The sequence below is a fragment of the Triticum urartu genome, chromosome 5A (assembly GCF_056163025.1).
Source record: "Triticum urartu cultivar PI428250 chromosome 5A, HENAU_Tu73, whole genome shotgun sequence".
Lineage (NCBI taxonomy): Eukaryota > Viridiplantae > Streptophyta > Magnoliopsida > Poales > Poaceae > Triticum > Triticum urartu.
The window spans coordinates 576,797,520-576,869,608 of NC_141877.1; the positions used below are offsets into that span (position 1 = coordinate 576,797,520).

The 72,089-nt window shown below is 44.5% G+C and overlaps 3 protein-coding genes and 2 pseudogenes across 4 annotated transcripts; 2 read left to right on the forward strand and 3 right to left on the reverse strand.

Annotated features, from left to right (window-relative positions):
- The first annotated feature begins 16,503 nt into the window (after positions 1-16,503).
- On the forward strand, positions 16,504-17,094 carry LOC147973007 (uncharacterized). The gene has a single exon (XM_087524532.1). The coding sequence runs from the start codon at positions 16,504-16,506 to the stop codon at positions 17,092-17,094; it is 591 nt and encodes a 196-aa protein (XP_087380658.1).
- Positions 17,095-21,811: 4,717 nt separating this feature from the next.
- AOS (allene oxide synthase) lies at positions 21,812-23,606 on the reverse strand. The gene has a single exon (XM_087521812.1). The coding sequence runs from the start codon at positions 23,486-23,488 to the stop codon at positions 21,962-21,964; it is 1,527 nt and encodes a 508-aa protein (XP_087377938.1). The 5' UTR covers positions 23,489-23,606; the 3' UTR covers positions 21,812-21,961.
- A 3,645-nt stretch (positions 23,607-27,251) lies between these two features.
- Positions 27,252-27,824, forward strand: LOC147973009 (uncharacterized; annotated as a pseudogene).
- Positions 27,825-32,443: 4,619 nt separating this feature from the next.
- HCF164 (Thioredoxin superfamily protein) lies at positions 32,444-35,550 on the reverse strand. Of its 2 annotated transcripts, none has more exons than XM_048695194.2 (5): positions 35,302-35,550; positions 34,908-35,144; positions 34,009-34,112; positions 33,136-33,471; positions 32,444-32,723 (listed from the first exon to the last, which is right to left on the reverse strand). In XM_048695194.2, exons 1-4 carry the CDS (start codon positions 35,479-35,481, stop codon positions 33,189-33,191), a joined length of 804 nt encoding a protein of 267 aa, XP_048551151.2. In that variant the 5' UTR covers positions 35,482-35,550; the 3' UTR covers positions 32,444-32,723; positions 33,136-33,188. The 2 variants fall into 2 exon arrangements, with proteins under 2 accessions (XP_048551151.2, XP_048551152.2); XM_048695195.2 differs by having other exon boundaries at positions 34,908-35,135; positions 35,302-35,549.
- A 7,747-nt stretch (positions 35,551-43,297) lies between these two features.
- On the reverse strand, positions 43,298-45,223 carry LOC147973010 (uncharacterized; annotated as a pseudogene).
- Positions 45,224-72,089: the final 26,866 nt, after the last annotated feature.

The window sequence follows — 72,089 nt, forward strand, 5'->3', positions numbered from 1 at the left end:
TCCTAGTAGCTTTAATCACCAACACTACAGATAAGGCTTATGAAAATGTAACTAGAACCAAAAAACTGCATTGGCAATTAGGCGTCGCCATGTAAGGAGTGTATATCTGCATCTATATTTATATCTATACCATTATATAGTGTATGAATAAATTTGAATATTGTCCATTGGATAAAGTTAAAACGATGGTGCCGATGTGGCAAATCCGACCACTATTGACCGTTGGATATCATCTTTACTCCAATGGATTTTGCCACATGTACTGTTCAGAATATTCCATGGTTGAGCTAATCACAGTGCAAACCTCAAAACACAACACTTCTCCTTTCTTAGAATCTGTCATGCTTTGAGTATCCAAATTGAATGAATTGACATTCTTTTTTACTTTATGATTTACAATGCACATACCTCAAAACACAAATATTTCTCCTTTGTTCTAGAATCTTTCTTGCTTAAATTATCTAAAAAAGTATTCTAAATGAATATTATTCAATTTTACTTTATTTATATTACAATGCACAATATGCACTATCATGGTATAAACTCTAACAATATGTATAGGTGTGTATATGTAGGAGCGTCGAGACTACAAAAATGCAGAAGGGTGTACACACAATGGCTTATATAGGTTCTGGCCCTATATGGTGGAGGTAAATACCCTAATTACTAATGATGTTATTCTCTCTTGTGTGTAAGGATGAATACAAATGATGTCAACCCTCAACCTGATGCCCCTCCGTGGCTTATATAGAGTGTGCTATGATATTAGTGCTACATGTAATGGCTCATTGATGACCGGTTGTTTCCAGTTGTGGTTATTACATAGGGTAATAGTTATAGTTAATGTGAAGTGAAGCTCGTGGGTAGCGCCCCTCTTAATTGCATGTATGTTGACCTGTTGTTGAACCCGACTGATGGGTTGATTCCGACTGGAGGATCACATCCGACTGGATCATGACCCCTTACCGATGCTATTTTTTGGACCATAACATCTTTGGTCGGCCTTTTGTTGGATTCCCTCATCGGTAGCCCCCAAGTTTGTCAGGGTGTTGCTATGGGATATGCCCTTAATGGAAGGAGATTCCAATTGACAGTCAAACTCGAGGTGTCGTTAAACTGGTCTTGAAGAGACCTGGGTGGACTCGAAAGAGCAAACTTGATTGAAAGGGTCAGTTTTAAAGAGTCATGGAAAAGCTTAGTGATACTCGATCGTCTCTCAGAAGAGGTTGAGTACTGACTTGATTGAGGGCATATCATAAAATGTGAGTGATGAAAAGATGATGCCTAGGATAATTACCCCCGAGGAACATCATTTAATTATCAGAATTAGATCTAAGCCCATGAACTTCGGCCTTCAGATCTCTATTAGTACCCAACTTGCGCCATGGATGATGCTAAATCCGTCCCTTATTAAGGGTGTCACTGAGTAATCTGGCAACCTCTGCAAACCCACCATTACACTGATAGTAATAACCCTTTGTCCACAAAGGAAACTGTTGAGTGGTCGACTTCACCCAACATCGATAAGATTTTTAATGTAAACATACAAAGAGGATACAACATCCTATTGGCGTTCAATACCTAAACATACTAGGGTTACTCCATATCCCTGAGAACTAGGGGGTCTACTCAGACATGGGAACGATCAGCATTGAATGGTAAAGCATGATGAACATAGATGAATGATCAGAACAATACAAGAATGAATCCACTAGGGTTTTATATTGAAAAGTGATGAAAACGGATGATGATGATGATGGAGATGGTTGATGTCGTAGTCCTCTTGATCGAGACTATGATGTCACGGTCCCTTCTAATGATTCCCTCTCCGGATCCCTTCCGGAGGCTAGGGTTCCTGACTCTGGTGGATTTCAGATCTCTTTGTGGCTTCTTCTCCCGATCCGAAGTCAGGGGGTTAAAATAGTTGACCGGGCAGTGGCGGAGGCAGCTGGTACGAGCGTGTGTGCTCGTACTAGACGCCATATTCTCCCATGGAGTCCCTGTTGCATATGGTTCTTGCCCCTCTTACCTTTTACTTTCTATGGCATGTTATTATCATGTGAATCAACATGATTTTCACACCATATTCTCAGGATTTCTTTCCTTTGCCTCAAGAACTCCTACATGTTAAGGATCCTAGTACAACCAATAAAAATGTGCGTGAACATGGTAAAATAACAACAAATCCTACAACTATGGCACATCACTAAAATTAAAACATGATGCATTTTTGGACTCATCAAGTACTCGCATAGAGGATGTTTATTACGTTGCTTTCATCCATAAAAATATTTGCAGTCGATAGCCATTGACAACTGGATACACAATCAAGCATGCCTGCCTTGGAGTGGCACATGAACGGGTGATCAGATCGATCAAAATAGGTCATCGTTTTTGACCAGTTCAAATACTTCGGAGATGTCGAAGCAACCATTGACTTCTTGACCGCGAATATTCCTTATGTGCTTTGATTCTGGCCCTGCGAATATGAGGAGTGTTGGTGCAATGTATTCCCTCCTTGGATTTTGGACATTGTTGTCAAAAACAGTAAGATACTATTAAGAGGTGTGGTCAAGAAGTTTGAAAGCAAAACAAAGATGTAGTATTTGTTTCGTTGTTCTTCTTTCTCTTATTTGAGTCATAGGACTACCATACTACTAAGAGGGATATATGTATTCGAGACTTAAGTTTTTTCTGATGCTTAGCCGAATCCTACGAGAGACTGAGAGAAATTTCTTTGTGCACCGAAACTTTACTTGCCAACCAGAGACGTTCTTCTGGGCTTCGGAAGATATGTTTCAGACTGAGGAGTCCGCTTTACTTGTTCCTCAAGTAAAGTTGCGATGTGCTTGAAATCCAACCATTGAAAAACGTGTCTGTTGGCTATTGGCCGACCGTGTGTCCTAAATGGTTATTTCCAACAGGGAAGGTTGCGGCTATAAATAACCACCCTGCTCCAACGTTTTTCGTTGGCTGCTCCGCTTGAGATTCTAAGAAGATTGTTCAAGCACCCCTCTCAAGAGATTTTTTACTAAGGGGTATTATTTCAATGTTCTTTTACTAGGATTTTTTTATAATTTTTCAATTTTATTATATTTTTAACTCTAAATTGTTTTAACAATTGTTTTTTTTTGGCATAACTATTGTGCCTAACATGCACATTTTTCAAGAAGCATGTAATTCCTTTGAACAAAAAATTGAAAGAAATATTTTCACAAGTCAAATATCCCAAACCAATTTGTTTTGGAAAATACACTTTACGGAAACAAGATATTGTTCCATAATATATATGCCGTAATCTTTTTGGCAAAACCAAATAACTTTAGCATGAATATATGTCGTTAGCACATTGTTCGGATTTTTGTGCAGTACTTACGTATATTGGTACTCCCTCCGTTCCAAATTACCCGTCGCAAAAATAGATGTATCTAGAACTAAAATATATCTAGATACATTCATACCCACGACAAGTAATTCGGAACGGAGGGAGTAATATTGTTTGTCGACGTGGTCACCAAACTGTTTTTGCGTGACAGAGCGCTTAAAAGAAATGTGTGCACGTGAAAAATCCCTCGCAAAATAAAATAAAATATATGCCAGAGGATAGAGTGAGTGTGGGGCTGAACGTTTGCGTGGTTCTTGTTGACCAGTGAAGCACGTTCGGAGCTTACGAGACCACGCTCCACGTTGTTGGGAGTTGGTACGTACTATCTTCGTTTGGATTTATCAGTCCCTTGCATTTTGGATTAAGAAATAAGTCATATGTCATAAAAATAGTGATATTGGAAACCTCTTTTGAATATGAATTCAATAATACAAGTTTTTTAACATATAATTTGTATTTTGTTAGCTAAATGTATGATTAAAATTTAACACAAAATATAAAGAGGACCAATAAATCCAGACAGAGGTAGTAGCTAGTAGTTGAGCGCCAACCGTAATCTATATCTATACTACTTAAAAAGAACATAAGGTTTCCATTTCACCTTTCTTTCCATCACCCCTTCGTCCAACCTTTCGTGTATATGATAATCAATCACCTTAATTTATTTACCTTTCACTTCTATTTTAATTTACTTACCAAACTTTATATATACTACTTAAAAAGAACATAAGGTTCCCATTTCACATTTCTTTCCATCACCCCTTCGTCCAACCTTCCATGTATATGATAATCAATCACCTTAATTTACCTACCTTCCACTTCTATTTTAATTTACTTACCAAACTTCTAATAAAAAATATAAGGTAATTCACGATCACAATTTGATGAACATTTATTTACACAATTGCATTATTATTGACAGGTAAATCACAAACTAACATACTAGAATATTTATATCCCGTTGCAACACACGGACAATGTTCTAGTAACGTTAAAAGTAAAGCATCTGGACCAGGGATGGACAAGGACTGGGGGAATGCGCTTGGGGTATTATGGAAGAAGGAAACATACGCTGGCAAAAACTTTTCATACTTGGCAAAGTATACTAAAGAAAAAAAACCTCATATACTGTACTTGGCAAAGTATTATGAAAGGTGTGGAGACTCTGAAATTGGGATATATTTGGAGAATAGGTGATGGACACAAAGTAAAGATTTTGTCAGATGCATGAATACCACAATCCAATAATAGAAAGCCGATTATACCTCGGGGAGGGAACTTGTTATCCACGGTGTCTGATGCAATAGACCTGATAACAGGATAATGGGATGCGCAATTGATCGAGCAAATGTTCTGGCCTATTGATGTACCACGAATCCCGTCGATACCTCTACCTGCTTTCGAGGTGGAAGACTTCATCTCATGGCATCTGACAAAAACAGGGACATTCTCGGTGAAATCAGCCTATCACGTCACTTGGAGAGTTAAGTACGAGGCGAGAGGAACCACACATGGGCCTAGCTCCACATATGGACCTCAGGTGAGCTGGCCGGCATGCCGGCCTTGATCCGCCTGGCATGGCGGCTCTGGTAGGCGGCCGCAAGGGCGGTAACCTCATGCTTCTGCCCATCGGCAAAGTCTCCCACAAAGCTCTCCTGCGCGCGGTCCGGACATATTCAGACGGTTTGCGGGTCCGCATGGGAGGACTATTTACCATGATGGTTAGGGCATCTCCAAAGCGGACCCTCAAGCCGTCTGCATACGTCCGGACCGCGCGGTTCAGATGTGTTGTGCCATCCATACTACTTAAAAAGAACATAAGGTTCCCATTTCACATTTCTTTCCATCACCCCTTCGTCCAACCTTCCATGTATATGATAATCAATCACCTTAATTTACCTACCTTCCACTTCTATTTTAATTTACTTACCAAACTTCTATTAAAAGATATAAGGTAATTCACGATCACAATTTGATGAACATTTATTTACACAATTGCATTATTATTGACAGGTAAATCACAAACTAACATACTAGAATATTTATATCCCGTTGCAACACACGGACAATGTTCTAGTAACGTTAAAAGTAAAGCATCTGGACCAGGGATGGACAAGGACTGGGGGAATGCGCTTGGGGTATTATGGAAGAAAGAAACATACGCTGGCAAAAACTTTTCATCGCCGGCACCACCGTGGTGAGCCTCTTGTTCTTATCTTCTTTCTGAAAGGAAAAATATTCTTACTTGTATGTTTACATAGATACTTGTATTATTTTCTTATTTTTATTATTGCATCTTATATAGTGCGATGGTTTTGGTATCCGCCCCCGTCGGCCCTCGTCCTGTCTATGATTCGGATGTGGTATATATATTATCTTTATAACTATTGGTTCATTTATTGTTTATGAAAATTATGCCGACCAACGTGACATAGATTTTATTTATGTAGGATATATGTGAATCGGAAATGCCAACCGACCCTATTGTCGAGAGGTTAAATTTAGTTGAAGAAGAAAACAATTTGTTGAAGGAAAAAATAAAAAAAATTGAGGAGGGGAAGATGATATTGGAGTTGCATGTTGCGGATGTCGTCGATGATCACAAGATCAAGATGCATGGAATGCGCTTGAAGATTAGAAAGATTAGAAAATATGCCATTCATACCGAGGCTTGGTATCACTATGCCGTTGGATCAATTGTTACTTGGTTGCGATTATGATCGCATTTGTTTTCGCATTGAAATGTTTTACATAGTTTCAATGCATGGTTTAATTAATTAGATGCTCTGGAGAGCTATATGTTGTTAGATGAGAACTATGTATGCACTTTGGTTTTAATGTGATGATGAACTTCTATTAATTTGGACACTTAATTATATATAATGCACACAGATGAACCGGCAATGGATGTACGGTGACAGACACACCTCCGAGTACATTAAGGGCGTGCATGAGTTTCTCGATGCGGCCGAGGCAAACAAGCAGAATGGTTTTATGTGTTGTCCATGCACTGAATGTGGGAATACGAGGTCTTACTCTAACCGGAAAATCCTTCACTCCCACCTGCTTTACAAGGGTTTCATGCCACACTATAATGTTTGGACGAGGCACGGAGAAATAGGGGTTATGATGGAAGACGGCGAAGAAGAAGAGTACGATGACAACTATGTGCCCCCTGAATACGGTGATGCTGCAACGGGGGGAGCTGGTGAAGATCAAGAGGAACCAGACGATGTGCCCAATGATGCTGCAACGGGTGAAGCTGCTGAAGATCAAGAGGAACCAGACGATGTGCCTGATGATGATGATCTCCGCCGGGGCATTGTCGATGCAAGGACGCAATGCGAAAGTCAAAAGGAGAAGATGAAGTTCGATCGCATGTTAGAGGATCACAAAAAAGGGTTGTACCCCAATTGCGAAGATGGCAACACAAAGCTCGATACCGTATTGGAATTGCTGTAGTGGAAGGCAGAGAATGTTGTGGCTGACAAAGGATTTGAGAAGCTACTGAAAATATTAAAGAAGAAGCTTCCAAAGGATAACGAATTGCCCGACAGTACATACGCAGCAAAGAAGGTCGTATGCCCTCTAGGATTGGAGGTGGAGAAGATACATGCATGCCCTAATGACTGCATCCTCTACCGCGGTGCATACAAGGATCTGAACGCATGCCCGGTATGCGGTGCATTGCGGTATAAGATCAGACAAGATGACCCTGGTGATGTTGACGGCGAGCCCCCCAGGAAGAGGGTTCCTGCGAAGGTGATGTGGTATGCTCCTATAATACCACGGTTGAAACGTCTGTTCAGAAACGAAGAGCATGCCAAGTTGATGTGATGGCACAGTGAAAACCGGAAGAAAGATGGGAAGTTGAGAGCACCCGCTGACGGGTCACAGTGGAGAAAAATCGAGAGAAAGTACTAGGATGAGTTTGCAAAGGACCCAAGGAATGTATGGTTTGCTTTAAGTGTGGATGGCATTAATCCTTTCGGGGAGCAGAGCAGCAATCACAGCACCTGGCCCGTGACTCTATGTATGTATAACCTTCCTCCTTGGATGTGCATGAAGCGGAAGTTCATTATGATGCCAGTTCTCATCCAAGGCCCTAAGCAACCCGACAACGACATTGATGTGTACCTAAGGCCATTAGTTGAAGAACTTTTACAGCTGTGGAATGGAAACGGTGTACGTATGTGGGATGAGCACAGACAGGAGGAATTTAACCTAAAGGCGTTGCTGTTCGTGACCATCAACGATTGGCCCGCTCTCAGTATACCACGCATGCACACACTGTTTAGATGACACTGAAAGTATATACCTAGACAAATGCAGGAAGAATGTGTACCTGGGCCATCGTCGATTTCTTCCGACCAACCATCAATGTCGAAAGAAAGGCAAGCATTTCAAAGGCGAGGCAGATCACCGAAAGAAGCCCGCCATGCGTACCGGTGATCACGTACTTGCTATGGTCAATGATTTACACGTAATCTTTGGAAAGGGTCCCGGCGGCTAGCTGTTCCGAATGACGCTGAGGGACACGCACCCATGTGGAAGAAGAAATCTATATTTTGGGACCTACCCTACTGGAAAGACCTAGAGGTCCGCTCTTCAATCGACGTGATGCACGTGACGAAGAACCTTTGCGTGAACCTGCTAGGCTTCTTGGGCGTGTATGGGAAGAAAAAGATACACCTGAGGCACGGGAGGATCTGCAACGTTTGCACGAAAAAGACAGCATGCCTCCGAAGCAGTATAAAGGTCCTGCCAGCTACGCTCTTACGAAAGAAGAGAAAGAAATCTTCTTTGAATGCCTGCTCAGTATGAAGGTCACGATTGGCTTCTCGTCGAATATAAAGGGAATAATAAATATGCCAGAGAAAAAGTTTCGGAACCTAAAGTCTCATGACTGCCACGTGATTATGACGCAATTGCTTCCGGTTGCATTGAGGGGGCTTCTACCGGAAAACGTCCGATTAGCCATTGTGAAGCTATGTGCATTCCTCAATGCAATCTCTCAGAAGGTGATCGATCCAGAAATCGTACCAAGGCTAAGGAGTGATGTGGCGCAATGTCTTGTCAGTTTCGAGCTGGTGTTCCCACCATCCTTGTTCAATATCATGACGCACGTCCTAGTTCATCTAGTCGACGAGATTGTCATCCCGGGGCTCGTATTTCTACACAATATGTTCCCCTTTGAGAGGTTCATGGGAGTCCTAAAGAAATATGTCCGTAAACGCGCTAGGCCAGAAGGAAGCATCTCCATGGGCCATCAAACAGAGGATGTTATCGGGTTTTGTGTTGACTTCATTCCTGGCCTTAAGAAGATAGGTCTCCCTAAATCGCGGTATGAGGGGAGACTGACTGAAAAAGGCACTCTTGGAAGTGACTCAATAATATGCAGGGATGGATATTCTTGGTCTCAAGCACACTACACAGTTCTATAGAACTCTACCTTGGTGACCCCGTATGTCGATGAACACAAGAACAGTCTGCGCTCCAAACACCCGGAGCAGTGCGACGACTGGATTACATGTGAACACATCAGGACTTTCAGCAGTTGGTTGGAAACACGTCTCAGAGGTGACAACACTGTTTGTGATGAGTTGTACTTGTTGTCCAGGGGACCATCTTTGACTGTATTGACTTACAAAGGATACGAGATAAATGGGAATACATTTTACACGATCGCCCAAGATCAAAAGAGCACCAACCAAAACAGCGGTGTCCGCTTTGATGCAGCAACCGAGAGCGGAAAGGACACATATTATGGTTACATAGTGGACATATGGGAACTTGGCTACGGACATGATTTTAAGGTCCCTTTGTTTAAGTGCAAATGGGTCAATCTGTCAGGCGGCGGGGTACAGGTAGACCCACAGTACGGAATGACAACAGTGGATCTGAAAAATCTTGGGTACACTAACGAACCGTTCGTCCTAGCCAATGATGTGGCACAGGTTATCTATGTGAAGGACATGTCTACCAAACCGAGAAAAAGAAAAGATAAGAAAGAGAATACATCATAAGATGAGCCAAAGCACCACATAGTTCTTTCAGGAAAAAGGCAACAAAGAAAATAAAATAATCCAGAAAAGAAAACAAAAAAAACTGGAAAAAATAGCAACAATAAGTATTTTGTTGTAAGTAGAAACAAAATAAAATAAATAAAGCAACAAAGAAAAAAAGTGCCACCTACTGGGCCCCCATGGCCTGAATACGACTAGAAACCCTACCATGGGCCAGGATTCAGGCCCGCAGGAGGCCCATTAGGCCCACAGGCACACAGCGCAGGGTTTGGCCCGAAAGCCTGCATTTGATAGGAGCTCGAGAGGGAAGGCGCAGTAGCGCTTATAAACCACTCTCGAGCTCTCTCAGCTAGCGAGGCGGGACTGAAGTTTTGGCGCGGGGCAGCACAAGGCCTTTGGTCCCGGTTGGTGCCAGCAACCGGGACTAAAGGGGCCTTTGGTCCCGGTTGGTGGCACCAACCGGGACTAAAGGGGGGCATTGGTCACGGTTTGTGCCACGAACCGTGATCAATGCCTTTCGTATATAACCAGGACTTGTGAAATTTTTAGATTTCCCTCGCCAATTGCCCCCGACGACGCCGACCACTCGACGCCGCCAGGCTGCCCCGACGCCGCACGCCGCCCCTGCCCTCGCCGTCGCCCGCGCCCGTCGTCGCCGTCGCCCGCACCCTCGCCGGCCGTCGCCCGCGCCCGTCATCGCCGTCGCCCACGCCTGTCGTCGCCGTCGCCCGCGCCCTCGCCGGCCGCCCCCTGCCCCGACGCGTCGCCGCCTCTGTGAGCACCGCGCGTCTGCCGCCCCCGCCGCCGCCGTGCATTTTTTTAATTATACATGTTTTTTACATGTTTTTAGATTTTCATATATATATGTATGTATGTATCTTTTAGATATATGTTTTTGTATGTATGTTCATATATGTTTTTTATGTATGTTCATATAGGTATATATGTATGTATTTTTTCAATTGTAATGATGTTTTAAAAACACATATATGCAAAAGTTAGATTTTTTTTTATTAGAAAAGTTTTATCTATATATGTTCTCTGATTTAGTACATTTTAGGTTAGTTTCATTTTAAAAAAAGTTTTATATATTTAGGAAGAAGGAATAGAAGGAAGAAAATATTTTATATATGAGGGTCGAGAGGGGGTCGACGGTCGAGAGGGGGTCGAGAGGGGGTCGTCGAACATGATAGGAAGAAAAGAATAAAAAAAGAAGAGGAAGAAGAAAAAAAAGAGGAGAAGAAAGAATAGAGGAGATCTTCTCCTCTATTCTTTCTTCTCCTCTTTTTTTCTTCTTCTTCCTCTTTTTTTTTCAGGAACGAGGGTCGTCGAGGGTCGCTGAACATGAGAGGAAGAAGAGGATAAAGAAAGAAGAGGAAAAAGAAAAAAAAAGAGGAGAAGAAAGAATAGAGGAGTTCTTCTCCTCTATTCTTTCTTCTCCTCTTTTTTTCTTCTTCTTCCTCTTTTTTTTATCGGGAACGAGGGTCGTCGAGGGTCGCCGATGGGTCGAGGGTCGAGAGGGGGTCGACGGTCGCCGAGGGGTCGAGGGTCGAGAGGGGGTCTAGGGTCGCCGAGGGGTCGAGGGTCGTCGAACATGAGAGGAAGAAGAGGATAAAAAAGAAGAGGAAGAAGAAAAAAAAAGAGGAGAAGAAAGAATAGCTCTATTCTTTCTTCTCCTCTTTTTTTTCTTCTTCTTCCTCTCTTTTTTTATCGGGAATGAGGGTCGTCGAGGGTCGCCGAGCGGTAGAGGAAACCCTAAATAGCAAGTATCGTCGGTGTGAGATACATGTGGCCGTCGGTGTCGGACACTACATCCACGTCTCACAAGTGACGTGGGCGTCGACGCCCACGTCACTTGTGGGACGTGGATGTAGTGTTCGACACCGACGGCCACATGTATCTCACACCCACGATACTTGCTATTTAGGGTTTCCTCTACCGTTCGGCGACCCTCGACAACCCTCGTTTTCGATAAAAAAAGAGGAACAAGAAGAAAAAAAAGAGGAGAAGAAAGATTTCTTCTTCTCTCTTTTTTTCTTCTTCTTCCTCTTTATTTTATCAGGAACGAGGGTCGTCGAGGGTCAGGATCGCCGAGCGATAGAGGAAACCCTAAATAGCAAGTATCGTCAATGTGAGATACATGTGGCCGTCGGTGTCGGACACTACATCCACGTCCCACAAGTGACGCGGGCTTCGACGCCCACGTCACTTGTGGGACGTGGATGTAGTGTCCGACACCGACGGCCACATGTATCTCACACCCACGATACTTGCTATTTAGGGTTTCCTCTACCGCTCGGTGACCCTCGACGACCCTTGTTCCCGATAAAAAAAGAGGAAGAAGAAGAAAAAAAGAGGAGAAGAATCCTCTATTCTTTCTTCTCCTCTTTTTTTCTTCTTCCTCTTCTTTTTTTATCCTTGAAGCGTTGTCGAGGCCACCCCAAACCCTAGAGAAGCAGCGTCGAGGCCACCCCAAACCCTAGAGAAGCAGCGTCGAGGCCACTAATTAATATTAGTTCTACGTTTGCCACTAATATATCCATCTGTCATGTTTGAATAATAATTGCCATGTTGTAAATATTTGTAGAAACTATGGACACCGCCCGAGACAAAGTACAAGAAGAGTTGTTGGGGGACATAATCGCACGAGGAAGTGATGTCGTCTGCTCGTTGTTTCTCAACGACACCGATGGTCTGGAAGCAGCTGGCTATGATTATGATGGCTCCGGTGACCTAATGCCGGTGCAAGAAGGAGACCGTGAGGACGGCTCCGGTGACCCAATGCCGGTGCAAGAAGGAGACCGTGATGACATCTCCGGTGACCGAACCGAGTCCGGCCAGGTATATATATTAGTTAAGCTTCTGCTGACTAGCTAATTGATGCATTCATTGTTTTGGTATGTACACATATTAATTAAGTCTTTGTTCTTTTTTCTAGCCCTCCGGATCGAGCACAACTTCGGTAAAGAGACGAGGCCCGAAGAAAAAGTTGAGCTCGGATGAAAAGTTTGAGATCATAGCAATCGCGCCCGACGGCCAACCGATTGAACCCCTCCGGACAAAGAGCGCATTTGTTGCTCAGTGCGGGGTTTTGGTTAGGGACAAGATCCCGATCAGCATCCAGCAATGGTTAAAGCCGGCTAAAGAAGACCCTGAGGTGTCTTATGTCAATGATATGCAGAAAAATGATCTTTGGACTGAGCTGAAGTCAAATTTCACCCTACCGCAAGAGGATGATCCGGAGAAGCCAGTTAAAGAGCAATTAATCAAGTCTTTTGCTCTTAAGAGGATGGCAGAACTATTCAGGAGGTGGAAGAAAGAGCTGAATAAGTTTGTCAAAAATAAAGAGACACCAGAATTCAAGGGCGGATATGAGAAGATCAGAGATCACTGGCCCGCATTTGTGGCCCACAAGACATCGGAAAAGAGTAAGAAGATGTCGGCGACAAACAAGCAAAATGATGCGAAGAAGAAGCATCACCATCGCACGGGGCAGGTGGCTACCTCGTATCCCAGCCTAAGTGGGCCAAGACTGAGAATGATCTGGCTGATAAAGGGATCGAACCAGAGACAATTAACTGGCCAGACCGTTGCCGGACTTGGTTCTTTGGGGCTGGCGGAACCTTGGACCCTGTATCAGGGAAGTGCATTTGGACGAATGATCAAATGGACATACCAGTCAAGAAGCTTCAGCAGTATATCGAAGTAGTGCAGCAAGGGACATTCGTTCCAGACAGAGAGAACGACGAGCTCATAATGGCCCTCGGGAATCCTGAGCACCCTGGACGGACACGAGGCATGCCAGGCTCCATTCCATGGAAGGTTGGGTTTCCAGACGCAGGCGGTTACAAATGCCAGGAGAGGAGGAAAAAAGTGCAGCAGACCTAAATGCAGGTGCTGCAAGCAAGGGTACAAGCGATAGAGGAACGAGAAGCAAATCGCAGAAAACGAACTGCCGAAGCTTCCCCCGAAGCTACCCCGCCATCTCAGGGGAGAAGCAACGTGGCTTCCACCGAGCTGCTTCAGTCGGAGCATGTCTTGACGGTTCCTGCCAGCTATCCCGTGGATGCTATCACGGAGTCTCAGAATTGCCACCTTATGACGCAATGGATTAATATGAAGGTCAAGGCAGCTGTTGGCTCTGTTTTTCCTACTGAACCCAGCGCAACTTTTCACTGCTGGCCGATTCCAGAAGGATATGCTAGGGTGATGGTGGATGAAATAACAGAGGGATTTGAGGACCTCCAGCTTGACCACCCTACCGGTGAAGGGGAGACTCGGCTGGGTTCTGCTCTGAAGACTCCATGCCTATGGCGGAAGCAGCTCATCAACCTTCCGAACTGGACGCCTCCGCCTCCTCCTCCTCCTCCGGCGAGTCAGGGCACTCCGCCTCCTCCACCGCCTCCTCCTCCGGCGAGTGACGATCAGGGCACTCGGCCGGCTCCTTCTCTGGCACGTGCCAACACTCCGACTCCTTCTCCGCCTCGTCAGCAAGGGCGGAAGAGACCTGCCGCCACTCCGGCTGTTCCGGCGCGTCGTAGTCCTTCTCCTCTGCCTCATAAGCAAGTAAAGAAGACAACCGCTCCATCTGCTCTGCCGGCGTCTAGCAGTACAGCCAGAGGCGGGAGGACATACAGATTCTGTCCTTCTCTGAAGACTCCAGAGAAGTTACCATACGAGAGGACCCCGGAGGAGAACGCCGAGATCGCACGAGAAGAAGTGAGGAACTTCTTTGAAGGGGTGAAAGCAAATAAACATCCACCTCCGGAGGAGAAGGTGGATCAGGTGAAAGCGAAGCGCACTCTGGCTGCCCTGACAAAACCACCCAAGTCTCCGCCGAAAGGAAACTATGAGCGCATTATTGGAAAGGAATTTGTCGAAGCGGAGCGGTCAGGAAGTACTGTCAGTGATCAAAGGCTGAAAGAACGACAAGCTGGGAAACAAATTGCACAGCTCAGCGAACAAGTGAAGCAATCGTGCCCCCCCGCTCAAGGTGCCTAGCGACATCGTCGCTAATGATCCGAGGATGGTGCCCGGTTATAGCAATCTTGGAGATTACCTGCCCGACGATGTACATTATGATTTCATGGAGGCGTAGATACAAAGATACGAGTACGGGAAGCCTCTCGTCAAAGATGAAAGATCTCTATCAACGATGATGCGAAGATTGCATAATTGGTACTTGAAAATCTGCAGAGAGTCTGGGGGGAGGAGTACTTTGTATGTGAGAGTTAAAGAGGAGCATGACCTCGTTGGAATTGATCTGTTGCCTATTCCATTTGAGGAGTTCTTTCAGTTTTTCAATCAATTGGCCCTCGATAAAGCAACGGTCACCTGCTACTGTCTGTAAGTAGTACTACTTCTGTCATTAAGTCTCTCTATATAGCTCAGCTCTTTCATTGCATGTATTTATAATTATCCTCACTATATTATGCAGATTGAAGATCGTCGAATTGAAGAAACGACAAATCGGTGATATTGGGTTCATTAACACAAATATCATAGATGCAACTCAGGTTAAATTTCATGCTGCAGATACCGAGGCCAACTTGACACGATCGTTGGTAATAAATGAAAACAAAGATATAATACTCTTTCCTTACAACTTCAAGTGAGTGTTACTGTCTTGTGCGTATTCGGTTTCCCTTATATATTAGTCAAGGTTATAGTAATGTAATTGATGAGTTATGCATGCGTGTGCAGTTTCCACTATATTCTCCTAGAGATTAAGCTTGATCAGGGACTAGTAACCATCTTAGACTCAAGACGAAAAGATCCCCAGGACTATGCGTACATGACTCAAATGCTTGAGAAGTAAGTTAAATCGATCATTATCCACCATATCAGCAACTTTGTTCATTTCCTGATATATCAAGTAATTGTTTTCTTTGTCTGGCAGGGTTAGGAAAAAATTCACCAAAAAAGCTCCGGGACTCCCGAAGAAGCTGCAATTTAGACACCCGAAAGTAAGTACTATAGTAGCATGTTCCGCGCATCTCCTATTGATTCAAGCGCTAGTTTCATCAATACCATTTGGCATTCTTGCTTATATATATATATATATATATATGTATTGACCCCCTTCTTCAAATTAGATGTTTCGGAAGCGGGATGAACTCCTAGCACCAGCTCGCATGCGAGCAATTCAAGAGGAATTGGCGGCATTCTTTCTTGACCACGTGATCGCTGAAGACGGAGAATACTATATGGATCATGAGTCCGTATGTTAGGAGATTATATTTGTAAGAGATAATTATTGTATATATGTAGCCGGTAGTGTCGGATAGATATACGAGAACTTGTTGTTCGACCAATCTCTCGGAGAAGGAGAGGTGGTCGATATCACTTCTCTCTGTATGCATATATGTTCATGACGATCTTCTGTTTCCTTCGTTTGCTTACTAGCTAGCTAGCGTGTCTAGTCCTCTCTATACGCATGTATAGTACGTAGCGTCGACCAAGCACGACCATAAGAGAGGACACTTCTCTTTATTAATTATAGCTAGCTAACACAATATATGAAACACCTAAATTAACCCCCCAAAACCCCCAACCCCCCCTCTACAAAAAAACAAAAACCCCAGCCACAGAAATGCTGACGCGTGGATGCCTATTGGTCCCGGTTGGTGCCACCAACCGGGACCAAAGGCCCTCCTACCTGGGCTCCGCGCACAAGCCACGTGGAGGCCCATCTGTCCCAGTTCTGGATTGAACCGGGACTAAAGGGACAGGGCATTAGTACCGACCCTTTAGTCCCGGTTTAGGAACCGGGACAAAAGGACCTTACGAACCGGGACAACAGACCCTTTTTCTACTAGTGGGTACTCACCATGCCCAGCAACTTCGGTGAAATGCTCATTTTTGGCCCTTCTTCTTTGAAGCAATGGATTCAGATATGGAGTACATATACGAGCACTATGTTGAGTGGTCAGACGGCTCGTCCAACAAGGAGGACTACACGGGTGAGACGGTGATGATGCAGGCAGTCCTTGTAGATGCGGAGCGTGCGGAAGAGCATGTTAGCAATTTCAAGGGATTGACAAGGGTCATCGAGTGCTCAATCGCAATAGGGCGCGCGACCATTTGACGCTGATGACCGGCTATTTTTCCCATGATTCCCTCTTCGATGATAATTTTCATCGGCGGTTCCGGATGCGCAAAAATGTCTTCAATCGTCTCTACCATGAGGTCTGGTCCTTTGATGACTACTTCATCTTGAAGAAGGACACCGTGGGAAGGATTGGATTCTCTGGTTACCGAAAGTGCATGGTCGCACTGCGGATGCTTGCATATGGCACGACCGTTGATTTGTGGTACGAGTACCTATGGATGTCTAAGAGCACATACGAAGATGCCATGGTCAGGTTTGCAACTGCCGTGGTCTCGATGTTTGGATATCAATACCTGAGAGAACCAAATGTCGCAGACACTGAGAAGCTCTTGGCCATCTCAGAAGCAAGAGGGTGGCCAGATTTGCTCGGATCTCTTGCTGCATGCATTGAAAATGGAAGAACTACCCAAAAGCTCTACAAGGGAAATATCAGGGCCATGTTAAGAAGCCTACCATTATTCTTGAAGCTGTTGCATCACATGATCTTTGGATTTCGCATGCTTTTTTGGGCATGCCCGGGTCTCAAGATGGCATCAGTGTGCTGCAGCGATCACCATTGTTTGCTATGCTGACTGAAGAAAAAGCTCCTCCTTTCCACTATACTGTCAACGGGCATGAGTACAACATGAGTTACTATTTGGTTGATGGTATGTATCCTCCGTGCGCTATCTTTGTCAACACCATCTCCAACCCAGCTGGCCAGAAAAAGGCTCACTTTGCCCAGAGACAAGAAGCAGCTAGAAAGGATGTCGAGAGAGCATTTGGAGTTCTACATGCATGTTTTGCAGTTGTTCGTGGACCAGCTAAACAATGGGGTGCAGAGACCTTGTGGGAGGTGATGACATGTTGTGTGATCATGCACAACATGATCGTGGAGGATTAGGATGATGCTGCCGCAAGTCTTGAATTCGAGAATATGGGTGATCCTATCCAACTTCCTGATCAGAATCCTGCCATATTTGATTGGTTTGTTCAAATGCATCGAGAAATTCGGCATCAAGCAACTCACAAGAAACCGAAGAAGATCTGATTGAGCATCTGTGGGCAGTTAAAGGGACAACAATATTTAAGTGTAATATTTGAACTAATTAAATTAGATCTACCGCTGCATTTGAACATTTGAACTATTGTAGACTATATATATGAGGCTATTTGAGTGTGTGAGCTAAAAAAAATTGGGGCGAGATGTATGCTAGCAAAGTTGGATGGCCGGCTCTCGCATTAGTGTCCATGGACAGGGGACTAGTGTCTGCGGATAGGTCTACTGTCTGCAGACAAATGTTGGAGCATATTTGCGGGTCAACCTTGGAGATGACCTTGGTATACTTATCATTGTAGTGATGATGAACTTGTGAGACCATTTCGTGCACCACAAAGGGTGTGTAATTTTTGGACTGTCTATTAAAAATTACCACCATGGTGGTAAAGCTCTATGGTAACTATTGCAAATGGCAACCATCATCATGTAATGAAATAGTTTGAAGAACGTTTGTCGAAATATATTCAACAAATGAACACTAAATGTGTTTATTTCACCACTTTTGTCCCTTCCATGTGGGAGGTTAGCAATTCTACATGGTGGTTCTTCTCCCTCTCCTTCTCCAGTTGACAGACTATGAGAGAGGTCGGCCCTGTGTCGTGGATTCCAGCCCCTCTTCTTCTCTCCTTCGCCGGCGTTGCCAACTGGAGTGGGAGAGGATGGGGGCGTGTCTGTGCGTAGCTATTGGTTTGCTTTTTTCTTTTCTCCTCCTTGGCCAATAAATCTGATCTGGATCCAGATCCACCCCTTTCTTTGATCCATTTCTTCTCCCTCGAGTCCCTATTGAGGGCAGCGAGGTTGAAGATTCATTCATGGATGGCGGTGGCTTCTATGCCGAGGCTTCGCCAGATCCACGGTGATGGACTGCTTCAGCAGCTGGTGCTCCCTTCCCCAACCTCCTTTTTCTTTCTTGTAGGCGGTGCTTCTTCCTGGTGCTTGCAAGCGGCGCTGGGAGAGGTCCGGGTCCATTCGTCGGTGACTCCTCGTGGTGGAGAGGAATGTCGGGAGGTGGATCTGGAGGCCCCACCTTGAAAAAAGCCTGTTGGATCCCCAAATCTGGCGCCTGGTTGGTCTCCTTCTTGTTTCTGGTTCTGCTGCCATGGAGGTATGAGGAAAGGGATGAGAGGGGTAAGATCAGGTGGCAGACGAACTATCTTTGTTAATCCTTGGAGCAAACCGATTGCAGCTATGCTTCCTCTACATGATGATAAGTTGCAGTATCTTATGGTCGAATGGCGACCAATCGGAGTTCTGGTGATGGCTGGCTCCTTTCTTTCCTCCCGGCTGTTGTGCCAAAAGGGAGGCAGTTATATTGCTTCAACCTGGCGATTCAAGACTCTACCTCCAGCGGCTCGTCGGTGGTGCTCTAGCCATCCCTCTGCCCTGGTTTCGTCCCCGGCGGCAGCGGGATTGGGCTAGAGCTGAAGCTTGCGACGAGGACTCGATTGCATTTTAGTTTCGTCTTTTGGGATCATGTTTGCAAAGTGTGTGGACCGGGTTATAACTTTTATTTTTTTAATGGGTCCATCTGTAAAATGTACTTGGTTGTCTGTCTAATATAAGTCTAGGTTCTTCGGGACCCTACCTCTGTTAAAAAAAAAGGTGTCTTGCCGTGTGCACCTAACACCTGTTTTTTTTTGCGAATTAACACGCGTTATTTTTGCACACATGCATGGGTAAAATTGTGGTAGATGAAAGCAAACTCTTAGCCGATGACAGTCTTTGCATCCCATGCGTTGGAGAGCAAGCGAGGTTTTTATTTTTCTTAAAAGAAGTCCAAGAGAGCGAGCTAGCTTTTTTCTTTAAGAAAAACGAAACTTTATTCAGTAGAAATAACCAGTACATTATTTGTGAGGATCATTGCAATTTCAGAGGTTCCTCAAACCACTTAGAGGTTAAAAAAATTTAGCTAATCTAGCGAGGTCATGAATTACTTTATTTGTTTCTCTATTATAATGTTCGATTTTAGTAATAATAAAATCACAGACATAATGAAAACAATCATCAAAGATTGCCGCTGTCGCATCCGCCGACCGTCCTGCATGATCTTAATCACCTTTAGATTATCCGAGTTAATAATAAAGTGATTAAAGCAACTGCAATGAGGCGATCCATTTCGTCCGCCACCGTCCGTTTGGGTCAGCGCGGACAGAAAAGGCGACCCAATGCGCCAACCCAAACGGACACGTGTCCGCTTGGCGTCCGCATGGTGATCCATTCCCCGCCCAATTTTGAGCCGGATTTGCGTCGGTGCGGACACGAGACGGACGCGCGCGCGTCTACTCCTCTCCCGGGCCCGCTGGTCGATGGCAGCCACCATCATTTCCCCTCATTTTCCCCAAAAACACTCCCGCCCGCGCGCGCTCCCGCCCCACACCCCGCCATGGAGGACGCCATCGACCTCGATGCCACCGCCGGCGGCCTCGCCTCCCTCGCCTTGTCCTGCGTCGCTGCCCCCTCCGGGAAAGGCAAGCCTCGTGCCCTGCGCAAGACCGCCGCCGCGACCAAGCCAAAGAAGGCGCTGACGCCCGAACAGCGGGTAAGGGAGTCGGCCAAGAGGAAGGGCCGGAGGCACGCCACGGACGCGAGGAATAAGGCCGCCGTCGTCGCGGCCGCGCAGCAGGAGGTCACCAACGCCCGCGTCGCGATGGCAACGAGGGAGGCGCTCTACATGCTAGGATTAAACCCTAGCCAGCACGACCTCGTCCAAGCCGACGTCGCCGCGGCCAGCACCGGCTCGCCGTTGTTTTCTCGGATGGTGCTACCCGACTCCCCCCGGGCGTCGGCTTGCAACCCGATCCCCGGATTCCACGTCTACCCGCAGGCCTCCCGCCTCTCCGAGGAGTGCTCACGCGATGTGAGCGTGGTCGCGCCTTCCACGCCCGCGCCTGTGCCCATCGACCTCAACGCCACCCGGCCGGTGGCTCGTCATCCGGCGGTGCGAGGAAACGCGCGTGGCAGACGCCGACCAGCGTGCTCCCGGACGCCCGCAACATGTTCGAGAAAATGTCGTTCGTCGACGAGGACTACATTCAGAACCTTATCTTTGAGGGCGGTGCGCCGGCCGCTGGCTACGATCCCGACGAGACACAAAGCCAGGACGGCCGCGGGGCGTTCACGCCGGCCGCTGGCTATGATCCCGATCAGGCGGCCTTCATGCGTGATCAGGTCGGCATCGACCTGGACGGCTTTCCCCTCGGCCACGAGTTTCCGGACGACTACGAGCTAGAGGAAGAGGACGAGTGCGACATCGAAGTGGAGCCTTTGTTCGAGGACGAGCTCGCCAACCAAGCCGCCGGTCCTAAGCCGAAGCGCAAGAGCAAGCACACGAAGGCGTACACAGCGGCCGAGGACAAGCTTCTTTGCGAGTGTTGGCGAGACATTGGACAAGACCCCAAGACGGGCACCGAGCAAAAGCATTCAACCTTTTAGATTCGTGTGCTGGCATGTGTGCCAGCCGGCTGGCGAATGCGCCAGCATGAACTGTGGTGATATTTTCTGAAGTCGGCATTGTATGCCGGCGTTGGCATGGTGCCAGCATGAGACATGGCCATTGGCATGATCGGCCGCGGACTTTTTTTATTTAAAAATTAAATGCGGACATGAAATGGGTCGACGCGTTGGGCACACTGCCGACTCAAATGCAAAACTGAGCGGACGCCGGGCGGGCGGCCGACTCAAACAAACAAAAAACAGACAAATACGTCATCCGTTTGGGTCGATCCGTTGGAGTTGCTCTTGCATCCCGTCCTTTGCGCGAGAAGGTGCGAGTTGATGTTCGGTTGTTACCAAGTCCAATTTAACTAAGCAATAGGACCACCAGGCTTAAAAAATGCTAGTCCATAGCATGGACCCGAGAGTAAACCTGATCATGGACAGCTTGACCCGAACCCTTCTCGGGAAACCGGGCTGGGTTTCCTTGGGCTTCATTTTGCAACATAAAAGAGTATTTGAAGATCAGACTATTGCAAGCCCGGTCCAAAAACCTGGCCGGCCCGGCCCGATGTAAGATCATAGAGAGAATGGAATGGAGCCGAGGAGGTAGGTTGCTGTTAAATTAGTACCAATAATTGCACCCCCATCCATCTAATTTAATAATAGCACATGACATGGTACTCCCACTTTGCCATCCCCATCCATCTACTTTAGAATCTTGATCGGTCCTTTGTGGAAAGAGCCACCAACCAACCAGCTCCCCTTCATCTCACTGATGACTAATTGGCAAAAACATCTCAACACACCGAGGTCCCTGGGAAAAACCGGTCTCGTCTTTACTAGGAAAAGAAAATCTTGGTACACAAATCCTCATCTCTCCATGCAAGTGTAGTATCACATGCATAGTGCAGTAGCGGCATCGATCGAGAAAAGCAGAGGAGAAATGAAGTACACGTGGCGACGCCTCAGAAGGTGGCCTTCTTGAGCGAGGTGATGGTGACCGACGACCCCAGCGGCGAGGACCCGACCTGGACGTCCAAGGAGTCGTACCGGAGGAAGAGCTCGGCGACGAGCAGGCGCGCGATGAGAACCACGAAGTCCTTGCCGGCGCACTGCTTGTCCTGCAGCGTGGGCGTCGCCGACTCGGGCCCGTTGGACCACACCACGTACCGGAGCAGCCGCTCGCCGTCCTCCCCCAGGAACCTGTCGGGCACGTAGTCCTCGGCGCGCGGGAACACGCGCGGGTCCTTGGTGGCCATGGGCTGGTACCCGAACAGCAGCTCCCCCTCCCGCACCTCGTACCCGTAGTCGTGGCTCTCCACCACCATGTCCCGCTTCGCCCGCCCGTACTGCATCGCCACCGGCGGCTCGATCCGCAGCGCCTCGTACACGGCCGACTTCACCAGCGGCATCTCGGCCAGCGCCTGCATCGTCACCTCCCCGCCGTTGGCGCGCACGGCGGCGCGCACCTCGGTCGCGAGCCGGCCGTGCACCCGCCCGCCGGCGCGGCCCAGCCACTTCACCAGCGACGGGAACAGGATCTTGATGCCGCCGAAGGAGTTGAAGCACATGGCGAAGAGGATGTTGTGCACCGCCTCCTCCCGCGCGATCCCTATCCGCTCGCCCTCGTCGATCACCGCCTTGCCGGCGTCGCGGAAGAAGTCGGCGAGGCGGCCGTAGTCCTTCTTGATGAGCGCCGGCGGGAGGCGGAAGCTGTGGAGGAGGCCGTCCTCCACGAGGGTGGGCAGGCCGAGGCTGAGCAGAGGGCTGATCTGGAACAGCAGCCACTTGGCGATCAGCTTGGGCCCTTCGTCCCGGAGCGGCGAGTCGACGGGGTCGCGGCCGAGGAGCGCCTGGCAGAGGAAGCCGAAGGCGGCGTCGTCGTTGTAGCTGCCGAAGTCGGCCTTGCCGACGCGGGCGAGGTCGTTCTCCATGCGGCCGAAGAGGCCGCCATAGACCTCGCGGAACGTGGGGATGACGTGCTGGCGGCGGTGGGTGAGGAGGTGGAAGAGGAGCGACTTGAGCGGCGCGTGGTTGGGCTCGGCGGGGTCGACGTAGGAGAGCACGCGGTAGCCGCCGGTGAGGTCGGTGGAGGGCATGAAGGTGCCGGTGAAGAGGTCGGTCTTGTCGACGAGCGAGGTGTCGAAGAGGACCAGGAAGGAGGCGGCGTCGAGGAGCGCCACCACGCGGGGGTCCTTGGCCACGAAGGGGCCGGGGGGCATGTTGAGGCGCACCACCGTGGAGCGGTGCGCGCGGACGCGGGCGGCGAAGAAGCCGTCGCGCCCGCCGGGCCCGTAGAAGTACTCCAGCCGGTCCTTGAGCGCGCCCAGCAGCGGCGGGCCGTGCTCGCCCGGCACCTTCCGCAGCGGCAGCCGGCGCTTCGGCGACAGCACCTCGTGCCGGTCCGTCGCGGACGCGGACGCCCGGGCCTGCCGCCGCCTGGCGCCCGCGCTCGGCGCGGCGAAGGAGAGCTGGTGGAGCGCCGTCGCCATTTGGTTTGATCCGTGCGAGAGCTGCTACAGAGCGGAGTCCACGGCGGCGGCGGCTGCTGCTGCTGCTTTTGGTGTGCCGTGTGCTGGTGCTGGTGCTGGTCTGGTGTAATGACACGGTTCGGGTGTGGGGGCGGCCATTTAAAAAGCGGCGTGGGAGACGGGCAGTGCGCCTTGACTGCGCGCGTGCAGGGAGTGGGAAACGTGGGCCTTTCGGGCGGCGCGCCGCTCGCGTGGCCGCGGCCGGTGGTGCGTCTGATCGGACGAGTAGATCAGTAGAGTAGAGCAGCTTCCGCTCACCGACCGCGGCGCGGCCTCGTGCGCTTGAAGAACCGGTAAAAGGTGGCGACTGCAGAGAGCATCATTTGACTAATTGATCTTTGATTATGCTGGTAGATGTATCGGAAGGCGTTCGCGGACAAGTCAACGGATTCGCATTTGTTCATTTGGGCAACCGTCGCGTTCATTTTCAAAGATCTCGAAACCATACAAATGCATCGAAAATTCGCAGGTGCGTGTGCCGCTTGATTGCCTCACATTTGCAAAGTTGTTGAATCCCACACTAGGGCATAGTAAGTTTTTAAGTTTCAGTCATTGAAACTTACGATTTTTCATTTTGAACTTGTGATTTTCTTGCTGGCTCTTACCAAGTTTGATAGATAAAATTCTTATGCATTTTTTTGCCAGTTGTAGGCACAAAAATCATGATTTTATTGGTCGCACATACTAAGTTTCAAGAATTGGACCTTAACATTTATTTTTAAAATTCGTCAAAACATATTTAAAATGGATCTTATTTTAAAGCCCTCGTCACGAGAAATACGAATATGAAAGCATAACTTATTTGGACTGTTCGTTCAAAAGATATAAAAGTTTGAAAATCAGAAGCCAAAAATGAAAGCACGCATGAGGACCTGGGTGCCCTAACACCTACGTGCCACAAATCCACTCCCACAAATGAATGCATGTAGATCGTTCAATCAATATAACACCTCAGATCCAAACGAAGGCATGTCCACCAAGGAGCTTGTTGATGTCGTACGTGATCGTTGGAGCTATGGCACTTGTACGCCGAGTTCGGATCCCGCGTGAACCCATCTCAGATGCCCCGCCATTATGAAGCCAGAACGATGTATGGCGCGGGTGTGGGCATTATAGACACCACTGGATCGGACGCACGAAACTCCAAGTCTGACCTCCTCGCCGCATCCTACTCGTCTCGGGCACGTCGGTCCTTGCGAGTGATGCTCTCCACATTTTCTGCAACGGTCAGAGTCCCCATGGACTCCGCCGGCCCAAGGTTCATGGCGGCGTGCGAACGAAGGAGTGAGCATCGATTGCTCGGACGAAGTAGCAGGTCGATGGTGGGAATGTGGAAGGAGGTCGGAGGAGGGCGACGGTGCGGACGCTGAAAGGAAGTCGGGCGTCGAGGAGGGGATGGCCGATTTGAGCAATTTGGGGGCTTTGTGGTGGGTGCGGCATATCAAGTTTGACACGATGGACACATTTGGACGGCCCCAAAACCGCCCCACATATGAGCTGGGTGTGGAGATGCTAAGCCACCCGGACCTATAGACTAAACTTAGAGGGTCCGGTTGAAAAGTGTTTTTGATCCAAGCAGTGTCCGACCTATCTGGCAGGCATATGGGGTGATTTGGGGTCCAGTTGGAGAAAGCTCTAAGTGCAACTACTAAGCATGTATCTACTAGCTAGTGGAGTCGAAGACGGTAGCAGATGGTACAAAAGGAGCGTGTTTGGTTGCTCGGGCTGTTATTGAACTGGGTACATGCATAGCCCAATGGAGCCTGGGCTGAAACAATGTCTCGGCCATGTTGTGTAGTAGTTCCTTTGGGGTAGCCAGATTGCATCGTACCTCATATTTCTTCCTACTGTTTGGTTACCTTGCCGAACTTGGGTAAACTCGCGTCTCTCGTTTTCGACCAACCTCGTCCAAGGCTTCATCTAGTAGTTATAGCCTCACAGCTTAGTTTTTCTATAAGGACACTTGATGTGTTAAACCCACGCCAATGTGCGTTGGAGTTGGCCTTATCCCGCTCAGGCAGGGCTGTCGAACCCCGCATCCTTCGGTGGTGATCGTGGAGGTAGAGATGGTATGCTGAGGATTGCCGACGACCCTGGGTAGGCGAGCCTTGAACTACTCCATCGGCGGCAAGAAGCGACTACAACGTCTGCATTGAAGACGTCGGTGGATGCAGCGGCGGTGAGGCCGTCGGAGGATGTGGCGACGAGGGATGGGCAGTGGCGAAGAGGCCGGTGTGTTGGGTGGGAGAATAGTTGTGTGTCACTGACAGGCGGGCCAGAGGAGGACAAAAGGAAGACGTCGCAGACGTCTACGAGGACACAAATCCAACCCAAATTTAAGCTAGAAATGGATGACAGAAAAACAAATGCCAGTCCATTTGTGTCGACGCGTTGAGCCATGCTTTTTGTCTACACAAATCCAAACGGTCACAGACGAATGAAATACATTGGCACGTTGGAGTGCCTTTAGTACACCCGGCTCTGCAATAACAACATAATATCAAGCGACTGTTAAAAATATCAAGGATGCACATAACTAACCAAATGACTAGAAACAACTTTTTGTACACCCACAGCAAAGTTATTACAAACAAAGTACTGGCGTTTTGGATCTCGGCCTTCATGGAGGATGCTTTTTTTAAAATGAAATTCAAAATTTCCAGTTGCAAAAACATATGGATTTTTTTACAAGTAAACAAGGATGTGAGATGTATGTGTATAAAAATTCAGGACGAAATACATTGAAATGCGACATATACAAAAAGATAAATTCATTGTATGGAAAGACAAATAGTATTATGTGTTAAAAAGCCCCAGATTTATTCACAGCCCTTGTTTCAACATATTTTGTTCTGAAAATTTACACACTTATGCATTATTATGCCTTCGTCTATATCTTTATTTTCTACAGAAATTTTTGAAATTTAGATTTTGCATTTGAAGGCCGGCCTCCAAAAGCAATATCTCCTACAAACAACCATTTTTCATATAAATTTAAGATACTTTGAGAAAAGGTCGCATCAATTGACCCCACAGATCTCTGCCACCGGTGGCGCCGATCGGCGGGTGCAGAGCGATGCACCTCCCGGAAGTCGGAAGCATCATCATTGTGTTGTTTATTATGAACGGCGAGGGTGCACGTTCGGCATGCGGGTCTCGTCAAAAATACCACAAAGAACTCCGCGTCACCGCGTCGGCGCAGGAAAACGTTCAATGTGTGCACGCGCCATTTTGCAATGGAGACGGAGATGCAGATGGATGCGACTGAATTTCGCGGCTCCGTCCATATACTCTCCGCGCCCGACGCCGCCGGCGACCGTGGGAGCTCGCAATTTCACGCTGCTCCGGCTGATATCTGACCAGACCGCGCGCAGGGTCGGCGATCCACGAGGCGCACCGTGTCGTGTGCTCGTATGGCCGGGAAGTGGAACTTTCCACTTGTTTCTTCGAGGAAGGCCGGATGTTGGCAAAAACAAACTGTCATTTTAGTGTATGCGGGACATTTTCATACGCTTCAGCGATGGCAGAAAACTAGGACGCGCGGGAATCAATTGCGCGCGCGGGAAAAAGCGGGAGACCGCGCGCTAGATTTGGCGCACAGACGCGTCTATAAATTGCCGCGCCCGTCACGCGTTCTCCCATCGCTATCCACTTGCCACGTGCTCTCTTCCCGCTTCCTACTGCTTCCTCTCCCGCTTTCTCGTCCCGCCACAGACGCGCCACCATGCCGCCGCGCCGCCGCCGAGGATCTTCGGGCTACCGCGGCGTCCGCCAACGCCCCTCCGGCGTCTTCTACGCTGAGATTCGGTCCGACGACGTCCGCCTCGGCTTCGTCACGTTCGAGACCGCGCACGAGGCCGCCCGCGCGTACGACGCGGCAGCGTGGCGCCTCCAGAGGCCTCGCGCGCAGATGAACTTCCACGACTTCTTCACCCGCGAGTAGGCGCAGTCCATCGCCCCTCCGCCTCGTCTTATAACAGACCAGGACCGTGAGGAACACCGTCGGCGGCAGCGCCGCCTCCTCAGCGTCGAGGAGGACAAGCGAGCCACGGCGGAGTGGCACCGGCAGTACCCGCAGGATGTCGCCGAGGAGAACGTCTTTTGGGCGAATAGGACGGCAAGGCGTTGCGCGGAGCGGGCGGACAGGCGTCAGCGGAAGGCACTCGCGGAGGCACAGTGCAATCTCGTTAATGCAGGTGGGGAGTCGTTCTTCGACTCAGACGATCCTTGTTGGAAAGACGCGTGACTCTCTACCTCGGACGACACCAGCGAGAATGATGATGACGACTCGGAGTAGATTCTAGTTGCACCATAGTTTTTATCTAGTTGCACCGTAGTTTTTATCTATCTATGCTATGATGAACTATGTACTCATTGTGTGAAATATCTATCTATCTATCTATCTATTTATCTATCTATGCATATGCACCATAATTCAGAGTGTTTGTGTGAGAGCGTGCCCGCACTACTCTTGCAGCGTCCGCTGGAGCTTCCACGCGCGTTAAAGTTTACAGCGGTCACTGGAGTCAGCACTCCGCGCCGTGCGAAAACAGTCATTCGGTGTGCTGCAAATGCTTTTTTAGCGCGTCGCGCGTTGGTGCCTGTTGAAGATGCTCTAACAGTCTCGGGAAGATCTAATAGGCGGTCTAAGCGTGAGGTTCTATTCCGCTGCTGCCCTTTTGACGCCAGTACGCAACAGTGTCGGGCTACAGCGACGTGACACGGTCATACCTTCTTTCTTCACCACTTGCACAATGGTCTTGAAAAGGAAGAGGATTACTGGATAAAAATGTTGCGTCTCAAAAAACAACAACATGGAATGCTACAGAGACTAGATACTCGGACTACTAAGGCTTGATTAAATAGCTTGCAATCTAGGGTTTACATAGATGTACTTTCGAAACTGGTAGAGAATAGGGAAAAATTATATCCCTCCCGCTTGCCCTCCCAGCCTAATCCAGGGCATGGCCAGCGCGTCGCCTCAGCCAGCTGCCACGCAGGCCAAGTTGGCTCGGATATAAGGGGGGATGGTTACTGTTATCTGAATGACCTCGTAAAACAGCATGCTACTTTTGCCTTTTCGGAAGGCGTCTTGTGCAACACAGTAATGTGCAACACAAATTGTCTGGAGACACATCAGCAAAAATGCATAGACTTTTTTGAATGGTCAAGTTAACGTCATTTTTTTGTGAAGGACGCTAATAACTTCAAATACAGCATTGACAGGATATAAAGCATGAGAGCAAAGTCCAGCCTTTTCATATCTAAGATGCACACAATCAACACTAATAGTAGTCTGATAAAAATAAAATAAAGATCCAACATATCAACAACTCAAGAGTCATATGACCAACAATATGCCTATGTAGAAGGAGAGCAATTTTATGTTGGGGTAGAAACCTTCATGGCCACCCACTTCAATCGCATACACACCGTCTTAAATAATGGTTGGCACTCCATTTGGTGTAGCACAGACCACGCATGAAATGAGTGTGCACAGTGAAGAATAACCTACAGAGGAGAGCAATTTTTGCCATCAAAAAACAAATTATTCTACATAGACAAAGCGACCAAGGCATACGTTCCCACCTTTGTTAGCGTTTAAAAACTATTTGAAATCATGTCCAACCAATGACCAAAAATATTGGCTACACTTATGGCTGGATACAAATTAGACGCTACTTGGATGCCTGATCATGTAGAACGCGCAAAATTTGCACTAAAAAAAGAGGTGTCGGATTGTGTCTCATCAGCACAAAAACTATACTTCTTCCTTCCTTGCCAGTTGCCGCGGATGAGGTTGTCTTACGTTAGCACAACTCCTCTTCAAAAATACCACATGAAGATTTTAACTTTTAGTCGAATCTCCGGCTTCTAAAATTTCTTGTTAATTGAACATCATAGTTATCTGAGAAACAAATGTAACATTTTCATAAGGTTTGAGCCATGAAAAAATAAAAGAATTAAGTAGTACATGAATAAAATCTTGTTCTTTCAATTTACACACTCTATTAGAACTATATATATCTCAACATGTTTTTTTCTTCTTGAATCATGGAGAAATATACTGGAAAGTTATAGAAATATTCAAGAATGCTCCCTCAGTTTGAAAACAGCCCCGCTCATAGCAAGCATCTTTGGCTATTTCTTTTTTATGCAAAAAAAATCAGATTTATTATTAAAGATCATCAAATCAGAAGTATAAAGCACCTCAAACATAATAAAAAGCAAATCAAAAGCTCGATACCACAAAGCAACCACTACCTCCACCATGCGTCGTTGTCACCGCTCCCTACCGGAGCCGGCTTGACCTTGTTAATGACAACTGGCGGGTCTTCATGCACGTGCCCTTAAGTACCAACGCCCTAGAGCCGCACTCGCCGCTGTTGAACTCTTGAATAGATTTGGTGCAAATGACACAAAATCTCGGTTTCGCGCATGCACACCGACAAATCCTAATCTCACCGCCCAAAGAGACGACAAGAATCTACGCCAAAACTTCGTCGACTATGTCCAAAACTCCAGATGGACGAACTCGAGGAAGATCAGAGCCTGGAAAACAAACTCAAAAAAGAAGCGCCGCCATGCACCCGAGAACCGCACCTGCAAGGACTACAATCCTAACCTAAATTAATAGGTGAAGCAAAGGCACCGGAATTCCCCTCCCAGCCACCGGCCGTCGGAGCGACATGCAGAGCAGAGGCAAATCAACGGGCTCGCCGGCGAAGCCTGCAGGGGAAAGTTTGCCCTAATCGCCGAGGGGAAGGGGAGAAAATCATATGTATGTATGTTGGTACAAATTGTCGAACATGTGTCATAAAAATAATACTATTATTTACATCTAATGATATTATTCTTTACATCTATTCTTGGTATGGAGCAATGTGTGGGAGGCGACGACTTCGGCGCCTATACCGGTCAGGCTCTTGTAAGTTGACCTTTCATTTCTACCTTAATAAATTGACACACAGATCTTCGTGTTGTTCTTGAAAAAAATAACCTTATTATTCAAAATATTCTTTAATATATGTAGTCAAAATCTAGAACTTTGACTACAGGACTCTATTTTTCGCGGGGTTTGACTACAGGACTCTAGAAAGTATGCAATATGAGTTCTCTAACTTTCACTATCAATATGTACATTAAGACACTTATTTTAGTATGGAGGGAGTATTACTTGCCATGATTATTTATATAACTGTAGTAAATTCTTAAAAGATTGAAAAATATTAATGTAAAAAAGGTCAATGATACATTTTGAAGACTATATGTTTATGTCCTTGATTTTTTTTAAATACGAAGAGTCAAAATTTAAAACTTTGACTACAGTGTTGTCATCTGTATTGGAAAAGGAGGCAGTACCATACCAGAAAACATGTAGTCAGAATTCTGATAGTATCATCATATTTGTGATAATGATTTTGTAACTACTAAATTCTTATAAGATTGAAATATTATTAGAAGAAGAAGAGTAAAAATACATTTTGAAGACCATGCCTATGTCAAACCTTGAGTCTTTTTCCTACGTTCAAGGGGCAGGTAGAGGAAAGTCTACTGTCGTTTTTCATATATAAGAAACACGGTGAAACTTACACTTTGAAGACTATGTTTATGTCAAACCTTGAGTCATTTCAAAATACGTTCAAGAGGCAGGTAGAGAAATGTATGCTATCGTTTTTCATATAAGAAAAAGATCAATGTTACAAGTGCATATTTCAACCCCGAACTCACATCCTAATTTAATTTATAACCCCAAACTCTAATAATGTCTACACTACAACTCAAACTCTCAAAACCGGACAACTTCCAACCCTGTCCCCTCAAATATTGAAAAAAAAATCTAGAAAATGAGCACTAACATGCTGATAATTCTGGGAAACTCTCAAACTTTTTTTGCCAAGCATAATAAAATATACATATTCAAGATTGATCAAAATTTGACCAAAAATGAAAGTGTTCAGAAAAAATTGAAAACATTCTCAAAAATTAAAACTACCATGCTGATTGTTCTCGGAAATTTTGAAACTTTTTTGCCAAACATATAATAAATACAGACCAGAAAACTGGTTTGATGGACACAAGGTTGAAAGTTGTCCGGTTTTGAGAGTTTAAGGTTTTAATGTGAGCGATATTGGAAGTCAGGGTTGTAAACTAAAATAGGGAGATTGAAAGATGCACTTATCTGTTTTGAAAACTCTGTTTAGGTCAATCCTCGAGTCTTTTCGTAATACCACAATACATTTAAGGGGCAGGTAAAGGAATTTCTGTTCTCGTTTTTCTTTAGGGAATGTTGCTCACTACTTTTGCTCCAATATTCCTACTCGCTGGTTGTAAAGGTTAGGTATTTAGGTTCTGCAACTGTGGAAGCCAACTGTGGTCGCGTGCCAAAGCAGGCTAGCCGCCCGAACGGCCATGGAAGTGAGACACTACTCCACACAAGACACAACAATCTAAGGCCTTCTTTGGTTTGGAGGAATTTTATAGGAATTCTAGAGGATAGGATTTTTATAGAATTTTTTTCCTTTAGAGCCCTTTGGTTTATAAGAATGGATTCCTATTCCTACATAGGATTGGTTCCTATCCTTCATATTTCATAGGAAAATAAAAATGAGCCTAGACTCAATGGAAAAATTCCTTTGGTGTCAACCAAATGACATCTTGTTTCCTATTCCTACTCATAGGATTTGAGATATATGTCATCTCATTTCCTACAAGATTCTTATTCCTACGATAATCCTATCCTACGAACCAAAAGAGGCCTAAGACATAATCTAGACACTCTACGGCCATGGAAGCTACAATCCCTAAAGAAAAACGAGAGCAGAAATTCCTTTGCCTGCTCCCCTCGAACCTGTCAGGAAAAAGCTCATTCTAGGAACCTCCTTGCAAAAAGATGAGTAATGTTTACTTACTGTATTTAAAAAAAAAATTGTTTATTAACACCAGTACGTTCTCGCGGCCGTAGCATACATCTGTTTCACCTGTATACACAATACACTGATTCTCGTAGTCACTAGCAGCTCAATGTTCTAGCCAAACGCCTGAATCGGAAAATCCACTTGCACAATGCCACAATCATATACACGAAACACTAATCCTGTTGCTCTTTTTAATGAGATTTCTGAACTCGGTCAGCTCTGCCCAACGCCCAAATTCTTGGCTCCAAGACTCAACATGCGTAACCTATATCGGCATCCTGCAGGAATCAGATCGAAAAAAAAATCCAGTAGTGTCAGGGGCAACAAAAGTCCAGATGATCATTAAACATCAAGTAACAGATGTGTAACACCAAGCTGTTTTAACTCTTTACATTAAGTTGGGTGAAAATCTAGCCTCCACAAAAGCTTCAGTGGTTCTGTCAGCAAGACATTATTTAAGTGCATACTAGAAATTGACAGGTTATGGTAACCTACTTTGCTATCTTTGTAAAGAGCTACTATATTTCAACATCAACAGCCCTCAAAAGGGCATTGCTGAAGATATATATAACTATTTCACTAAATCTGGTGACATCATGTACTAGTGATCAACTGCATATGTACTTATGCAAAAAGACAACAGACATTCTATACTTGGACTATACTTCTTCAAGAGAGAATAAGGCCTACTTGTCCATGAGTCTTGGCATTATGCTGAAACTGGTGGCCACGAAGAGCTATTACTAGCCATGACTTCTGGGATCAGCAACTTGATGGACTTTTCTGAATTCTGCGCTCGAGTATTGACCAACGGCTCGTGCATGAGGTATCGTTGGATCGCCAGAAGACAGAGCAACCACATTGTCGAGAAAATATTGTCTTGGAAGCTTCCCAACAACATTGCCTTCCTCATTTCCTTCCTTATCCAGAAAGGCAAAATGAGGAATACCTTCTACCCCAAACTCATCAAGCTCTTGTTCCCACTTTGTATTGTCGACATTCAACATGACAAAGTTGATACGGTCCCTACAAAGAATTGTTAACACAAGTTAACTAGCATCTAAAGAAACATAAAATGTGTTCATTGGTTCAGTCAGTAGTTGTATCCAAGTTGTTGATACAATGGCTTCAGATATGGAGATTCAGCAAGCATTTTACTACCAGGACTACTACTCTTATAACATAATGTACATTTATGTTTACTTCCAAAAAATTGAAATGCACAAATGTACATATATGCATATGCACCTGGATGCAGATCAGAATTGAATTATTGGCTCCTAGACTCACTAATGACTGTGGTCCATCAGTACTTTATAGGAAGAAAATACATTAATAAATTAATTAATCCAGAACTTTAGTATTCTGTAGCCCGGCAAGTGTATGATACTGCATGCACTTATACAGGATTAGTGTAGCTGTCCAGCTACAAAGTTGTATTCAATGGAAGGTGCACATTTTAGGATCAGTAAGAAATACACATCAATTCTTCAGTGAAGGAACCAAATCATAGTTCTTATTTCTATGGGATATAGAGAAGCTAAAAATGTTGAAGTAACTTACTTGTACTGTTGCTCAATTTTGTAAATATCTGGAGCTAACTCTCGACAAACTTCACACCAGTCTGCGTAAAATTCGACAACAGTGGGCTTGCCATTTGAGAGAGCCTGTAGATGCACTTATCAGGTGAATTAGATTTCGAAGGCGAACATGCATGCAATTCAAAGAAAAAGTATGCGAAAGAAATGCAGTTTGTGCAACCAGATAAAGACGAGTTTCAATCATAATAGGGTTGCTTGTCAATTTCACATGAAAGCTATTCAGTGTACAGAATCTATGAGTACTAGTTTACCAATGGGCACCTCGTACCGCAGCAAATTTTCACATAAAGCAGTACTAAATCAATGAACCACAGATAAATAAACCCATCATTTCCTACCATCTTCTCCAGAAAAGCCAACATCTTGAAAATTGAGTAATACAAACATTACTGTAACTCTGTAAGAAAGCATGTCTTGGATTAACGGACAAATGGGCCGATGAACAATGATTGGATGTTCAACTTAATATGCTCTATGTCGAATGGTAGAGACCCACGACAGAAACTAGATGAGTTTAATGTTATAAATTGACTCATAGAAAGTTCTGATGAAGTCTGAAGAAACGAAGCATGGCTACAATGGCGTGTCATAAAGAAGGAGCACTTTCTTGGATCTATTGCAATGGGTTTTAACTCTACCATGAACTGAACTGCAATGGATCATGCTTTGTTGTTCACATACTGCAATTGTAAGCATCAAATATAGCAACTAAATTACCCATATCTGTAGTATTATATAATAAATGACAGAGAAACTTCCTTTTGCTGCTGACATTTAGCTGAACATTATGCATCAGATATCTCTTTGTCCAGTGTAGGGGTGGGCAGAAAACTCCTTGCTGCAAAGGAAAGAAGCGCTAACCTCTTCATATGGCACAGCATTAGCAGCAAGATCCTTGAGAGAAAACCCGCCAAGTTGGAGCCTTTGAGATCCAAAGAGGCCCACTGCTGCAAGAGTGGTGAGCACAGCTATCCTTCTGTTGAGACCCCTGTCTGGAACAGGTGGCTCGGCAGCAGCCTCCTGGGGCGTGCTGCTGCTGCTGCTGCTGCTTGGCTGAGGCTTTTCTTCACCCAGCTCAGCTTTGACGTTCTGCTCGTCCTGTGGCAAGGGGGGGCAGGAATGACTTCACATGCTATATTGCTATCTGATTGGAAATTTTACTGTTGTTTTATGAGCATGAAGCTAAAGAAGCGCTAGCTAGTCTATCCACTGCCCCAAATGGCCAAATCAGTTTGAGTGTGCTACGAGGACTCACCGTCTTCGGCTCCGCGGAGTCGGGCGGCGCGACGCAGGACAGGGTTCTCGGCCGGCGACGCCCCCCGCGCAGATGGACGCGGGGCGAAGAAAGCGGAGGCGACCGGCTGCGGAGTCCTGCGAGGCCCGGCCGCAGGTCCGGGAGGAGGAGGCCGGAGCACCTCGAGGTCACACTCGCCATTTTTCAGTTACGTTCCGGGATGGCACAGCACGGGGGAGGGAGGGACGAACTGACGACGAGCCGACTGGGTGCCGGGTCAAACGAGATGATGATGATGTGGGTGGAGCACACGGCGCCACGTCGCCCGTAATCGTGCGATGCAAAAGGAGCGTGCACGTTTTTGTTTGATTTTTTCGCAAAAGAAGGTGGGGTATCTTCTTAATAAATAAATTGAACAAAATTTATATGTTCTATACCTATCGATTTTTTACATAGAACTAGAAAAGTGCCCATACATTGTAACATAGTCATATATTCCAGTGGTTTTTTTTTCCGCAATAGATCATGTAAGTACATATTCCAGTGGTTAATATCAGTTGTGCCAATCATATACTCTCTCAGTCTCAAAATAAATGTCTCAACCTTAGTAATTATACTATCTTAATAGTTATACTAAGGTTGAGACATTTATTTTAATATGGAGGGAGTATGTACTTACATGATCTTGATGCACATCCCGCATATACCCGTATCATTCACTATCCCATTGCCACCTTCGCTCTTGGGATATGAAGGCTGTGAAAAAATAATGTCTTCTTAAAACATCCAAATAAATTACAGGCCCATGAAACTGAAAATGGTACTCCCTCCGATCGGAAAAAAGTGTTTCAACTTTGAACAAAGATTGAATCATTTTTTTATTAAAACAACATCTAACTTAAGCATAACCTATTAACGTTTCATATTTCTAAATAATAGTAGGACTTTGTTGTTATTTCTATGCTTACATTGGTTAATATTCTTTTGTGTCATTTAGGCCATGTAATAAATTTTATTGAAAAGCTACCATGCAATTCTATTTTATATTGTTTTCAACTATTCAATGGTAGCATACATCAAATTAACATATATCGATTTGCTTATTTAAGCAAGCAAATTCTTCAGAAGAAGAAAAAACTCAGGAGGCGGTCTGTTACCTGAAAATCTGGGACACAATATTTTGTTTAATATTCTTTTATCATTTTGGCCACTTCATAAATTTTATCGAAATGCTACCATGCAGTTCAATCTTATATTGTTTTCAACTATCTAATGCTTGCATGCATCAGATTATTATATACAAAAAATATATATTATTATATATAGTACTGATTTTCTTATTTAAGCAAGCAAATTCAGAAAAGAAATCGGGGGAGATAGCCCAACATAATTTACATGATTAACTTGAAATCACTATGCATGGCACGCCACAAGCAAGAAGAAACGCTCCCCGTCTATCTTTCTTCTTCCCTAGTTCAGTAGCACAACGTCATCGACAATGGAAAAGGGCAACAACATTCAATTCATGGCAATGCACATCCAAATGCATGGCATGTCATGTTAAGGTTGCTATAATCTCCGATAGACTCCTTTCCCGTTGCGTTCGTAGATCTTTCCTAGATTAGGGAGTGGCAAGCCACAATTCAATACACTCCGCAGAGGTGCGCTACTATACCCATGAATGATTAACTTAGCCCTTTTTACTAGTCTGTAACCTTGCACACCCATGATGTGTGGCTGGGTCTAAGATCCGAGTCTTTCGCTCGTCTGTTTTTACCAATGCCCCTGCCCATGGCTCGAGAGGTATTCCCTCTTTTGCCCAAAATCAGCAACATGTAGGGATTCTACGGCCCCGTAACCGATGAGCTTACATCGCTCTGGCGATAGAGGATTGATGCCCCCTGCCGAAAGAGTCTTAATGGAACCCATTGCCGATGGGTTGTACAACTCCCTAGACTGCCTCACAGATTGACGCCCCATGACGATAACCTATGCGAGGGCACATCGGTATGAGGAAAGGTAGTTACTCGCCCGTCCCATTCCAGGCTCCGTGGTCAACGCTATCAGTACGACACTAGAATATATGTTGACTTTGGTTATTAAACCCGGTGTAACGGTGTAATGGAACTCTACCACCGTGTAACCATCCTCAGTTCCATCACCCACCATAATTTATAGTACCAAACATAATTTTATTTAATGCAATGAATAGATACTGTAAGCAGGGATTTTTTTAAATATGCTTTTATGAAAGCATAAACAAAGGATATGCAAGGTATGCACTTGCCTGGTGATTGATAGGTAGCATAACTCGATGCTTCGAGACTCACGGTTGCCTCGGGTTTTGAAAATGACATATAGTCCGATAAGGATTGATGTTGCAAGAAACTCTGCAAGATGCTATTATGAATACATGAGATGGTTTTCCTCCCCTCTAATCGTTGTGTTGCCTTATTTGTGTTTTAGTTAAAGGATTTTCTTTAATTCAGATTATTGTCAACTCTTATTTCTAGAATTAACAAGTTTATAATTAGAAATTGTTTGTGAAACTATTTTATTAGAGTAGAATCATTGTTTTGGAATTAATGAATATTTGGATTGATTTCTCAAATTATTGAATATTTCCTTATTTAATATTTAAGTCTAGAAATTATAAAATTAGTTCCATTAAATCAAGAATATTACTAGTAAAGTGGAATATTATATATATATATATATAATTTTTGCACTTATTATATATTTGTAGTATTTTCTTGTTTACGATTTTGTTTGTTAAAAGTTTTTACTGGGTAAATGGGCTGGCTTGGCTTCTGGGATGGGCCTAACTGGCTTGGCCTGGCTTTGTTAAACAGGGACAGAGTCTCTGTCGACTTCCCGCCTGGTTAGTCACCCTCTCTCTCTCTCTCTCTCCCTCCCTCTATCTATCTATGGGGTTAGGAGTTGAGATCCTCTGCAGTACTGTACGGTGCTGTAGTGTGGATGACATATGGGGCCGGGTCCACCTGTTAGTGACTGTACTGTATCGTACAGTACTGTAGAGGATCTCAACCCCTATCTATGTATCTACCTTTCTCACCAGAGCTCTCTGTTTCTCTCTCGTCTGCTGATCCCCTTTCTCCGACGGCTTTGCCAGTTGATTCTGACAAGCTCCGACCATCTCCGCCGTCGTGCTGAACCTCTACTACTTGCTCTCCTTGCTCCGCTCTATCGATCTATCCACATCATTTTCTCAATTGCTTCCTCCTACCAACAATCCCTTGGGATCTTGGTGACCTAGGGTTTTTTCCCCGAGTTGCCTCGGTCTCTGGTGGTGCTCCGGCCGCCGTGAGGTGCCCCTAGCGTCACTAGTGGCTTATCGCAGTGTGGTGATGCCCTTGGGTGGCGTCTCCATGCGGTGGTGCCCCCGAGATGGCGTCACCGTGTTCGTGTGCATGCACTGGTCGTCATCGTGGTGCTTCAGCGATCCCCGATGCTCTTCTGCATCGCATGGACATGGTGGTGGTCACACCACAGCCGTGGTGTGGCTGGGTTTCTGCTACGACTCCAAATTCTCCTCAGCGAGCTCTTCCCCCTCTCCTACCTCGGATCTAGGGTTCATCCCTTATTGTTTGATGTTGGCATCCTTTGTGATGATCCTCATTGGTGTTGTTTGAATATTCTATACCTATTGGGGTAAGCCTGCTAGTTGTTGTAGTAGTTCAAATTGAACTACTATGCCTACTATCTAATTCTGAATTGTCTGAATGTTACTATTAAGTCTGAACTTAACTGAATTCAGTTGGGTTTAAGTTTCTGGTGAGGCTTGGGGTTAGTACTAAGTGTGGTAGTTGATCCTGATTCTTACTTATATTGGTTCTAGTCCATCTTGACTTGGCAAGTAGCTCCTGTTTGCTAGGGATTTTGTGGTTGTGTATACTGAAGAATTCTTCAGGTAAAGTGTTAACTAGCCTCTATTAAATACTGACAGTGTTGTATGTTTATTTTAAATATAATTCAGATATAATCCAATAATAATTTCTACTTCTGGCTTACTCTGAACTATGTATTTGAGTATATAAGTCCTATTGTTCACTTTTAGGTGTTGTTATATACTTAATTATTTTAGTCAAGTTATTATAGCTTTTTTCCTTTCCATTAGTCTATTTAACTTTGTGCTGCACTTTATATTATTACTCTGGTGTTGTGTATGCACACATACAGTTACATTTGTATAATTATTGATGCTATATATGCAGTAATATAACTAGCCCAAGTGTTGGTGGATTCTGGTGTTACTAATTGCAGGAAAATACCAAGTGTAAGTGTTGTGCAGGTGTTTTGCTATTGTAGATCATTATGGTGTTCAACCATGGTCTATTTCTTCTATGCTATAATCTCTCCTCTCCTCAAAACTAAGAAGAACATATACTCACTTGCCTTGGCTTCCTCTCTCTTTATCTCATGTCTATCTTTCTTTCTCTCTTCTCTCTCTACTAGAACTTCTAAGAACAGATGCTCCATGGTATTGTCTGCCTATGATGCTGGTCTTAGGCTCTCATTGGGATCTAAAGATACTATAGATGCTCAAATAATCCCTAAAAATACAATGATATAGGGCATATCAACTCTATGCAATCTTGAGGGTTCCTTCCACCAAATCCTACCTCTAGGTGCTAGGTAGCTTGGTCTTGAGGACTCCGCCAGAACTTTCTTCTTGAGTTGTGCCTCCTCCTCCTTATTGCTTCAAACTATCTTCTTGGTTTGAATTTGGTCCTGCTACGTCTTGAGCTTGCGTTGGTTTTCCCCGGAGAGGAAGGGATGATGCAGCAGAGTAGCGTAAGTATTTCCATCAGTTTTTGAGAACCAAGGTATCAATCCAGTAGGAGCCCACGCTCAAGTCCCTTGTACCTGCACAAAGCGATAGCTACTCGCAACCAACGCGATTAGGGGTTGTCAAGCCCTTCACGGTCACTTATGAGAGTGAGATCTGATAGATATAATATTTTTGGTATTTTTGATATAAAGATGCAAAGTAAAAAGTAAAAGCAAAGTAAATAGCAAAACAATATAAAAGTGATGGAGATTGATATGATGAGAATAGAACCGGGGGCCATAAGTTTCACTAGTGGCTTCTCTCAAGAGCATAAGTATTCTACGGTGGGTGAACAAATTACTGTTGAGCAATTGATAGAATTGAGCATAATTATGAGAATATCTAGGCATGATCATGCATATAGGCATCACGTCCGTGACAAGTAGATCGAAACGATTCTGCATCTACTACTATTACTCCACTCATCGACCGCTATTCAGCATGCATCTAGAGTATTAAGTTAAAATCAGAGTAACGCCTTAAGCAAGATGACATGATGTAGAGAGATAAATTCATGCAATATGAAATAAACCCCATCTTGTTATCCTTGATGGCAACGATACAATACGTGCCTTGCTGCCCCTTCTGTCACTGGGTAAGGACACCGCAAGATCGAACCCAAAGCTAAGCACTTCTCCCATGGCAAGAACTACCAATCTAGTTGGCCAAACCAAACGGATAATTCGAAGAGACTTGCAAAGATAACCAATCATGCATAAAAGAATTCAGAGAAGATTCAAATATTATTCATAGATAGACTTGATCATAAACCCACAATTCATCGGTCTCAACAAACACACCACAAAAAGAAGATTACATCGAATAGATCTCCACAAGAGAGGGGGAGAATTTTGTATTGAGATTCAAAGAGAGAGAATAAGCCATCTAGCTACTAACTATGGACCCGAAGGTCTGAGGTAAACTACTCACACTTCATCGGAGGGGCTAGGATGATGTAGAAGCCCTCCGTGATGACGGCCCTCTTCCGGCGGAGCTTCGGAACAGGCCCCAAGATGGGATCTCGTGGATACAGAAAGTTGCGGCAGTGGAATTAGGTTTTTGGCTCCTGTTCTGATCGTTTGGGGGTACGTGTGTATATATAGGAGGAAGGAGTACGTCGGTGGAGCACCGAGGGGCCCACGAGGCAGAGGGCGCGCCCTAGGGGGGGCGCCCCCACCCTCGTGACCACCTCTTTGATCCCTTGCAGTAGGGTCCAAGTCTCCTGGATCACGTTCGGTGAGAAAATCACGTTTCCGAAGATTTTATTCCGTTTGGACTCCGTTTGATATTCTATTTATCCGAAACACTGAAATAGGAAAAAAACAGCAATTCTGGGCTAGCCCTCCGGTTAATAGGTTAGTCCCAAAAATAATGTAAAAGTGGAAAATAAAGCCCAATATAGTACAAAACAGTAGATAATATAGCATGGAGCAATAAAAAATTATAGATACGTTGGAGACGTATCAGGCATCCCCAAGCTTAATTCCTGCTCGTCCTCGAGTAGGTAAATGATAAAAAAGAATTTTTGATGCGGAGTGCTACTTGGCATAATTTCAATGCAAATCTTCTTAATTGTGGTATGAATATTCAGATTAGAAAGATTCAAGACAAAAGTTTATATTGACATAGAAAATAATAATACTTCAAGCATACTAACAAAGCAATTATGCCTTCTCAAAATAACATGGCCAAAGAAAGTTATCCCTACAAAATCATATAGTCTGGCTATGCTCCATTTTCCCCACACAAAGTATTTAAATCATGCACAACCCCGATGACAAGCCAAGCAATTGTTTCATACTCTAACTTTTTCAAAACTTTTTCAATCTTCACGCAATACATGAGCGTGAGCCATGGATATAGCACTATAGGTGGAATAGAATGGTGGTTGTGGAGAAGACAAAAAGGAGAAGATAGTCTCACATCGACTAGGCGTATCAACGGGCTATGGAGATGCCCATCAATAGATATCAATGTGAGTGAGTAGGGATTGCCATGCAACAGATGCACTAGAGCTATAAATGTATGAAAGCTCAACAAAAGAAACTAGTGGGTGTGCATCCAACTTGCTTGCTCACGAAGACCTAGGGCAATTTGAGGAAGCCCATCATTGGAATACAAGCCAAGTTCTATAACATAAAATTCCCACTAGTATACGAAAGTGACAACATATGAGACTCTCTATATGAAGAACATGGTGCTACTTTGAAGCACAATATATGAGACTTGCTATATCATGGTGCTACTTTGAAGCACAAGTGTGGAAAAAAAGGATAGTAGTATTGCCCCTTTTTTTGGGCCTTCTCTTTTTTTCTTTGGCCTTTCCTTTTTTTGGGACAATGCTCTATTGAATGATGATCATCACACTTCTATTTATTTACAACTCAATGATTACAACTCGATACTAAAACAAAGTATGACTCTATATGGATGCCTCCAGCGGTGTATCGGGATATGCAATGAATCACAAGTGACAAGCATGAAAGAATTTATGAACGGTGGCTTTGCCACAAATACTATGTCAACTACATGATCATGCTAAGCAATATGACAATGATAGATGTGTCATGATGAACCAATGTTTAAAATTGCCGGCTATTGAAAAAAGCGGCACCCACTAGCGGCAGCAATGAGCAGCTATTGCCAGCAATAGCTGCCGCTATGCCAAATAGCGGTTTTGCAGAATACATGCAAGAATTTCGAAAATAAGTGCAAGATACATGTCGAACTATAGAAATTCAGCATCGATTAAATAGTTGAGACAAACAGGAACATAATAACTGAACCATAGGATCATCCATTAAGCCAACATTCAGTAATCGTCTCAAGCGACAAAGCAAATAGTTCAGTAGACATTGGACCGTCTCAAGCGACAAAGAAAATAGTTCGACACTGGAGACTGGACACAGACTGACATACTATATAACAGAGCATTAACTACCTCAAAAAGATGAACTAGTAAGTTTTGCAGATAAATAATCCATAAAGGTAGTGGTGCATTCTCTTCTATTCTTCTCCAGAATCTGAAGGAGACTTATCAGACTCCGATTCAGAAGAAGAAGCAGCTTGCGACATTGTTTCAACACGCATAGCCATGAAGGACTGCAGGCTCACTGTCTTGATTTTCTTCCTAGGCCAAGAACTCCTCTTCCTTTTGGCTTGTCCCTATGATGATGATGCCCTGTATGGTGCCTCTTCCGATGCATCTTCATGAGCTTTCTCTTGTTCTTCATCAGCTTCTGCAGTTGGTTCTTTCCCAGTGATGAACTCATTTTCATAATCAGCAAGAACATCATCTACTTCTTTCTCTATGGGATCTCTGTTTTTGTTCTCTCTCTTGTTCCTTAGTTTAGAGTTGAATTTCACAAACACAAGATCCCTCATCCTGTCTATTGCGCTTCTTTATATGAACCTAAAAGTTCATAAAAATTAAATACTTATAACAAATGTAGAAAACAGAAAACCCAATTGTATAAACTGCAAACATATAATTTGTTACCTCTTCTAAAGCTGACCAGTTCCTCTCACAAGCTGATGAGCTACATGTCAAATTAAGAATCCTAGATGCCAAAGTTCTCAACTTCGGTGTGCTGGTGCCATGGTTCGGCCACCATTTTGCTGCACATTATGCAAGTTAATAGATAAAGAAATGGAAATAAATGCATTTTATTCATCAATAATATTAGCTACAATAACTAACCTGGATTAAAATTCTTGTTTCTCCTTTGCCTTATAGCAATCTCATGGCCAAAAGATCCTTGCTGATCTTGATACATGTTGAGTTCTTCAATTACAATGTCTTGGGTTTCTTCGTCCTCAATCATCTTGCAAATGCATGTAATAACAGCAGCTCTAAATGATCCATCATGCTCAATCTCTGACTTGTTTGGGTAATAATAGTGAGGATTCAAATAGTAGCCAGCCAAGTGGAGAGGAGTCTTGAGCTTGCTGTCCCACCTTTTATCAATGATGTCCCAAGCAACTTTGTACTTGCTCTCATCATTATCAAACCTCACAGCAATATGTTTCTTTGCATCAAGCATTAATCCATGGAAGAATCCCATTGCAGGAACATCACTGTCCATTCTGCGAAGCACATTAGCCATTGGCTCGAAGAAATTAACAACCATGTCAACATGTTTCCAAAAAACTTCAGATCGCACCACTTTGAGTGCTTTTTTCCCCTTTGCCTTTGTCAAGTATGAACCTAGTTCATTCATCTCATCTGATCTGAAGAGCCTTGTCAACTCCTTCTTGTTGTCTAGCAAACTTTTCAGATTTAAGTAAGCAGTGGCAAACCGAGTAACACCAGAGTGAACCAAGTCCTTCCCAAGAAATTTCCTCATAAAATCCAATACCCTTGTATGAGCATACAAGAAGCTAGTCACTTCTCTTGCACTTGAAATAGTTTTTGCAACTGGTCCAAGCTTCCCAAGATCCTCCAGCATGAGATCTAGGCAGTGAGCAGCACATCCATTCCAAAATATGGATGGTCTCTTTGCTATTAGCATACTAGCTGCTGATACATTCACACTAGCATTATCAGTCACCACTTGCACAACATTTTCTTCACCTATTTCTTCTATGCATTTGTCCACCAAGTCAAATATGTATTTGCCATCTTTTCTGTCACCGGAGCAGTCCACCGAATCAATGAAGCAAACACCATGAGCACTATGCACAACTAAATTCATAACTCCCCTTCCCTTCTTATCTGTCCATGCATCAGTCATAACCGTGCAACCTGTGAGCTCCCATGATTCCTTATGATTCTTGAATCCATCTAGCACCTTCTGTTTCCTCTTCTGCAAAAATGGTCCACTCATCTCATATGGACTAGGCCCTCTCAAGTCCTTCAAACTGTCCGATGGACTCAAGCATATGAGCAAAGCTAGGGAGGGTGATAGTGTTGTGAGGAATGCTAGCTTCATAGAAAAACTGGCAAATATACTCACAAACTCTGTCCCTTTTCTCTTCTCTTTTCATAGTTGACAACTTTGATTGGACCTTCTGGCTAACGTTGAATCCTCTTTGATTATTGCGAACAGGCTCTTCTATAGATGTTTTCTTGTAAAACTTATCAATAGTGGCACTGCCACTAGCTACCACAGCTCCAGAGTTACTCGTCCCATTGCCTCTTGTTGACTTCAGCAACACAACATCATTCCTCTCAAAGTCAGAATCATCCCCACTACCCCTTTCATCATCTGAGTTCTCTATATTAATTGCGGATCGAACCCTTTCCACTTCATCCTTCTTATTTTGCTTGTCACCACTCTTCTTCGTCAGAAAAGCAATAATCTCTTCCTTCACATCAGCTGGAACCTTCTTACATTTAATAGCATTGAAGCTAGTAATGCAAGCAAGATGGTACTTCATTCTAGTAATTCCACCTTTCAATAGCTTGTCACAAAAATTGCACTGCAAATGGTACTTTTTGTTCACATCTGGGGCAAAATAGTACGCATATGCAGGGTCATCGGACATTACTGCTTGCCTTGCTTGTGTTTGGGTTACCGAATCACCTACAGAAAAAGTACAAAATAATTTCATTAACCTACAGTGCTACAGATGACCTATTTGATTAATAATTAATCTATCCTAATTAAGGAAGAAGCAGATGATATATGCCACAATTAATTACTTGGATTTAGAAACATCTAACATTGTAAATTGTTGTTAAAGCATAGGAGTTTTGCCACGGTTTAATTGATTGATAATATACCTACAACGTATAACCTACTGGAAATAATAACTGGCTACTTGTTAGCTTTCAGATCGACAAGGGAGATGGAACATAAACTTGTTAGATTGCAGAACGTAAAACATAGAATACGTTTCTCTTCTATTGGAAGATAAACTTATGTTCCCTCTACTTGGAACAATCTATCTACATATGCGAGTAGAAGAGATAGTATCTGAGATAATAGAAGATGAACTAATGGAAGGACAGACTAGGAGACTTGCCTCCCTGAATCCCTGACTCCGGCTGAGACATGGTCCTGCAGTTCTTCTTCGCATCCGTGTTGCAGGCTCACCGCTGTGCCGCCGTTGCCAGCGATATAGATCGGGGAAGCGGAGCAGATGTTTTGCTTGTTAGGGTTAGCGCTCGGCTCTTTTGTAGCTCCTCTTTTGGGCCTCTATGCGGTGATTCTGAAAAGGCCCAGAATTCCCGTACTGAGCATACTCCCTGGTGGCCCAAACTCATATAGCGGCGCAATTTTATCCAGGAAATAGCGGCCACAACTGGCTAATTGCGGCTTTTTGCGGTTCAGTTACTGTAGCGCAAAAAATGGCATTGTGTTGCCCCCAGCTTTTCTAGCCGCTATGGCCGGCAAATAGCGCCGCAATAGCCGGCAATTTAAAACCTTGTGATGAACTAGATGGTGGAAATTTGCATGGCAATATATCTTGGAATGGCTATGGAAATGCCATAATAGGTAGGTATGGTGGCTGTTTTGAGGAAGGTATATGGTAGGTGTATGATACCGGCGAAAGTTGCGCGGTATTAGAGAGGCTAGCAAGGGTGGAAGGGTGGGAGTGCGTATAATCCATGGACTCAACATTAGTCATAAAGAACTCATATACTTATTGCAAAAATTTAGAAGTTATCAAAGCAAAGTATTACACGCATGCTCCTAGGGGGATAGATTGGTAGGAAAAGACCATCGCTCGTCCCCGACCGCCACTCATAAGGAAGACAATCAATAAATAAATCATGCTCCGACTTCATCACATAACGGTTAACCATACGTGCATGCTACGGGAATCACAAACTTCAACACAAGTATTCTTTAAATTCACAACTACTCAACTAGCATGACTTTAATATTATCACCTCCATATCTCAAAACAATTATCATGCTTCAATATTTTCTTAGTATTCAACACACTCAAAAGAAAGTTTCACAAATCTTGAATACCAAGCATATTATTATTAGGCAAATTACCATGCTATTAAGAGACTCTCAAATTAATTTAAGTGAAGCATGAGAGATCAATAGTTTCTTTAAAACGAATCCACCATCATGCTCTAAAAGATCTAAGTGAAGCACATAGAGCAAAATTATCTAGATCAAAAGGATATAAGTGAAGCACATAGAGCAAAATTATCTAGATCAAAAGATATAAGTGAAGCACATAGAGCAAAATTATCTAGCTCAAAGGATATAAGTGAAGCACACAGAGCAAAATTATCTAGCTCAAAAGATATAAGTGAAGCACATAGAGCATTCTATCAAATTTTAATTCATGTATGGCTCTCTCAAAAGGTGTGTACAGCAAGGATGATTGTGGCATACTAACAAACAAAGACACAAATAATACAAGACGCTCCAAGCAAAACACATATCATGTTGGTGAATAAAAATATAGCTCCAAGTAAATTACCGATGGAAGTGGACGAAAGAGGGGATGCCTTCCGGGGCATCCCCAAGCTTTGACTTTTTGGTGTCCTTAGATTATCTTGGGGGTTCCATGGGCATCCTCAAGCTTAGTCTCTTGCCACTCCTTGTTCGATGATCCATCAAAAGAATTCACCCAAAACTTGAAAACTTCACAACACAAAACTCAAAATAGAAATCTCGTGAGCTCCGTTAGCGAAAGAAAACAAAAGACCACTTCAAGGTAATGTAATGAACTCATTCTTTATTTATATTGGTGTTAAACCTACTGTATTACAACTTATCTATGGATTATAAACTATTTTACTAGCCATAGATTCATCAAAATAAGCAAACAACACACGAAAAACAGAATCTGTCAAGAACAGAACAGTCTGTAGTAATCTGTAGCTAGCGCAAGATCTGGAACCCCAAAAATTCTAAAATAAATTTCTGGACGTGAGGAATTTATATATTAATAATCTTCAAAAAGAATTAACTAAATAGCACTCTTCAAATAAAAATTAAAGTAGTCCTCGTGAGCGCTAAAGTTTCTGTTTTTTACAGCAAGTTCAACAAGACTTCCCCCAAGTCTTCCCAACGGTTCTACTTGGCACAAACACTAATTAAACACAAAAAACACAACCAAAATAGAGGCTAAATAATTTATTTATTACTAAACAGGAGAAAAAAATCAAGGAATAAAAATAAAATTGGGTTGCCTCCCAACAAGCGCTATCGTTTAACGCCCCTAGCTAGGCATAACAAGCAAGGATAGATCTAGGTATTCCCATCTTTGGTAGGCAATCCATAAGTGGCTCTCATGATAGTTTCACATGGTAATTTTATTTTCTTTCTTGGAAAGTGCTACATGCCCTTTTTTAATGGAAATTGAAATCTAATATTCCCTTCCTTCATATCAATAATCGCACCAACTGTTCTAAGGAAAGGTCTACCAAGAATAATAGGGCAAGAAGGATTGCAATCTATATCAAGAACAATGAAATCTACGGGCACATAATTCCTATTTGCAACAATAATAACATCATTAATTCTTCCCATAGGTTTCTTAATAGTGGAATCCGCAAGATGCAAGTTTAGAGAGCAATCATCAAAATTACGGAAATCTAGTAAATCACACAAAGTCTTGGGAATAGTAGAGACACTAGCACCCAAATCACACAAAGCATAAAACTCATGATCTTTAGTTTTAATTTTAATAGTTGGTTCCCACTCATCATAGAGTTTTCTAGGAATAGAAACTTTCAACTCAAGTTTTTCTTCATAAGATTGCATCAAGGCATCAACAATATGTTTGGTGAAGGCTTTATTTCGACTATAAGCATGTGGAGAATTTAGCACGGATTGCAACAAGGAAATACAATCGATCAAGGAGCAATTTTCATAATTAAATTCCTTGAAATCCAATATAGTGGGTTTAGCAACATCTAGATTTTTATTTCTTTCAATCCCACTTTCATCAATTTCATCATTAAGATCTAAACACTCCGAATTTCTAGAACGCCTTCTAGGTAAAGGAAGATCATATTCGGTTTCATCAAGATTCATATTGCAAAATAAAGATTTAATTGGAAACACATCAACAACTTTTAGATCTTCATCTTGATTTTCATAGGTATTCGGTTTAGCGTCCATCTTATTGACTAAGGTGGCTTGCATATCCGAAATTTCAGCAGTCATCTTCTCTAGACGAGCAATCTGGGATCTTATACCCTCAAATTCTTTAGACATATCATCAAGCTCTTTATTCATATAACTCATAAAACTTTTTTGTTCCTTAAGCTCGTTTCTAAAGAAATTATTATGCTCAAATTGCAAAACCATAAACTTCCTAACGTTGTTTTCGATTTCCTCAAACCTTTTAAGGTGAAGATCACCAAATCTTGGTTGAGCCATCGCGACAAACAAGCAAACTAACACACGAGCAAACAAAAAGCAAACGGGAAAAAGAGGCAAATAGAGAGGGAGGATAGAGAGAGAGGGCAAATAAAACGGCAAGGGTGAATTGGGGGGAGAGGAAAATGAGAGGCAAATGGCAAATAATGTAATGCGAGAGATAGGGATTGTGATGAGTACTTGGTATATTGACTTTTTGCATAGACTCCCCGGCAACGGTGCCAGAAATCCTTCTTGCTACGTCTTGAGCTTGCGTTGGTTTTCCCTGAAGAGGAAGGGATGATGCAGCAGAGTAGCGTAAGTATTTCCCTCAGTTTTTGAGAACCAAGGTATCAATCCAGTAGGAGCCCACGCTCAAGTCCCTCGTACCTGCACAAAGCAATAGCTACTCGCAACCAACGCGATTAGGGGTTGTCAAGCCCTTCATGGTCACTTACGAGAGTGAGATCTGATAGATATAATATTTTTGGTATTTTTGATATAAAGATGCAAAGTAAAAAGTAAAAGCAAAGTAAATAGCAAAACAATATAAAAGTGATGGAGATTGATATGATGAGAATAGACCCGGGGGGCATAGGTTTCACTAGTGGCTTCTCTCAAGAGCATAAGTATTCTACGGTGGGTGAACAAATTACTGTTGAGCAATTGATAGAATTGAGCATAATTATGAGAATATCTAGGCATGATCATGTATATAGGCATCACGTCCGTGACAAGTAGATCGAAATGATTCTGCATCTACTACTATTACTCCACTCATCGACCGCTATCCAGCATGCATCTAGAGTATTAAGTTAAAATCAGAGTAACGCCTTAAGCAAGATGACAAGATGTAGAGAGATAAATTCATGCAATATGAAATATACCCCATCTTGTTATCCTCGATGGCAACGATACAATACGTGCCTTGCTGCCCCTTCCGTCACTGGGTAAGGACACCGCAAGATCGAACCCAAAGCTAAGCACTTCTCCCATGGAAAGAACTACCAATCTAGTTGGCCAAACCAAGCGGATAATTCGAAGAGACTTGCAAAGATAACCAATCATGCATAAAAGAATTCAGAGAAGATTCAAATATTATTCATAGATAGACTTGATCATAAACCCACAATTCATCGGTCTCAACAAACACACCGCAAAAAGAATATTACATCAAATAGATCTCCACAAGAGAGGGGGAGAACTTTGTATTGAGATTCAAAGAGAGAGAAGAAGCCATCTAGCTACTAACTATGGACCCGAAGGTCTGAGGTAAACTACCCACACTTCATTGGAGGGGCTAGGATGATGTAGAAGCCCTCCATGATGACGACCCTCTTCCGGCGGAGCTCCGGAACAGGCCCCAAGATGGGATCTCGTGGATACAGAAAGTTGCGGCGGTGGAATTAGGTTTTTGGCTCCTGTTCTGATCGTTTGGGGGTACGTGTGTATATGTAGGAGGAAGGAGTACGTCGGTGGAGCACCGAGGGGCCCACGAGGCAGGGGGCGCGCCCCAGGGGGGGCGCCCCCCACCCTCGTGACCACCTCTTTGATCCCTTGCAGTAAGGTCCAAGTCTCCTGGATCACGTTCGGTGAGAAAATCACGTTTCTGAAGATTTTATTCCGTTTGGACTCCGTTTGATATTCTGTTTATCCGAAACACTGAAATAGGCAAAAAAAAATAGCAATCCTGGGCTGGGCCTCCGGTTAATAGGTTAGTCCCAAAAATAATATAAAAGTGGAAAATAAAGCCCAATATAGTCCAAAACAGTAGATAATATAGCACGGAGCAATCAAAAATTATAGATACGTTGGAGATGTATCAGGTCCCACTGATTTGGCACAGAAGTACCAGGTGTTGCTAAAGATTGAGATGGTGCGACCGAATCCCTATTTATAACTCCAAGTTGATCGTTATCACTTGTCACATGGCTCGTGACTAAGCTGCCTAAGTTGTGTCTGAAGGAAATATGCCCTAGAGGTAATAATAAAGTTGTTATTTACATTTCCTTATATCATGATAAATGTTTATTATTCATGCTAGAATTGTATTAACCGGAAACTTAGTACATGTGTGAATACATAGACAAACGGAGTGTCACTAGTATGCCTCTACTTGACTAGCTCGTTAATAAAAGATGGTTAAGTTTCCTAGCCATGGACAAATAGTTGTCATTTGATGAACGAGATTACATCATTATAGAATGATTTGATTGACTTGACCCATCCATTAGCTTAGCACGATGATCGTTTAGTTTGTTGCTATTGCTTTCTTCATAACTTATACATGTTCCTATGACTATGAGATTATGTAACTCCTGAATACCGGAGGAACACTTAGTGTGCTATCAAATGTCACAATGTAAATGGGTGATTATAATGATGCTCTACAGGTGTCTCCGATGGTGTTTGTTGAGTTGGCATAGATCGAGATTAGGATTTGTCACTCCGATTGTCGGAGAGGTATCTCTAGGCCCTCTCGGTAATGGACATCACTATAAGCCTTGCAAGCAATGTGACTAATGAGTTAGTTGCGGGATGTTGCATTACGGAACGAGTAAAGAGACTTGCCGGTAACGAGATTGAACTAGGTATTTGAAAGTGCAACTATCCCTGGGTGGTTTTGGTAATTCCTAACAACATATAGCTCATTGGGCTAATGCTATTTCAAGATAAATATTTCAGGAAAGCTCAATGATTGGCATGGCATGGATTAGAAAGTGGACCCTTCAAAATGCTAAGGACAAAAGATTGGCTCAAGCTCAAAGCACAAGACTCTACATTTTACTTTTAGTGATCCAAGATCACATTGAGTCCATAGGAAAAGCCAATACTATTAAAAGGGGGTGAGGTGTTGCTTAATGAGTCACTTGCTCAAAATGCTTAGTGATATGCTCCAAAGACCCTCAACTACTTTCTCATATCCACATATGTCCCAAACCAAAAGTCAAACTCGGCCCCACCAAAGTTTCCTATCCGGCGCCACCAAGTTCACTTGACATAGCCACTGCCACAAACCCTAGTCACTTCGGTCTCACCGATAGGGATCTCGGTCTCACCGAGATGGGATTGCAAACTCTCTGTTTTCCTTCGTAACGTTTCGGTCCAACCGAGATGAGCGATCGGTCCCACTATGATTGCAATGCAAACTCTCTATTTCCCTTCGTAATGTTTCGGTCTAACCAAGATGAGCGAATCGGTCCCACCGAGTTTGCCTGACCAACTCTCTGTTTGCTTATTACCAAAATCGGTCCCACCGAGTTTGTGTAAGCGGTCTCACCGAGATTACGTTATGCCCTAACCCTAATGGAATCGGTCCCACCGAGTTGATCATGTCGGTCCCACCAAAAATCCAAACATTCACATTTTGAACTAAATCGGCATGACCGAGTTCTATAATTCGGTCACACCGAGTTTGGTGATTTGTGTGTAATGGTTAGATTTTGTGTGGAGGCTATATATACCCCTCCACCCACTCTTCATTCGTGGAGAGAGCCATGAGAATATGCCTACACTTCCAACATACATTTTCTGAGAGAGAACCACCTACACTTGTGTTGAGGTCAAGATATTCCATTCCAACCACATAAATCTTGATCTCTAGCCTTCCCCAAGTTGCTTTCCACTCAAATCATCTTTCTACCAAATCCACTCCTATGAGAGAGAGTTGAGTGTTGGGGAGACTATCATTTGAAGCACAAGAGCAAGGAGTTCATCATCAACACACCATCTATTACCTTTTGGAGAGTGGTGTCTCCTAGATTGGTTAGGTGTCACTTGGGAGCCTCCGTCAAGATTGTGGAGTTGAACCAAGGAGTTTGTATGGGCAATGAGATCGCCTACTTCATGAAGATCTACCCTAGTGAGGCAAGTCCTTCATGGGTGATGGCCATGGTGGGATAGACAAGGTTGCTTCTTCGTGGACCCTTCGTGGGTGGAGCCCTCCATGGACTCGCGCAACCGTTACCCTTCGTGGGTTGAAGTCTCCATCAACGTGGATGTACAATAGCACCACCTATCGGAACCATGCCAAAAATCTTCGTGTCTACATTGCGTTGCTCCCTCCAAACTCCTCCCTTTACCTTCATATGCAATTGTTTTACATTCCGCTGCTATACTCTTAGAATTGCATGTGTAGGTTGATTACTTGAATTGTGCTAAGTTGCTAAAATCTGCCAAGACTTAAAATTGGCAAAAGGCTAGATTTTTGTGTGGTCAAGTAGTCTAATCACCCCCCTCTAGACATACTTTCGATCCTACAAGTGGTATCAGAGCTTTGGTCTCCATTTGCCTTGATTTCCATAGCTTTTGGTGATCATAGCCTTGGTTTCACAACATAGGAGAGTATGGTGTCTAGTGAGGGAAATTACCACTGTAGAGGTCCTTACTTTGATGGTACTAATTTTGCTAGTTGGAAGCATAAGATGAAAATGCATATTCTTGGACATAACCCCGCCGTTTGGGGCTATTGTGTGTATTGGCTTGCAAGGTGAATTCTTTGATGGGAGAGAACTGAACCGTGAAGCTAGCGTGGAAGAATTGAAGATGCTGCAATACAATGCTCAAGATTGTGATATTCTCTTCAACGGATTATGCCCCGAAGAATTCAACAAAATCAACCGTCTTGAGAATGTAAAGGAAATTTGGGATACTTTGATTGGTATGCACGAAGGTACCAACTCCGTCAAGGAATCCAAATTGGATGTGCTTCAAAGTCAACTTGACAAGTTCAAAATGAAGTATGGTGAAGGTGTCGCTAAAATGTACTCTAGGCTTGCTCTCATCACAAATGAGATTGCCGGCTTAGGAAGTGAAGAGATGACCGATAGATTCATCATCCAGAAGATCCTAAGAGCCTTGGATGGAAAATATGATACTGTGTGCACATTGGTCCAAATAATGCCCAATTATAAAGATCTCAAGCCAACAGAAGTCATTGGAAGAATTGTTGCTCATGAGATGTCACTCAAGGATAAGGAAGAGCTTCACAACAAGTCAAGTGGTGCTTACAAAGCCTCATGTGATGCTCCCACATCATCAAGTGAGAAACAAACCTTCAACGAAGAATTGAGCCTAATGGTGAAGAACTTCAAGAAGGTTTACAAGAGTAGAATCAAGGAAAGAAGTTCCAAGTCAAGGTCCTACAATGACAAAAGATCTTCTAGTCGTGAGCGCAATTGCTACAATTATGGAAGACCCGGACACTATTCCAATGAGTGTACGGTTCCCTACAAAAGAAGAGAAGATTCTCCTAAAAGAAGAAGAAGTAGAAGAGAAGAATCACCACCAAGAGAGAGAAGGAGTAGAGATGATCGTTATGAACGAAGAACATCACAGAGAAGCAAGGATTCAGGAAGGAAGGACAATTCATCAAAGAGCTACACAAAACAAAGATATCAAGCTCATGTTGGTGAATGGATATCCGGCTCCGACTCCGACGATCACTCCGAGAGAAGTTATCACTCTGACTCCGAATATACTCAAGATGAAGGTGTTTCCGGTCTAGCACTTGTGTCAACCAACTCCTACGACATATTTGACTCACCAAATGAAGGGATTGGAAGATGCTTCATGGCTAAAGGCCCAAAGGTATCAGACCCCAAGTATGTTGATTTCAATAGTGATGAAGATGATTTGCTAGGTGATGATGATTTACTTGTTGACAACTCTAGTTACGAAAACTATGATGAACTTGCTATTAATCATGCTAATCAAGATAAAACGAATGACAATGATAAGAAGGAGATTGAGCGTCTAACTAAAGAACTAAACACTCTTAAGTTAGCTCATGAAACTACCTTGGAAGATCATCGAGAACTTTTAAAGACTCATGAGAAGCTACATTTTGAAAAGCTCAACCTTGAGCAAGAGCATGAGTTCTTAAAAGCAATCAATGATGGTCTTTGCAAGAAAAGTTCTTCTTACATTGCCAAGCGTTTACTCTTGTCTACTTACATGCCACAAGTTAAATCTAGCAACAAGACAAGAAAGATTCTTCTTCTAGTAGTAACAACAATCATGCTAAATCCAATGTTGTTGCTTATAGTAGTTTTCTTGATTCCACTAATGATTCTCTTAGCCAAGTTACACTTGAGCAAGAAAATAGCTTATTGAAGGGAATTATAGAGAAAGGTGTTTACAAGAGCCTTACCGGAAGTAAGCAATTTGTGGAGATTGTACGCAATCAAGGAAGACACCGGAAGAATCAAGGTGTTGGTTTTGAATGAAAGTTCAATGCCAATGGAGTTGAGTGGGAAGAAGATCAATACCCCAAGACGAAGTTTGTTCCTCAATAAGAGAAGTATGATCCTACTTCTTTCCAAGGAACACAAGGTCAAGATGATCTTCCACCACAAGACCACAAGCTAAAAGGCAAGGACAAGCTTCAAGAGGAGATTGATGCATTTGAAGAAGCACCTAAGGCCTTGGTCAAGTGGGTTCCCAAGACTACATCAAGTTCCACTTCATCAAGTATGACTACAACTCCAAGGATTTCCACAAGATGGTGTGGATCCCTAAGAAGAATAACTAGAGAGTTCTTGAGGGTGACTCCGCCAACATACTTCACTCTTATCATCTTGGCAAGAACAAGTGCAAACAACTTCCATATCTTGCACTAGTTCAAGGAGTCACGAACCCTCTTATTGGTAAGACAAGGGACAAGGTAACCTAATGCTTTCATGGACATCATCCAATGTGAACATCACTCTTTGTCTATGGATATCCTTGTTTGTTCCTTGTGGGACTAACCCGTGTAGGTATTGAAAGTGCAACTCACTCCAAAGGATTGCTCCGAATGATCTACATCAACATTGAGCATCTACATCTTCAACACCTACATGAAGTCATCATCGACAAAACCCAAGGTTAGTTCATGCATCTTAGGGGGGATGTCACATCTAGGGGGAGCTTTACTCTAATCAATTGAGCTAAAGCAACTCTAATGATGTGAGCACAACAATGCTTTATGTAAAAGTGGCAACCCCACTTGTGCTTAAACGATGAGTATGACCTATGATCAAATGTTCTCATTTGACTCCTAAGTCAATATACTCATATATAGATGACCTAGTCATCACCAAATTGCTTGATAGATGCTAGAGTGATTGTGCATGCTTTGTCACATATTTCATTTGTCATTTTATTGTGTGAACATGTTGTTTGCATATTTCACTCATTCGAGGACATCCATTTGTTGATTTGATTGTTTGGCCTTTTCTCTTTTGCCAAATGGATGGACAAGAATGCCTAAGAACTCCCTCTAGCTATCTATGCTTTTCTCGTCTCAAATTCTATTCATGCTACATTACAAAGTTTGATCAAGTCAAATTCGAACCACTCTGTGTGAGGAGCACTTGGAGTCCCCGATTCGTCATAGACTTAAACTTCCAAAACCTCTTTGTGCATTTCAGTATGACCGAGTCATCCATTTCGGTAGGTTTTCAATCTTGGTGCAACCGATTAGAACTTTTCAGTCACATCTTATTGCAGTAACCGCCTTCGATTCTGCATCTCGGTGCCACCAAGTTGTTCCACTCGGTCACACCGATAGGGTCGGGATATATAAACCCACGGGTGATATTTTGGAAATTTCTTCGAAACCTCTCAGCCCGCGCGTATCCTGCTCTGCCGCCTCGGGTCTCCAGATCATCCTCTCACCGCGAACAACCTCCCGCCGCTGGTTTCCATCGCCGTCAACGGATTTCTTCCCCTTCGTTGTCGCCGTAGCAAACTCTGCCGAATTAGGGTATGAGTTCGATCCTTTGTGCTACTCTTTTAACTCTGATTCGTAGCACATTACTTTGCCATGATCATGACCATGTATGCAATCAATCTATCCACTGAAAACATCCTTTAGATTAGATTGGATTTGAAAATTTAGGGTTAGGTTGTAACACCCACGATGCGGCTATATCTCCCACGTGTCGGAGCATGACTTAGAGGCATAACCGCATAGTAGGCATGTCACAAGAGGGGTAATCTTTACACATCCCATGTACTGAATAAGAAAGGGATAAAGAGTTGGCTTACAATTGCCACTTCACACAATACATAAATATAGCATTACATCATCCAGAATACAGACAAGGTCCGACTACGGAACCAAAATAAAAGAAGACCACCCCTGATGCATAGATCCTCGATCGCCCCAACTGGGCTCCACTACTAATCAACTAGAAACGAAACAACACAATGAACACGATCTTCATCGAGCTCCTCCTTGAGCTTGGTTGCGTCACCTGCACGGTATCATCGGCACCTGCAACTGGTTTTGGAAGTAATCTATGAGTCAGGGGGACTCAGCAATCTCACACTCGCGATCAAGACTATTTAAGCTTATGGGTAGGGAAAAGGTATGAGGTGGAGCTGCAGCATATATGGTGGCTAACTTACGCAAATGAGAGCGAGAAGAGACCATCACGGCTACACACGCGGTTGATGCATTTTAATTAAGTTAAGTGTCAAGTTCTCTACAACCGGACATTAACAAATTCCCATCTGCCCATAACCGCGGGCACGGCTTTCGAAAGTTCAAAACCCTGCGGGGGTGTCCCAACTTAGCCCATCACAAGCTCTCACGGTCAACGAAGGATATTCCTTCTCCTAGGAAGACCCGATCAGACTCGGAATCCCGGTTACAAGACATTTCGACAATGGTAAAACAAGACCAGCCCGATGCGCCGACATCCTGATAGGAGCTGCACATTCTCAGGGGAACACCGGATGAGCGCTCCGTACAACTAAAACCAGCCCTCGAGTTTCCCCGAGGTGGCGCTGCAAAGGACTCTAGTTCGGACCAACACTTAGAGAAGCACTAGCCCGGGGGGGGGGGGGGGGGGGTTAAAATAAAGATGACCCTTGAGTCTGCAGAACCCAAGGGAAGGTGATAGGTTGTTAGTGCAAATGGTAAAACCAAGGTTGGGCCTTGCTGGAGGAGTTTTATTCAAAGCAAACTGTCAAGGGGTTCCCATTATAACCCGACCGCGTAAGGAACGCAAAATCAAGGAACATAACACCGGTATGACGGAAACTAGGGCAGCAAGAGTGGAACAAAACACCAGGCATAAGGCCGAGCCTTCCACCCTTAACCAAGTATATAGATGCAATTAATTAAATAAGAGATATTGTGATATCCCACCAAAATCCATGTTCCAACATGGAACGAACTTCATCTTCACCTGCAACTAGCAACGCTATAAGAGGGGCTGAGCAAAGCGATAACATAGCCAAACAACGGTTTGCTAGGACAAGGTGGGTTAGAGGCTTGACATGGCAATATGGGAGGCATGATAAAGCAAGTGGTAGGTATCGCAGCGTAGGCATAGCAATAGAGTGAGCAACTAGCAAGCAAAGATAGAAGTGACTTCGAGGGTATGGTCATCTTGCCTGCAAAGTTCTCCGAGAAGACGAAAGCTTGATCCCCGTAAACGAAATCAACGGGTACCTCGAACACGAACTCGTCTCCCGGCTCTACCCAAGGCAAGAACACAAGCAAAGGAAACAACAATCAACCACAGTGCAATGCGCAAGCAACATGATGCAAAACAACATGGCATGATATGCGGGATGTGATATGCAATGCATATGCGAGCTCCGGAAGGAAAAGATTGAACCAGGCCTCAACTTGGCAAACCAAGAGTGTCGCTGGAAAGATGAGTTGATTTCGGTCGAAATCAATATAAAGATCACCGGAATCGGATGCACGGTTTGCAAATGGCAAGCAAAACAACAATGGCACAAATCTGGGATTAACAGCACGATGCCACCTAGAATGCAACAAGAAACTAAGCTACTGCACTCCAACATAGCAAAAAAATACATCGCAGTGATCCAATCAAGATGCTTGACAAAAGATGAACACTGAGATACAGATAAATCACCCAAGAGCAGGTTCAAACAAGCATGGCAAAAGTGCAAAAGATATCAGCATCTCAGACTTAGTGAAAATAACAACATGTCAGGATTTAACATCAGGAAGCAATGTTTAGAGCAAGATAACAACATGCTACAGGAACATATCATGGCAAGGCAAGGCATGGTAGGCAACTACTCAAAGGATATAACAAAAGTCCCTTACTGACCATAAGCCAAAAAGGATAAGGAGATATGATGGCACCCATGTAAACATAGCAAGTTTCATTAACAGATTCAGACTTAACAGAAAACTGGACATGGCATCAACAGAATTACGAAGGCATGTTTGCGAGCTCGATGCACTCATCACAAGGCATTGCATGACAAACTAAGTATACACCCAGCAAGAAGACATGTTAAAGTATCTAACCATGGCAAGAACAATCTCATAGCATGCAAGGATCAACTACAACAACCTCGGCAAAATTGGTTAACACGTAAACAATCTGCTAGGAACATTTTATAGAAAAAGTAGAGCAAGATTGTGTCATGCTAGGGTACTCCATAATTGAAAACAAAGACATGGATGGATAGAACATAACAATATCTCAAAATCATCCTCACTGAACATGCTCAAAAGAGGCATGGATCACTCTCTAGCAACAAGAATACATGGCATAAAAATAACAGCAGGAAAAGGACTTTGTGAAATTCCAAGTCCCTGAAATCAGCAACATCACGAGAGCTACTTTGCATGCTTGTGCTAGTCACCACATTGATCACAAAAATACATGGCATACACCCCTGTAAATATGGCATGGCATATAACAAACCACATGTAGAGCTCATGACCATATGCAGCACACATTAATCATGGCAAAAATGACAAATGCTCATAACCTGATAAGAATCAGCACCTAACATTATGAAGCACTCTTGCAACAGCATTTAGGGCATCAAGATGAACTCAAACAAGCATGGTGCAATGGAATGAAATGAAGAGGGCATCGAGACGAACAATTTGATATCTCATGCACGCAAAACGGAGCATCACACAGGAAGTTATGGCATGATGAACATGGGCACATGAATCTGGAAACTTTGGGGACTTGGTGAAAATATCACCACGGGAAAAGTGGATCTCGCGGATCGGGACGGAGCGGTGTGGGATGGAGAGATCCTGTTTGGTTCGGTGGACGAGGCCGTACAGATCTGACGGAACACGGGGCCGGCCATGGCTGTGGTGGCGCTCTGGCGAGCTCGAGGCCGGCCGGAGCTCAGGCGGTGACCGGCGACGAGGGGGAAGGCCGGATCCAGGCGCGGCTCGCCGGATCTGGCGGTGGTGACTAGTCCCAGAAGCTAGAAGCGGCGGCGGGCGGAGCATCGAGCTCGGGCGCGCCATGGGGCTCCATGAGAGGTCGCCGGCGGCGAGGTTGACAGGCGGCGGCGCAGGCTCTCAGGCGGGCGGCCCATCGGGCGAATGGAGGATGGCAAGGCAGGCGGGCGGACGCTCGGGCGGCGGCGAGGGCACGGGCCCCGCGGGCCAGGCATGGGCCTCGCGGGCCGGTGGGAGGCGTGGGGCGGCGGGGCGCCCACGTGGCGGCGGCGGAGTGGAGAGGAGCGTCGGCGGGATGATGTGGCGGCCCCTGGTTGGTCGGAGTGAGGTGGCCGGGCGAGCGGACATGTACGGCCGGTGAGGGATTTGTCCGGCGGTGCGGAGAGGAGAGGATCTAGGGTTTGTACTGCGCGAAATTTCGAGGGGAGTCACATATTTATAGGTAGAGGGAGCTAGGAGAGTCCAAATGAGGTGCGGTTTTCGGCCACGCGATCGTGATTGAACGACCGAGAGGATGGAGGGGGTTTGGATGGGTTTTGGGACACTTTGGAGGGGTGTTGGGCCGTAACACACACGAGGCCTTTACGGTTCCTCGGTTAACCGTAGGAGTATCAAACGAAGTCCAAATGGCACGAAACTTGACAGGCGGTCTACCGGTAGTATACCAAGGCCGCATGGCAAGTCTCGGTCCAATCCGAGAATGTTTAACACCCGCACACGAAAAGAGGCAAACGGAGGACGCCGGAGGACATAGGAGTGCTGGAATGCAAAACGGACAACGGGGAAAATGCTCGGATGCATGAGATGAACATGTATGCAAATGCGATGGACATAATGACATGATATGAAAATGCATGAAATGCAAACAAATGACAAGGCAACAATAGCGAATAACTGGAAGACACCTGGCACATCGGTCTCGGGGCGTTACAACACTCCACCACTACGAGAGGATCTCGTCCCGAGATCTAGAATGGCACCGGAGGAAAAACGGAAGAGAAAGAGAAGAGGTAAAACTAAGTTGCTTTTTTGACAAACGAGTGAAACCAAAGAACCTTGCGAGGTTGAACAACTTCGAGAAAAGAATACAATGGAGATGAAAAAAATTGAAAACACTCCATTAGAAAAGAGGAACAAGGAAGAACAAATTCGGACAGCACTCCGTTTGAAAAGTGATATGAAACTTGATAAGATGAAAAGAACTTGAGCAGAGGGCACAACACTCCGGTTAAATGGAAAAGCACGAAAAGAACACGATCCTGACAAAACAAGAAGATGGGTAGAAGAGAGCAACATCACAATGCCTGCGGGAGAAATGAAAGAATGGAATTAAAGGAACGGGGAAGAAAACAACATCTTCTACCTCCAATGAGCTTGCAAAGGCATCTAAAGGAGAAGGGTCGAACGGAGTTGTTGGAAAACCAACAATGAAAGGATAAGCTTGATGTGGACTTATGGAAGACATCCCAAAACTATGATGTGAAATTCCGCCACTAACGTAAACAATAGATTGGATTGATATGAACAAGGAGACGAGGAACTTATTTCACCGTGAGGATAAATGAAGAACTTGTGTCATTTATAAGCACCGTAAATAGCAACAATCCTTAGGGAAAGCTTTAGGTGAAACATGACACAAGATAACTCCAATGAAGAGGTTGATGGATTTAAAATACCTCATTCTTAACAACATGTGAATCATGAAACATGAACTCAAATTATCAGGAGTGACATAATACCACCTCCAATGATACGGTAGAAAGAATTGCACTCTGGATTGCAAGATGAAGAATGCTTGAGATCCTCTGAAAAGAATCTTGATGAACACTTCGAGAAGGAATTAAATCCTTTATGAACCATCATGTAGATCCTCCATGAAGAACTCCGGTAACAAAAGGATGATCAAATGAAAGGAAAGACAAGTTGAAAACACAAGGTGAAACCTTGCGATGATTTAGATGAATCTCCGTGGTGATATAATTGAGAGAGCTTGAAACTCCGGAAAAAGAAATATGAATCAAGTGAAACCGAGAATTTGATGAGCCTCCGGAATAAGGAATTGAATTTACTCGATGAAACAAGAATAAGAATTACATTATGCTTATCCTTCACCAATTTAAGTTGATGACAAACAACGGATTTGGCATACTACTTATTCTCACAGAAAGGATTAAGAGAGGTATAGCGCTAACTTGGGAAGGTATTGATGGAACCACCAGTGGGATTGAAACAAGGAATAAATTTATATGATAAAGAAGGAAGAGAAATCTTGAACGAACCACCGTAAGAATTGAAAATGAACGTAGCAAAGGCACAAATCACCGTGAAGAATTGGAAAACGAAAGAAGATACTTGAGAGAATTTAGATACATGAGAACGAATAGATCACAAGCTGATTAGAGAAATATTTGAATGATGCACCGGTAAGATTTGGAGAACAATAGCTGAAAGCTGAGGATTAATAAACCCGAAATGATGGCCTTCGAAGAATCAAACTGAAAAGAATCTTTAATTGCTCTGGATTGGTGAAAAGAATTCTCACAATCGAAAACAATTATGAGAGGATGGCATAAGGCTAGCACCATGAATAGTTGAGATACTCCGGGATGACGAATTTAAAAGGTTGAGCCAATGGTGATAAGAATTTGACAGATCTTGGAGAAAGGCATTTGACTGATGATAACTCAATCTTACGTCAAGCTTTGAAATGAATTTGCGAATAACTCCGGGAAGATTAGAAGAGTCAGGTAAGATTCTGGGAAAAGACATGTGGGTTAGGGCCCACTCAAAAGAAACACCGTTGAGCGATTTAAAAGATAGATTGCGCCGGTTGAATTAAATGGCTTGAATAAGATAACAACCTCGAGATAGGTTTAAATGGATCTTGAATGAAAAGATGAGCCTTTTGAGATATCTCCAGCACTCCGGAACAAATGAATAGAGAGAGGTGAACGGTTAAGAGATAAGGACTTCGAACATGGAAAGCATGTGAACCAATGAAAAAGATATGATCAACACCGAAAGCTTGCATTGAATCCACCAGAGAAGAAAAGAATGAAGAATGACAAACTTGAAGCTCCGTTAGTATCTTCCTGAGAGTCACCGGATAAGAACATGAAGGAAAAGAATGGCGAGACTTCTCATCAATAAAATGATACTTGATTAAGAAATCTGAGTCCTTGAAGAAAAAGGGTGGGAGGGCGGGAAAACAAAGGCAACTTGGAGACGGATGAAACAAACACCGTTGAGGAAAAACTGAGATTGGATCTTGCGGATGGGAAAAATGATATGATCATCTTGAAGAGAATCGCACCAGTTGGAAAGAATTGACATGACAACCTCGATTATCATGAAGGATTGGTATTCACATCAGAGTATGAGAACACTGTTTAGGAAAAGTATGGAATCAACACTTGACATTGAAGCAACTCGAATACCACAACTGAAAACAAAACAAAGGATTGGCTTGGAGAATAAGCCGGAACAAACATATGATAGAGATTTCGTTCGAAGTTTTCATGGTGGGGCCCACACGGACTCGATCGTACAGCACCATCATGTACAAGGCAGTGCACATGACATACGAAGCGTCCCCGAGTCAGCATAGCCAAGGACTCTTTAAGACACAACGAGACCACTGTAAAACTAATCGTGGATAGGCGGACCACTAGACGTTGAACCCCAATTTCATATCATACATTTGTCGGAAAGATATCCTAGGAGCTACTTGAATTCCCACTTATAAACTCCCGAAACTTTCCGGTTATGCAATCAGGTGTTGGGGATACAGGGGAAGCATAATATCTCACCCAAAACTAGCAAATCCTACATCCAGCTGTATCCATCCTTCCACACATAACCAAGAAACCATCGGAAATCATTTACCTTAACCTTCGAAAAGCATCCGTTATACGAGTTATGGCAATACTCCCGAACTCCCGCCCCAGTATTGGGTGGCGTCGAGGTTATCTCACCAACAACTGCATAAAAGAGATTTTCGATGTCAGCGAAACTCAGGTATTCCAGAACTGCAACGATAAAATTGTGATGACAACACCTCGGATCTCAATTCCCCGGGACACTGCCACAACCCCTAAATGTCAGGAGGCACCAAGAACAATGTTCTCGTCATAAAACCATCGGAACGATTCCAAGATACCCGCATGATCCTAATTTTTTTTAGTGAAATTCGAGAAGAGAAGAGTCAAAACTCTACGTCAGGAAGCCTCACCAGAGCGACGAAGGGACTGAGGAGTAAAAAGAATCCTACTCTCCAATATATATAATCCTACGACTCAAAACATTTTTCTAGACTCAACAACGCCAGCGATTCGATCAAGCAGGGGGCTCCTAAGTCGGGGAAGGCTCTGATACCAACTTGTAACACCCATGATGCGGCTATATCTCCCACATGTCGGAGCACGACTTAGAGGCATAACCGCATAGTAGGCATGTCGCAAGAGGGGTAATCTTTACACATCCCATGTACTGAATAAGAAAGGGATAAAGAGTTGGCTTACAATCGCCACTTCACACAATACATAAATATAGCATTACATCATCCAGAATACAGACAAGGTCCGACTACGGAACCAAAATAAAAGAAGACCACCCCTGATGCATAGATCCCCGATCGCCCCAACTGGGCTCCACTACTGATCAACTAGAAACGAAACAACACAATGAACACGATCTTCATCGAGCTCCTCCTTGAGCTCGGTTGCGTCACCTGCATGGTATCATCGGCACCTGCAACTGGTTTTGGAAGTAATCTGTGAGTCACGAGGACTCAGCAATCTCACACCCTCGCGATCAAGACTATTTAAGCTTATGGGTAGGGAAGAGGTATGAGGTGGAGCTGCAGCAAGCACTAAGCATATATGGTGGCTAACTTACGCAAATGAGAGCGAGAAGAGAAAGCAATGAACGGTCGTAAACTAGAAGTGATCAAGAAGTGATCCTGAAACTACTTACGTTCAAGCATAACTCCAACACCGTGTTCACTTCTCGGACTCTGTCGAGAAGAGACCATCACGGCTACACACGCGGTTGATGCATTTTAATTAAGTTAAGTGTCAAGTTCTCTACAACCGGACATTAACAAATTCCCATCTGCCCATAACCGCGGGCACGGCTTTCGAAAGTTCAAAACCCTGCGGGGGTGTCCCAACTTAGCCCATCACAAGCTCTCACGGTCAACGAAGGATATTCCTTCTCCTAGGAAGACCCGATCAGACTCGGAATCCCGGTTACAAGACATTTCGACAATGGTAAAACAAGACCAGCCCGATGCGCCGACATCCTGATAGGAGCTGCACATTCTCAGGGGAACACCGGATGAGCGCTCCGTACAACTAAAACCAGCCCTCGAGTTTCCCCGAGGTGGCGCTGCAAAGGACTCTAGTTCGGACCAACACTTAGAGAAGCACTAGCCCCGGGGGGGGGGGGGGGTTAAAATAAAGATGACCCTTGAGTCTGCAGAACCCAAGGGAAGGTGATAGGTTGTTAGTGCAAATGGTAAAACCAAGGTTGGGCCTTGTTGGAGGAGTTTTATTCAAAGCAAACTGTCAAGGGGTTCCCATTATAACCCGACCGCGTAAGGAACGCAAAATCAAGGAACATAACACCGGTATGACGGAAACTAGGGCAGCAAGAGTGGGACAAAACACCAGGCATAAGGCCGAGCCTTCCACCCTTAACCAAGTATATAGATGCAATTAATTAAATAAGAGATATTGTGATATCCCACCAAAATCCATGTTCCAACATGGAACGAACTTCATCTTCACCTGCAACTAGCAACGCTATAAGAGGGGCTGAGCAAAGCGATAACATAGCCAAACAACGGTTTGCTAGGACAAGGTGGGTTAGAGGCTTGACATGGCAATATGGGAGGCATGATAAAGCAAGTGGTAGGTATCGCAGCGTAGGCATAGCAATAGAGTGAGCAACTAGCAAGCAAAGATAGAAGTGACTTCGAGGGTATGGTCATCTTGCCTGCAAAGTTCTCCGAGAAGACGAAAGCTTGATCCCCGTAAACGAAATCAACGGGTACCTCGAACACGAACTCGTCTCCCGGCTCTACCCAAGGCAAGAACACAAGCAAAGGAAACAACAATCAACCACAGTGCAATGCGCAAGCAACATGGCATGATATGCGGGATGTGATATGCAATGCATATGCGAGCTCCGGAAGGAAAAGATTGAACCATGCCTCAACTTGGCAAACCAAGAGTGCCGTTGGAAAGATGAGTTGATTTCGGTCGAAATCAATATAAAGATCACTGGAATCGGATGCACGGTTTGCAAATGGCAAGCAAAACAACAATGGCACAAATCTGGGATTAACAGCACGATGCCACCTAGAATGCAACAAGAAACTAAGCTACTGCACTCCAACATAGCAAAAAAATACATGGAAGTGATCCAATCAAGATGCTTGACAAAAGATGAACACTGAGATACGGCTAAATCACCCAAGAGCAGGTTCAAACAAGCATGGCAAAAGTGCAAAAGATATCAGCATCTCAGACTTGGTGAAAATAACAACATGTCAGGATTTAACATCAGGAAGCAATGTTTAGAGTAAGATAACAGCATGCTACAGGAACATATCATGGCAAGGCAAGGCATGGCATGAAACTACTCAAAGCATATAACAAAAGTCCCTTACTGACCATAAGCCAAAAAGGATAAGAAGATATGATGGCACCCATGTAAACATAGCAAGTTTCATTAACAGATTCAGACTTAGCAGAAAACTGGACATGGCATCAACAGAATTACGAAGGCATGTTTGCGAGCTCGATGCACTCATCACAAGGCACTGCATGACAAACTAAGCATACACCCGGCAAGAAGACATGTTAAAGTATCTAACCATGGCAAGAACAATCTCATAGCATGCAAGGATCAACTACAACAACCTCGGAAAATTGGTTAACACGTAAACAATTTGCCAGGAACATTTTATAGCAAAAGTAGAGCAAGATTGAGTCATGCTAGGGTACTCCATAATTGAAAACAAAGACATGGATGGATAGAACATAACAATATCTCAAAATCATCCTCACTGAACATGCTCAAAAGAGGCATGGATCACTCTGTAGCAACAAGAATACATGGCATAAAAATAACAGCAGGAAAAGGACTTAGTGAAATTCTAAGTCCCTAAAATCAGCAACATCACGAGAGCTACTTTGCATGCTTGTGCTAGTCACCACATGGATCACAAAAATACATGGCATACGCCCCTGTAAAGATGGCATGACATATAACAAAACACATGTAGAGCTCATGATCATATGCAGCACACATTAATCATGGCAAAAATGACAAATGCTCATAACCTGATAAGAATCAGCACCAAACATTATGAAGCACTCTTGCAACAGCATTTAGGGCATGGTGAAAATCTCACCCCGGGAATCTGGAAACTGCGGGGACTTGGTGAAAATCTCACCCCAGGAAAAGTGGATCTCGCTGACCGGGATGGAGCGGTGCGGGATGGAGAGATCCTGTTTGGTTCGGTGGATGAGGCCGTACAGATCTGACAGAACACGGGGCCGACCATGGCTGTGGTGGCGCTACGGCGAGCTCGAGGCCGGCTGGAGCTCAGGCGGTGACCGACGATGAGGGGGAAGGCCGGATCCAGGCGCGGCTCGCTAGATCTGGCGGTGGTGACCAGTCCCAGAAGCTAGAAGCGGCGGCGGGCGGAGCATCGAGCTCGGGCGCGCCATGGGGCTCCATGAGAGGTCGCCGGCGGCGAGGTTGACAGGCGGCGGCGCGGGCTCTCAGGCGGGCGGCGCATCGAGCGAATGGAGGACGGCGAGGCAGGCAGGCGGACGCTCGGGCGGCGGCGAGGGCATGGCCCCGCGGGCCAGGCATGGGCCTCGCGGGCCGGTGGGAGGCGCGGGGCGACGGGGCGCCCACGTGGCGGCGGCGGAGTGGAGAGGAGCGTCGGCGGGATGACATGGCAGCCCCTGGTTGGCCGGAGTGAGGTGGCTGGGCGAGCGGACATGTCCGGCCGGTGAGGGATTTGTCCGGCGGCGCGGAGAGGAGAGGATCTAGGGTTTGTACTGTGCGAAATTTCGAGGGGAGTCACATATTTATAGGTAGAGGGAGCTAGGAGAGTCCAAATGAGGTGCGGTTTTTGGCCACGCGATCGTGATCGAACGACCGAGAGGATGGAGGGGGTTTGGATGGGGTTTGGGCCACTTTGGAGGGGTGTTGGGCTGTAACACGCACGAGGCCTTTACGGTTCCTCGGTTAATCGTAGGAGTATCAAACAAAGTCCAAATGGCATGAAACTTGACAGGCGGTCTACCGGTAGTATACCAAGGCCGCATGGCAAGTCTCGGTCCAATCCGAGAACGTTTAACACCCGCACACGAAAAGAGGCAAACGGAGGGCGCTGGAGGACATAGGAGTGCCGAAATGCAAAACGGACAACGGGGAAAATGCTCAGATGCATGAGACGAACATGTATGCAAATGCGACGCACATGATGACATGATATGAAAATGCATGACACACAAACAAATGACAAGGCAACAACAGCGAATAACTGTAAGACACCTGGCACATCGGTCTCTGGGCGTTACATAGGTCTCCGTCGAACTCATCTCGGACCGACCGAATTGTAGAAATCGGTCTCACCGATTTGGCTTAGGCCGTTGAAGTTGCACTTTCGGTCTGACCGAAAACTGCAAATCGGTGTGACCGAGTTCGATTCCTTGTGAAACCCTAGCAGTCTCGGTGCCACTGAACTGTGACTCGGTCTGACCGAGTTCACTAGTTTAGGTTCCAAAAGCTGCGTCGGTATCACCGAGTTTACAAATCGGTAGCTCCGAAATGCTTTCTGTGAAGAAGTAAAACTAAGTTTTTAAGTCATCTGTTTTGCAAAAACTCTGCACTCTATGGTGCTCATCCACTCTACCTCATCTATATCTATTCACAGGGTCTGCTGTCAGTAAGTTTGCAGAGATGTCTGACCAGAGCGACAGCCAGAACAAGTCAGAGGAACAGGTGCAATTGAGTGAGGGCACTACTCCCTCTAGCACTTCTGATGATGGCAGCAGGAGCACACCAAGCAACTCGCCCAAAGCAGCCACCAGGTCAAGGAAGAAGAAAACTTTGGATTCTGAAGATGAGGACTATGTGGTTGTTGAGGAGGAAGTCAGCTCCAAGAAGAAGGTGCTGAAGAAGGAATATGGCACAACTGCATCAACTAAGACTGGCTTGCACAAGAAGGCCCCTGCCGAGAGGGTGCCAACCTTAAAGGTGAGAGCCTCAACTGCTGAAACCTCCAAGCCAATTGAAGAGGTTGTTGGAGAAGGAAAGAAGAGGAGGGAAAGGGTCAAGAAGACCATTGCCAGAGTATTTGGTAGATCCTCCATTATGAGAGATCCAGAAGAAGAGGAGGAGGAAGAGGATGCTGCACCAGCTCCCAAGTCTCAGAAGCTTATGGGAGATGCAATTAAGTCAGGGGCTGCTTCATCTAAGCCCAAATATGCTCCCAAGGCTGCTGCTCAGAAACCCCCAAAAACCAAGAGGAACACCAGGAGTATACCTGCTGAGGAAAAGAACAAGGCCCCAGTGCCTGAAGCTGAAGAAGAGGATGATGAATCCCATGTTTTGAGGAAGTTGAAGCCCAGAATTCCTGACCACAATGATGCTCATCCAGTCGCTGAGGACATGCACATCAGGAAAGATGCGGGACTGAGATTGTGGAGACAGTCTGATCCCTATGCTGTTAGGAGGAGGACTAAAGTTGACTACATGTTCCATACAAAGGAACAGAGACAATTTTGCTTGAGAAGAAACCCATTGTGTGTGACATGAAATGGGTGGATTGGGAATACATACAGGAGAGTGAAGATCACTTCCCAGGAGTATATGACAGCTTTAAGGCATGTGGAGTAGATGAATTCGTTGGACAAAAGCTCACAAAATGGAATGCTGAGCTGATCATGCAGTTTTACTCCACTGCCCACTTCTATCCGGATGGAAGGATGGTATGGATGTCTAAGGGTACTAGGTACCAATCCACAATTGAGGAGTGGGCCAAGCTAATCAATGCCCCTAAAGAACATGAAGATGACTTGGATGTGTATGCCACCAAGAAGAAAGACCACAACTCCATGGCAAACATGTACAAAGAGATCCCTGATAAGGGTTTGGAAACACATAAGCTTGGATCTGTACACTTCTTGTTGTATGGTCTGCCTACCATTAACTGGATCTTAAGGCACACATTGCTACCCAAGTCAAGAGATCACAAGATGATCAGAGGACACTCCATCAACATGCTGCAAATCTTTGATGTCCCTCAGAAGTTCAAAGTTATGAATTTGATTGTAGAAACGATCAAGAGGACTGCTGCTGATCAAAAGAGGAGTTGTGGGTATGCTCCACATATTCAGGAGATCATCAATTCTAAGATGGGCACATGAATTTATTTGCTGGACAAGGAGCATCTACCCTTACGTCCTGAATTTGAAGACAACACTGTTGTGATGAATGAGGAGGAACCATCATCAGCTCAAGTCCAGGAGAAGAGAGCCAAGGCAAAGGCTGAGAAAGCTGCCAAGACGCCCAGTGTTGAAGAGGCATCTCAAGTTTTTCTGAAGAGCAAGCAAGATCAATTAGGCCATCTGATTCAAGCTACACTAAGGATTGAGAAGGGCTTGGCCACCCTGACTCAGAATCAGGAGAGCCTGGAGAGGATTGTGGAGACAAAATTCTATGATCTTGACCTGAAGGTGACTGAGATTCAGACTGCAGTTGAGCAGCTTCAGGAGGAAGCAGAGGAGAGGAGAGGAAAGGCAACTATTGATGCTTTTCAGCGTGTGCCACGAGGTCCAAGATCTGCTGCAGTGCCAGTTTCAGATGCTAGAGCTACAGTGTTAGCACCAGCAGCTACAGCTCCAGTGCCACCTGCAGCACCCACTCCACCTCCACCAGCTCCAACTACATCATCGGAAGCCTTCGTCCTTGGAGTTCTCTCTACACCACCTTCCGAAGACCAAGCCTAAGAGATGTATAGCACTATGCATTTTCAAACTTTTTGGTAACTTGTTGCCAAAGGGGGAGAAATATGTATAGATTATAGGCTTCGAGAGAGAGTCTCTTGCTTTTGGTTGACTTTTTTGTGTGCTTATGTGAGATACTTTATGTCTTTATGTCCTTGTGAGATACTTATGTGATCATGTGGTTGATCATTTGCTACCTTAAGGCTTGTTGAATGATACTATATTTTTTTTACCTAATATTAAAAGGAGGAGGCTTTCATAGTTCTCCATACGTCACCCCTTTATAGCCGTTAATCATGTGTCAACAATAAAGATTGATGGCTAAGATTTAAAAGGAGATATGTGAAAAGGTTCAGTCGCCCGTAGGCAGGTACACGCCTTGCTATGCCTCATCCCACTCCCAATGCCTAAGTGGGCCTTCAAGACTTAATGGGCCCAGCTATTTCTTCCGCCAA

Bases quoted from the DNA above. Each gene is read 5' to 3' on its own strand.
- HCF164 (XM_048695194.2), bottom strand. From the start codon at position 35,481: ATGGCGAGTGTGACCTCGAGGTGCTCCGGCCTCCTCCTCCCGGACCTG. The intron at 35,145-35,301 runs GTGAGTCCTCGT...CCCTTGCCACAG, and splicing joins ACTCCGCGGAGCCGAAGACG to GACGAGCAGAACGTCAAAGC. The intron at 33,472-34,008 runs GTAAGTTACTTC...AATTCTTTGTAG, and splicing joins AAAATTGAGCAACAGTACAA to GGACCGTATCAACTTTGTCA.
- AOS (XM_087521812.1), bottom strand. From the start codon at position 23,488: ATGGCGACGGCGCTCCACCAGCTCTCCTTCGCCGCGCCGAGCGCGGGC.
- LOC147973007 (XM_087524532.1), top strand. From the start codon at position 16,504: ATGACCGGCTATTTTTCCCATGATTCCCTCTTCGATGATAATTTTCAT.